Source organism: Carcharodon carcharias (assembly GCF_017639515.1).
Source record: "Carcharodon carcharias isolate sCarCar2 chromosome 29 unlocalized genomic scaffold, sCarCar2.pri SUPER_29_unloc_1, whole genome shotgun sequence".
Lineage (NCBI taxonomy): Eukaryota > Metazoa > Chordata > Chondrichthyes > Lamniformes > Lamnidae > Carcharodon > Carcharodon carcharias.
This window is the reverse complement of record NW_024470654.1, coordinates 2,842,671-2,914,759: the sequence shown is the minus strand read 5'-3', so window position 1 is coordinate 2,914,759 and position 72,089 is coordinate 2,842,671.

The window sequence follows — 72,089 nt, the reverse complement described above, 5'->3', positions numbered from 1 at the left end:
CTGGGATATGGTGGGATGGGTACTGGGATATGGAGGGATATGTACTCAGATACAGGGTAATCTGCAGTGGTATACAGAGTGATCTGTATTGAGATATGTAGCGATCTGTCCTGAGATATGGTGTGATCTGCACAGGGATATGGAGCAATCTGTACTGGGATATGCACAGGGATACGGAGCGATCGGTACTGGGATACGGCGTGATATTTACTGGGATATAGTGGCATCTGCACTGGTATACGGATTGATCTGTATTGGGATATGGTGCGATCTGTACTGGGATACGGAATGATCTGCACTTGGACATGGAGTGATCTGTACTGTGATACAGACGTGATCTGTACTGGGATACAGGGTGATCTGTACTGGGATATGGGGTGAACTGTACTGGGATACGGTGTGATCTGTACTGGGATACGGAGCGATCTGTACTGGGATATGGAGTGATCTGCCCTGGAATACAGGGCGATCTGCACTGGGATACGGAGCGATCTGCACTGGGATATGGTGGGATGGGTACAGGGATATGACGTGGTACGTACTGCGATACGGGGTTAACTGCACTAAAATACGTATCGATCTCTATTGGGATGCGGAGTGATCTGCACTCGGATACGGAGTGATCTGTACTGGGATATGGTGTGATCTGAACTGGGATACGGAGCGATCATTACTGGGATACAGAGTGATCTGCAGTGGGATATGGTGTGATCTGCACAGAGATACGACATGATCTGTACAGGGAAATGGTGTGATTCACAAAGGGATATGGTATGATCTGTATTGGGATATGGAGCGATCTGTGCTTGGAATCGGTGTATTCTTTACTTGGATAAGATGTGATCTGTACTGAGATACGAGGTGATCTGCACTGGGATACTGGGTGAACTGCACTGGGAAATGCAGCAAACTTTACTGGGAGATGTTGTGATCTGTACTGGGATAGGAGGTGATCTGTACTGGGATAAGAGGTGATCTGTACTGGGATACGGGGTGATCCGTACTCGGATATGGAATGATCAGTACTGGTATATTGGGAATCTTTACTGGGATACGGTGTGATCTGCACTGGTATACGGAGCGATGTGCACTGGGATACAGGGCGATCTGCACTGGTATACGGGGTTATCTGCACTGGAATATGGAGTGATCTGTACTGGGATATGGAGGGATATGTACTCAGATACAGGGTAATCTGCAGTGGTATACAGAGTGATCTGTATTGAGATATGTAGCGATCTGTCCTGAGATACGGTGTGATCTGCACAGGGATATGGAGCAATCTGTACTGGGATATGCACAGGGATACGGAGCGATCGGTACTGGGATACGGCGTGATATTTACTGGGATATAGTGTCATCTGCACTGGTATACGGATTGATCTATATTGGGATATGGTGCGATCTGTACTGGGATACGGAATGATCTGCACTTGGACATGGAGTGATCTGTACTGGGATACAGACGTGATCTGTACTGGGATACAGGGTGATCTGTACTGGGATATGGGGTGAACTGTACTGGGATACGGTGTGATCTGTACTGGGATACGGAGCGATCTGTACTGGGATACGGAGTGCTCTGCCCTGGGATACAGGGCGATCTGCACTGGGATACGGAGCGATCTGCACTGGGATATGGTGGGATGGGTACAGGGATATGATGTGGTACGTACTGTGATACGGGGTTATCTGCACTAATATACGTATCGATCTCTATTGGGATACGGAGTGATCTGCACTGGGATATGGTGTGATCTGAAGTGGGATACGGAGCGATCATTACTGGGATACAGTGTGATGTGCACTGGGATAGGGAGTGATCTGTACTGGGATACAGAGTGATCTGCAGTGGGATATGGTGTGATCTGCACAGAGATACGACATGATCTGTACTGGGAAAAGGTGTGATCCACAAAGGGATATGGTATGATCTGTACTGGGATAAGGAGTGATCTGTGCTTGGAATCGGTGTATTCTTTACTTGGATAAGACGTGATCTGTACTGGGATACGAGGTGATCTGCACTGGGATACAGGGTGAACTGTACTGGGATACGGAGCAATGTGTCCTGGGAGATGGTGTAATCTGTACTGAGATAGGAAGTGATCTGTACTGGGATACAGGGTGATCTGTACTGGGATACAGGGTGAACTGTACTGGGATATGGAGCAATCTGTACTGGGAGATGGTGTGATCTGTACTCGGATAGGAGATGTTCGTAACTGGGATATGGAGCGATCTGTACTTGGATACCGCAGATTATTTACTTGGATACAACATGATCTGTACTGGGATAGGAGGTGATCTGCACTGGGTTACGGGGTGATCTGTACTGGGATACGGGGTGAACTGTACTGGGATACGGAGCAATCTGTACTGGGAGATGGTGTGATCTGTACTGGGATAGGAGGTGATCTGTACTGGGTTAGGAGGTGATCTGTACTGGGATAGGATGTGATCTGTAATGGGTTAGGAGGTGATCTGTACTGGGATACAGGGTGATCTGTACTGGGAAATGGGGTGAACTGTATTGGGATATGGTGTGATCTGTACTGGGTTACGGAGTGATCTGTACTGGGATACAGAGCGATCTGCCCTGGGATACAGGGTGATCTGCACTGAGAAATGGTGGGATGGGTACAGGGATATGACGTGATACGTACTGTGATACGTGGTTATCTGCACTGGGATACGTATCAATCTGTATTGGGATACGGAGTGATCTGCACTCTGATACGGAGTGATCTGTACTGGGATACGGTGTGATCTGAACTGGGATACGTAAAGATCTGTACCGGGATACGGGGTGATGTGCACTGGGATATGGTGTGACCTGCACTGGGATACGGAGCGATCTGTACTGGGATACGGTGTGATCTGTACTGGGATATAGTGTGATCTGTACTGGGATACGGTGTGATCTGCAGTGGGATACGGAGCAATCTGCACTGGGATAGAGGGCGATCTGCACTGGGATACGGAGCGATCTGCACTGGGATATGGTGGGATGGGTACTGGGATATGACATGATACATACTGTGATACGGGGTTATCTGCACTGGGATACCTATCGATCTGTATTGGGATACGGAGTGATCTGCACTCTGTTACGGAGTGATCTGTACTGGGATACAGTGTGATCTGAACTGGGATACGTAAAGATCTGTACCGGGATACGGGGTGATGTGCACTGGGATATGGTGTGACCTGCACTGGGATACGGAGCGATCTGTACTGGGATACGGTGTGATCTGTACTGGGATATAGTGTGATCTGTACTGGGATACGGTGTGATCTGCAGTGGGATACGGAGCAATCTGCACTGGGATAGAGGGCGATCTGCACTGGGATACGGAGCGATCTGCACTGGGATATGGTGGGATGGGTACTGGGATATGACATGATACATACTGTGATACGGGGTTATCTGCACTGGGATACGCATCGATCTGTATTGGGATACGGTGTGATCTGCTCGGGGATACGGAGTGATCTGTACTGGGATACGAAGTGATCTGCACTGGGATATGGGGTGATCTGTACTGGGATACGGAGCAATCTGCACTGGGATATGGAGTGAATGAACTGGGATACAGAGCAATCTGCACTGGGATACGGATGATCTGAACTGTGATACGGAGTCAATCAGAACTGGGATATGGAGCGATCTGCACTGGGATGCAATGTTATCTGTACTGGGATACGGACCAATCTGTGCTGGGATATGGATCAATCTGTTCTGTGATATGGTGTGAGCTGTACTCGGATACGTGATTCGTACTGGTATATGGAGTGATCAGTACTGGGATGCGGAGTGATCAACACTTGAATGTGCAGCGATCTGAACTGGGATACGGAGTGATCAGAACTGGGATACGGAGAATCTGCACTGGGATATGGAGCAATCTGCACTGGGATACGCTGTGACCTGTACTGTGATACGGAGCGATCAGCACTGGGATACAGGGTGATCTGCACTGGGATATGGAGCGAACTTCACGGGGATATGGTGGGATATGCACTGGGATACGGAGTGATCGGTACTGGGATACGGGGTGATATGTACTGGGGTAGGAGGCGATCTGCACTGGGGTATGGAGCGATATGTACCGTGATGCGGGGTGTTCTGATCTGGGATACAGTGTGATCTGCACTGGGATATGGTATGATCTGTACTGGGATATGTCATGTTCTGTACAGGTATAAGGAGCGATCTGCCCTTTGATACAGGGCGATCTGCACTGGTATACGGGGTTATCTGCACTGGAATATGGAGTGATCTGTACTGGGATATGGAGGGATATGTACTCAGATACAGGGTAATCTGCAGTGGTATACAGAGTGATCTGTATTGAGATATGTAGCGATCTGTCCTGAGATATGGTGTGATCTGCACAGGGATATGGAGCAATCTGTACTGGGATATGCACAGGGATACGGAGCGATTGTTACTGGGATATGGCGTGATATTTACTGGGATATAGTGTCATCTGCACTGGTATACGGATTGATCTGTATTGGGTTATGGTGCGATCTGTACTGGGATACGGAATGATCTGCACTTGGACATGGAGTGATCTGTACTGGGATACAGACGTGATCTGTACTGGGAAACAGGGTGATCTGTACTGGGATATGGGGTGAACTGTACTGGGATACGGTGTGATCTGTACTGGGATTCGGAGCGATCTGTACTGGGATACGGAGTGATCTGCCCTGGGATACAGGGCGATCTGCACTGGGATACGGAGCGATCTGCACTGGGATATGGTGGGATGGGTACAGGGATATGACGTGGTACGTACTGTGATACGGGGTTATCTGCACTAAGATACGTATCGATCTCTATTGGGATACGGAGTGATCTGCACTCGGATACGGAGTGATCTGTACTGGGATATGGTGTGATCTGAACTGGATACGGAGCGATCATTACTGGGATACAGTGTGATGTGCACTGGGATAGGGAGTGATCTGTACTGGGATACAGAGTGATCTGCAGTGGGATATGGTGTGATCTGCACAGAGATACGACATGATCTGTACAGGGAAATGGTGTGATCCACAAAGGGATATGGTATGATCTGTACTGGGATATGGAGCGATCTGTGCTTGGAATCGGTGTATTCTTTACTTGCATAAGACGTGATCTGCACTGGGATACGGGGTGAACTGCACTGGGATATGGAACAAACTGTACTGGGAGATGTTGTGATCTGTACTGGGATAGGAGGTGATCTGTACTGGGATAAGAGGTGATCTGTACTGGGATACGGGGTGATCTGTACTTTGATACGGGGTGATCCGTACTCGGATATGGAATGATCAGTAATGGTATATGGGGGATCTTTACTGGAATACGGTGTGATCTGCACTGGTATACGGAGCGATGTGCACTGGGATACGGAGCGATCTGTACTGGGATAGGGTGTGATCTGCACTGGGATATGGAGCGATCTGCACTGGGATATGGAGCAATCTGCACTGGGATATGGTGGGATATGCACTGGGATACGGATCGATGGGTATTGGCATATGACTTGATACGTAATGTGATACGTGGTTATCTGCACTGGGATAGGCATCGATCTGTACTGGGATACGGAGTGATCTGCACTGGGAAACGGAGTGATCTGTACTGGGATACGGAGTGATCAGATCTGGGATATGGACCAATCTGTGCTGGGATATGGATCAATCTGTTCTGTGATATGGTATGAGCTGTACTCGGATACGTGATCTGTACTGGTATATGGAGTGATCTGTACTGGGATGCAGAGCGATCTCCATTGGAATGTGCACCGATCTGAACTGGGATACACAGCGATCAGAACTGGGATACGGAGCGATCTGCACTGGGATATGGAGCGATATGTACCATGATGCGGGGAGTTCTGAATTGGGATACAGTGTGATCTGCACTGGGATATGGAGCGATCTGCACTGGGATATGGTGAGATGGGTACAGGGATATGACATGATACGTACTGTGATACGGGGTTATCTGTACTGGGATACGTATCAATCTGTATTGGGATACGGAGTGATCTGCACTCGGATACGGAGTGATCTGTACTGGGATATGGTGTGATCTGCACTGGGATAGGGAGTGATCTGTACTGGGATACAGAGTGATCTGCACTGGGATATGGTGTGATCTGCACAGATATACGACGTGATCTGTACTGGGAAATGGTGTGATCCACAGAGGGATTTGGTATGAACTGTACTGGGATATGGAGCGATCTGTGCTTGGAATCGGCGTATTCTTTACTTGGATAAGACGTGATCTCTACTGGGATAGGTGGTGATCTGTACTGGGAAAAAGGGTGAGCTGTACTGGGATACGGGGTGAACTGTACTGGGATATGGAGCAATCTGCACTGGGATATGGTGGGATGTGTAAAGGGATATGACGTGATACCTACTGTGATACGGGGTTATCTGCACTGGGATACGTTTCGATCTGTATTGGGATACAGAGTGATCTGAACTCGGATACGGAGTGATCTGTACTGGGATACGGTGTGATCTGAACTGGGATACTAAACAAATGAACTGGGATACAGAGCGACCTGAACTGGGATACGGACGATCTGAACTGGGATACGGAGAAGATCGGAACTGGGATACGACGTCATCTGAACTGGGATACGGAGCGATCTGTACTGGGATATGGAGCAATCTGAACTGGGATACGGACGATCTGAACTAGGATACGGAGTCAATCGGAACTGGGAAACGGAGTGATCTGTACTGGGATACTGAGCAAATGAACTGGGATACAGAGCGATCTGAACTGGGATACGGATGATCGGAACTGGGATACGGAGTTGATCAGAACTGGGATACAGAGCGATCTGAACTGGGATACGAAGTCGATCGGAACAGGGATACGACGTGATCTGTACTGGGATATGGACCAATCTGTGCTGGGATATGGAACAATCTGTTCTGGGATATGGTGTGAGCTGTACTCGGATATGTGATCTGTACTGGTATATGGAGTGATCTGTACTGGGATGCGGAGCATTCTCCACTGGAATGCGCAGTGATCTGAACTGGGATACGGAGTGATCAGATCTGGGATACGGAGAGATCTGCACTGGGATATGGAGCGATGTGCAATGGGATACGGTGTGATCTGCACTGGGATACAGAGTGATCTGTACTGGGATACAGAGCAAGCTGCATTGGGATACGGACTGATCTGTACTGGGATATAGAGCAATCTGCACTGGGATACAGAGTGACCTGTACTGGGTTACGGAGTGTTCTGAAGTGGGAGATGGTGTGATCTACACTGGGATACTGGGTGATCTGCCCTGGGATACAGAGCGATCTGCACTGGGAAACAGAGCGATCTGCACTGCAGTATGGTGTGATATGCACTGGGATAGGGGGTTATCTGCACTGGGATTCATATTGATCTGTACTGGGATATGCAGCAATCTGTACTGGGATATGGTGTGATCTGCACTGGGATAGGGAGTGATCTGTACTGGGATACAGAGTGATCTGTACTGGGATATGGTGTGATCTGCAGAGAGATACGACGTGATCTGTACTGGGATATGGTGTGATCCACAGTGGGATATGGTATGATCTGTACTGCCATAAGGAGCGATCTGTGCTTGGAATCGGTGTATTCTTTACTTGGATAAGACGTGATCTGTACTGGGATATGAAGTGATCTGCACTTGGATACGGGGTGAACTGCACTGGGATAAGGAGCAATGTGTACTGGGAGATGGTGTAATCTGTACTGAGATAGGAGGTGATGTGTACTGGGATACAGGGTGATCTGTACTGAGATACAGGGTGATCTGTACTGGGATAGAGGGTGAACTCTACTGGGATATGGAGCAATCTGTACTTGGAGATGGTGTGATCTGTACTTGGATAGGAGGTGTTCGGAACTGGGATATGTAGCGATCTGTACTTGGATACGGCAGATTATTTACTTGGATACAACATGATCTGTACTGGGAAAGGAGGTGATCTGCACTGGGTTGCAGGGTGATCTGTACTGGGATACGAGGTGAACTGTACTGGGATACGGAGCAATCTGTACTGGGAGATGGCGTGATCTGTACTGACAGAGGAGGTGATCTGTACTGGGTTAGGAGGTGATCTGTACTGGGATACGGGGTGATCCGTACACGGATATGGAATGATCAGTACTGGTATATGGGGGATCTTTACTGGGATATGGGGAGATTTGCACTGGGATGAGAATTGATCTGTCCTGCGACACGGAGTGATCTGTACTGGGATACGGTGTGGTTTGTAATGGGATACGGTGTGATCTGCACTGGTATACGGAGCGATCTGCACTGGGATATGGAGCGATCTGTACTGGGATACGGTGTGATGTGTACTGGGATACGGTGTGATCTGTACTGGGATAGGGTGTGATCTGCACTGGGATATGGAGCGATCTGCACTGGGATATAGAACAATCTGGACTGGGATATGGTGAGATATGCACTGGGATATGGAGCGATGGGTGTTGGGATATGACGTGGTACGTACTATGATACGTGGTTATCTGCACTGGGATACGCATCGATCTGTATTGGGATACGGAGTGATCTGCACTGGGAAACGGAGTGATCTGTACTAGGATACGGAGTGATCAGAACTGGGATACGGAGCGATCTGCACTGGGATACAATGTGATCTGTACTGGGATACGAACCAATCTGTGCTGGGATATGGATTAATCTGTTCTGTGATATGGTGTGAGCTGTACTCGGAAAACTGATCTGTACTGGTATATGGAGTGATCTGTACTGTGATGCGGAGCAATCTGTACTGGGATACGGTGTGATCTGCACTGGGATACAGAGCGATCTGCACTGGGATATGGTACGATCTGTACTGGGATACATCATGATTGGTACTGGGATATGGAGCAATTTGCCCTGGGATACAGGGCAATCTGCACTGGTATACGGGGTTATCTGCACTGGAATATGGAGTGATCTGTATGGGATACGGAGCGAGTATTTCTGGGATATGGCGTGATAAAAGCTGGGATATTAGAGTTATCTGCACTGGGATACGGATCGATCTGCACTGGGATACGGATCGATCTGTACTGGGATACAGGGTGATCTGTACTGGGATACGGTGTGATCTGCACTGGGATACAGAGTGATCTGTACTGGGATACAGAGCAAGCTGCATTGGGATACAGAGCGACCTGTACTGGGTTACGGAGTGTTCTGAAGTTGGAGATGGTATGATCTACACTGGGATGCAGGGTGATCTGCCCTGGGATACAGAGCGATCTGCACTGGGAAACAGAGCGTTCTGCACTGCGGTATGGTGTGATATGCATTGGGATACGGGGTTATCTGCACTGGGATTCATATCGATCTGTACTGGGATATGTAGCAATCTGTACTGGGATATGGTGTGATCTGCACTGGGATAGGGACTGAACTGTACTGGGTTAGAGAGTGATCTGCACTGGGATACGGTGTGATCTGCACAGAGATACGACGTGATCTGTACTGGGATATGGTGTCATCCACAGTGGTATATGTTATGATGTGTACTGCCATAAGGAGCGATCTGTGCTTGGAATCGGTGTATTCTTAACTTGGATAAGACGTGATCTGTACTGGATATGAAGTGATCTGCACTGGGATACGGGATGAACTGTACAGGGATATGGAGCAATGTGTCCTGGGAGATGGTGTAATCTGTACTGAGATAGGAGGTGATGAGTACTGGGATACAGGGTGATCTGTACTGAGATACAGGGTGATCTGTACTGGGATACAGGGTGAACTGTACTGGGATATGGAGCAATCTGTACTGGGAGATGGTGTGATCTGTACTCGGATAGGAGGTGTTCAGTACTGGGATATGGAGAGATCTGTACTTGGATACGGGAGATTATTTACTTGGATACAACATGATCTGTACTGGGAAAGGAGGTGATCTGCACTGGGTTGCAGGGTGATCTGTACTGGGATACGAGGTGAACTGTACTGGGATACGGAGCAATCTGTACTGGGAGATGGCGTGATCTGTACTGAGAGAGGAGGTGATCTGTACTGGGTTAGGAGGTGATCTGTACTGGGATACGGGGTGATCCGTACACGGATATGGAATGATCAGTACTGGTATATGGGGGATCTTTACTGGGATATGGGGAGATCTGCACTGGAATGAGAATTGATCTGTCCTGCGACACGGAGTGATCTGTACTGGGATACGGTGTGGTTTGTAATGGGATACGGTGTGATCTGCACTGGGATACAGAGTGATCTGTACTGGGATACAGAGCAAGCTGCATTGGGATACAGAGCGGCCTGTACTGGGTTACGGAGTGTTCTGAAGTTGGAGATGGTATGATCTACACTGGGATGCAGGGTGATCTGCCCTGGGATACAGAGCGATCTGCACTGGGAAACAGAGCGTTTTGCACTGCGGTATGGTGTGATATGCATTGGGATACGGGGTTATCTGCACTGGGATTCATATCGATCTGTACTGGGATATGTAGCAATCTGTACTGGGATATGGTGTGATCTGCACTGGGATAGGGACTGAACTGTACTGGGTTAGAGAGTGATCTGCACTGGGATACGGTGTGATCTGCACAGAGATACGACGTGATCTGTACTGGGATATGGTGTCATCCACAGTGGGATATGTTATGATGTGTACTGCCATAAGGAGCGATCTGTGCTTGGAATCGGTGTATTCTTTACTTGGATAAGACGTGATCTGTACTGGATATGAAGTGATCTGCACTGGGATACGGGGTGAACTGTACAGGGATATGGAGCAATGTGTCCTGGGAGATGGTGTAATCTGTACTGAGATAGGAGGTGATGTGTACTGGGATACAGGGTGATCTGTACTGAGATACAGGGTGATCTGTACTGGGATACAGGGTGAACTCTACTGGGATATGGAGCAATCTGTACTGGGAGATGGTGTGATCTGTACTCGGATAGGAGGTGTTCAGTACTGGGATATGGAGAGATCTGTACTTGGATACGGGAGATTATTTACTTGGATACAACATGATCTGTACTGGGATAGGAGGTGATCTGCACTGGGTTACGGGGTGATCTGTACTGGGATACGGGGTGAACTGTACTGGGATACAGAGCAATCTGTACTGGGAGATGGCGTGATCTGTACTGAGATAGGAGGTGATCTGTACTGGGTTAGGAGGTGATCTGTACTGGGATACGGGGTGACCCGTACTCGGATATGGAATGATCAGTAATGGTATATGGGGGATCTTTACTGGGATACGGGGAGATCTGCACTGGGATGCGAATTGATCTGTCCTGCGACACAGAGTGATCTGTACTGGGATACGGTGTGGTCTGTACTCGGATACGGTGTGATCTGCACTTGTATACGGAGCGATCTGCACTGGGATACGGAGCGATCTGTACTGGGACACGGTGTGTTGTGTACTGGGATACAGTGTGATCTGTACTGGGATAGGGTGTGATCTGCACTGGGATATGGAGCGATCTGCACTGGGATATGGAGCAATCTGCACTGGGATATGGTGGCCTATGCACTGGGATACGGAGCGATGGGTACTGGATATGACATGATACGTACTGTGATACGTGGTTATCTGCACTGGGTTACGCATCGATCTGTATTGGGTTATAGAGTGATCTGCACTGGGAAACGGAGTGATCTGTACTAGGATACGGAGTGATCAGAACTGGGATACGGAGCGATCTGCTCTGGGATACAACGTGATCTGTACTGGGATACGGACCAATCTGTGCTGGGATATGGATTAATCTGTTCTGTGATATGGTGTGAGCTGTACTCGGATAACTGATCTGTACTGGTATATGGAGTGATCTGTACTGCGATGCGGAGCGATCTGTACTGGGATACGGTGTGATCTGCACTGGGATACAGAGTGATCTGTACTGGGATAGAGAGCGATCTGCACTGGGATATGGTACGATCTGTACTGGGATACGTCATGATCGGTACTGGGATATGGAGCGATCTGCCCTGGGATACAGGGCAATCTGCACTGGTATACGGGGTTATCTGCACTGGAATATGGAGTGATCTGTACTGGGATATGGAGCGAGTATTTCTGGGATATGGCGTGATAAAAGCTGGGATATTAGAGTTATCTGCACTGGGATACGGATCGATCTGCACTGGGATACGGATCGATCTGTACTGGGTTACAGCGCGATCTGTACTGGGATACGGTGTGATCTGCACTGGGATACAGGGTGATCTGTACTGGGATACAGAGCGATCTGCACTAAGATATGGACTGATCTGTACTGGGATACAGAGTAATCTGCATTGGGGTACAGAGCGACCTGTACTGCGTTATGGAGAGTTCTGAAGTGGGATATGGTGTGATCTACACTGGGATGCAGGGTGATCTACCCTGGGATACGGACCGATCTGCACTGGGATATGGAGCGATCTGCACTGGGATATGGTGTGATATGCACTGGATATGGGGTTATCTGCACTGGGATTCGTATTGATCTGTACTGGGATACGGAGTGACCTGTACTGGGATACAGTGTGATCTGCACTGGGATAGGGAGTGATCTGTACTGGGATACAGACTGATCTGCAGTGGGATATGGTGGGATCTACAAAGAGATACGACGTGATCTGTACTGGGATATGGTGTGATCCACAGTGTTATATGGTATGATCTGTACTGGGATACGGAGCGATCTGTGCTTGGAATCGGCGTATTCTTTCCTTCAATAAGACGTGATCTGTACTGGGATATGATGTGATCTGCACTGGGATACGGGGTGAACTGTACTGGGATACGGAGCAATCTGTACTGGGAGATGGTGTGATCTGTACTGGGATAGGAGGTGATCTGTACTGGGATACAGGGTTATCTGTATTGGTATATGGGGTGAACTGTACAGGGATACGGAGTGATCTGTACTGGGATATGGAGCGATCTGCCCTGGGATACAGGGCGATCTGCACTGGGATACGGAGCGATCTGCACTGGGATATGGTGGGATGGGTACAGAGATATGACGTGATACGTACTGTGATACGGGGTTATCTGCACTGGGATACGTATCGATCTGTATTGGGATACGGAGTGATCTGCACTCGGATACAGAGTGATCTGTACTGGGATGCAGGGTAATCTGTACTGGGAGATGGAGCGATCGTTAATGGGATACAGTGTGATCTGCACTGGGATAGGGAGTGATCTGTACTGGGATACAGAGTGAACTGTACTGGGAAACGGAGCGACCTGCCCTGGGATACAGGGCGATCTGCACTGGGATACGGAGCGATCTGCACTGGGATATGGTGGGGTGGGTACATGGATTTGACGTGATACGTACTGTGATACGGGGTTATCTGCACTGGGATACTTATCGATCTGTACTGGGATACGAAGTGATCTGCACTGGGATACGGGGTGAACTGCACTGGGATATGGAGCAAACTGTACTGGGAGATGTTGTGATCTGTACTGGGATAGGAGGTGATCTGTACTGGGATACAGGGTGAGCTGTACTGGGATATGGGTTGAACTGTACTGGGATATGGAGCAATCTGCACTGGGATATGGTGGGATGGGTAAAGGGATATGACATGATACCTACTGTGATACGGGGTTATCTGCACTGGGATACGTATCGATCTGTATTGGAATACAGAGTGATCTGCACTCGGATACGGAGTGATCTGCACTCGGATACGGAGTGATCTGTACTGGGATACGGTGTGATCTGTACTGGAATACGGAGTGATCTGTACTGGGATACGGTGTGATCTCTACTGGGATACGGAGCGATTTGTACTGGGATACGGAGTGATCTGTACTGGGATACTGAGCAAATGAACTGGGATACAGAGCGATCTGAACTGGGATACGGACGTTCTGAACTGGGATACGGAGTCGATCGGAACTAGGATACAGAGCGATCTGAACTGGGATACGGAGTCGATCGGAACTGGGATACGATGTGATCTGTACTGGAATATGGACTAATCTGTGCTGGGATATGGAACAATCTGTTCTGGGATATGGAATGAGCTTACTCGGATACGTGATCTGTACTGGTATATGGAGTGATCTGTACTGGGATGCGGAGCATTCTTCACTGGAATGCGCAGCGAATTGAACGGGGATACGGAGTGATCAGACCTGGGATACGGAGTGATCTGCACTTGGATATGCAGTGATGTGCAATGGAATACGGTGTGATCTGCATTGGGATACATAGTGATCTGTACTGGGATACAGAGCAAGCTGCATTGGGATACGGACTGATCTGTACTGGGACACAGAGCAATCTGCACTGGGATACCAGGTGATCTGTACTGGGATAGAGAGCGATCTGCACTGGGATATGGTACGATCTGTACTGGGATACGTCATGATCGGTACTGGGATATGGAGCGATCTGTGCTTGGAATCGGCGTATTCTTTACTTGAATAAGACGTGATCTGTACTGGGATATGATGTGATCTGCACTAGGATACGGGGTGAACTGTACTGGGATACGGAGCAATCTGTACTGGGAGATGGTGTGATCTGTACTGGGATAGGAGGTGATCTGTACTGGGATACAGGGTTATCTGTATTGGTATATGGGGTGAACTGTACAGGGATACGGAGCGATCTGTACTGGGATATGGAGCGATCTGCCCTGGGATACAGGGCGATCTGCACTGGGATACGGAGCGATCTGCACTGGGATATGGTGGGATGGGTACAGGGATATGATGTGATACGTACTGTGTTACGGGGTTATCTGCACTGGGATACGTATCGATCTGTATTGGGATACGGAGTGATCTGCACTCGGATACGGAGTGACCTGTACTGGGATACGGTGTGATCTGAACTGGGAGATGGAGCGATCGTTAATGGGATACAGTGTGATCTGCACTGGGATAGGGAGTGTTCTGTACTGGGATACAGAGTGATCTGTACTGGGAAACGGAGCGACCTGCCCTGGGATACAGGGTGATCTGCCCTGGGACATGGAGCGATCTGCACTGGGATATGGTGGGGTGGGTACATGGATTTGACGTGATACGTACTGTGATACGGGGTTATCTGCACTGGGATACGTATCGATCTGTACTGGGATACGAAGTGATCTGCACTTGGATACGGGGTGAACTGCACTGGGATAAGGAGCAATGTGTACTGGGAGATGGTGTAATCTGTACTGAGATAGGAGGTGATGTGTACTGGGATACAGGGTGATCTGTACTGAGATACAGGGTGATCTGTACTGGGATAGAGGGTGAACTCTACTGGGATATGGAGCAATCTGTACTTGGAGATGGTGTGATCTGTACTTGGATAGGAGGTGTTCGGAACTGGGATATGTAGCGATCTGTACTTGGATACGGCAGATTATTTACTTGGATACAACATGATCTGTACTGGGAAAGGAGGTGATCTGCACTGGGTTGCAGGGTGATCTGTACTGGGATACGAGGTGAACTGTACTGGGATACGGAGCAATCTGTACTGGGAGATGGCGTGATCTGTACTGACAGAGGAGGTGATCTGTACTGGGTTAGGAGGTGATCTGTACTGGGATACGGGGTGATCCGTACACGGATATGGAATGATCAGTACTGGTATATGGGGGATCTTTACTGGGATATGGGGAGATTTGCACTGGGATGAGAATTGATCTGTCCTGCGACACGGAGTGATCTGTACTGGGATACGGTGTGGTTTGTAATGGGATACGGTGTGATCTGCACTGGTATACGGAGCGATCTGCACTGGGATATGGAGCGATCTGTACTGGGATACGGTGTGATGTGTACTGGGATACGGTGTGATCTGTACTGGGATAGGGTGTGATCTGCACTGGGATATGGAGCGATCTGCACTGGGATATAGAACAATCTGGACTGGGATATGGTGAGATATGCACTGGGATATGGAGCGATGGGTGTTGGGATATGACGTGGTACGTACTATGATACGTGGTTATCTGCACTGGGATACGCATCGATCTGTATTGGGATACGGAGTGATCTGCACTGGGAAACGGAGTGATCTGTACTAGGATACGGAGTGATCAGAACTGGGATACGGAGCGATCTGCACTGGGATACAATGTGATCTGTACTGGGATACGAACCAATCTGTGCTGGGATATGGATTAATCTGTTCTGTGATATGGTGTGAGCTGTACTCGGAAAACTGATCTGTACTGGTATATGGAGTGATCTGTACTGTGATGCGGAGCAATCTGTACTGGGATACGGTGTGATCTGCACTGGGATACAGAGCGATCTGCACTGGGATATGGTACGATCTGTACTGGGATACATCATGATTGGTACTGGGATATGGAGCAATTTGCCCTGGGATACAGGGCAATCTGCACTGGTATACGGGGTTATCTGCACTGGAATATGGAGTGATCTGTATGGGATACGGAGCGAGTATTTCTGGGATATGGCGTGATAAAAGCTGGGATATTAGAGTTATCTGCACTGGGATACGGATCGATCTGCACTGGGATACGGATCGATCTGTACTGGGATACAGGGTGATCTGTACTGGGATACGGTGTGATCTGCACTGGGATACAGAGTGATCTGTACTGGGATACAGAGCAAGCTGCATTGGGATACAGAGCGACCTGTACTGGGTTACGGAGTGTTCTGAAGTTGGAGATGGTATGATCTACACTGGGATGCAGGGTGATCTGCCCTGGGATACAGAGCGATCTGCACTGGGAAACAGAGCGTTCTGCACTGCGGTATGGTGTGATATGCATTGGGATACGGGGTTATCTGCACTGGGATTCATATCGATCTGTACTGGGATATGTAGCAATCTGTACTGGGATATGGTGTGATCTGCACTGGGATAGGGACTGAACTGTACTGGGTTAGAGAGTGATCTGCACTGGGATACGGTGTGATCTGCACAGAGATACGACGTGATCTGTACTGGGATATGGTGTCATCCACAGTGGTATATGTTATGATGTGTACTGCCATAAGGAGCGATCTGTGCTTGGAATCGGTGTATTCTTTACTTGGATAAGACGTGATCTGTACTGGATATGAAGTGATCTGCACTGGGATACGGGATGAACTGTACAGGGATATGGAGCAATGTGTCCTGGGAGATGGTGTAATCTGTACTGAGATAGGAGGTGATGAGTACTGGGATACAGGGTGATCTGTACTGAGATACAGGGTGATCTGTACTGGGATACAGGGTGAACTGTACTGGGATATGGAGCAATCTGTACTGGGAGATGGTGTGATCTGTACTCGGATAGGAGGTGTTCAGTACTGGGATATGGAGAGATCTGTACTTGGATACGGGAGATTATTTACTTGGATACAACATGATCTGTACTGGGAAAGGAGGTGATCTGCACTGGGTTGCAGGGTGATCTGTACTGGGATACGAGGTGAACTGTACTGGGATACGGAGCAATCTGTACTGGGAGATGGCGTGATCTGTACTGAGAGAGGAGGTGATCTGTACTGGGTTAGGAGGTGATCTGTACTGGGATACGGGGTGATCCGTACACGGATATGGAATGATCAGTACTGGTATATGGGGGATCTTTACTGGGATATGGGGAGATCTGCACTGGAATGAGAATTGATCTGTCCTGCGACACGGAGTGATCTGTACTGGGATACGGTGTGGTTTGTAATGGGATACGGTGTGATCTGCACTGGGATACAGAGTGATCTGTACTGGGATACAGAGCAAGCTGCATTGGGATACAGAGCGGCCTGTACTGGGTTACGGAGTGTTCTGAAGTTGGAGATGGTATGATCTACACTGGGATGCAGGGTGATCTGCCCTGGGATACAGAGCGATCTGCACTGGGAAACAGAGCGTTTTGCACTGCGGTATGGTGTGATATGCATTGGGATACGGGGTTATCTGCACTGGGATTCATATCGATCTGTACTGGGATATGTAGCAATCTGTACTGGGATATGGTGTGATCTGCACTGGGATAGGGACTGAACTGTACTGGGTTAGAGAGTGATCTGCACTGGGATACGGTGTGATCTGCACAGAGATACGACGTGATCTGTACTGGGATATGGTGTCATCCACAGTGGGATATGTTATGATGTGTACTGCCATAAGGAGCGATCTGTGCTTGGAATCGGTGTATTCTTTACTTGGATAAGACGTGATCTGTACTGGATATGAAGTGATCTGCACTGGGATACGGGGTGAACTGTACAGGGATATGGAGCAATGTGTCCTGGGAGATGGTGTAATCTGTACTGAGATAGGAGGTGATGTGTACTGGGATACAGGGTGATCTGTACTGAGATACAGGGTGATCTGTACTGGGATACAGGGTGAACTCTACTGGGATATGGAGCAATCTGTACTGGGAGATGGTGTGATCTGTACTCGGATAGGAGGTGTTCAGTACTGGGATATGGAGAGATCTGTACTTGGATACGGGAGATTATTTACTTGGATACAACATGATCTGTACTGGGATAGGAGGTGATCTGCACTGGGTTACGGGGTGATCTGTACTGGGATACGGGGTGAACTGTACTGGGATACAGAGCAATCTGTACTGGGAGATGGCGTGATCTGTACTGAGATAGGAGGTGATCTGTACTGGGTTAGGAGGTGATCTGTACTGGGATACGGGGTGACCCGTACTCGGATATGGAATGATCAGTAATGGTATATGGGGGATCTTTACTGGGATACGGGGAGATCTGCACTGGGATGCGAATTGATCTGTCCTGCGACACAGAGTGATCTGTACTGGGATACGGTGTGGTCTGTACTCGGATACGGTGTGATCTGCACTTGTATACGGAGCGATCTGCACTGGGATACGGAGCGATCTGTACTGGGACACGGTGTGTTGTGTACTGGGATACAGTGTGATCTGTACTGGGATAGGGTGTGATCTGCACTGGGATATGGAGCGATCTGCACTGGGATATGGAGCAATCTGCACTGGGATATGGTGGCCTATGCACTGGGATACGGAGCGATGGGTACTGGGATATGACATGATACGTACTGTGATACGTGGTTATCTGCACTGGGTTACGCATCGATCTGTATTGGGTTATAGAGTGATCTGCACTGGGAAACGGAGTGATCTGTACTAGGATACGGAGTGATCAGAACTGGGATACGGAGCGATCTGCTCTGGGATACAACGTGATCTGTACTGGGATACGGACCAATCTGTGCTGGGATATGGATTAATCTGTTCTGTGATATGGTGTGAGCTGTACTCGGATAACTGATCTGTACTGGTATATGGAGTGATCTGTACTGCGATGCGGAGCGATCTGTACTGGGATACGGTGTGATCTGCACTGGGATACAGAGTGATCTGTACTGGGATAGAGAGCGATCTGCACTGGGATATGGTACGATCTGTACTGGGATACGTCATGATCGGTACTGGGATATGGAGCGATCTGCCCTGGGATACAGGGCAATCTGCACTGGTATACGGGGTTATCTGCACTGGAATATGGAGTGATCTGTACTGGGATATGGAGCGAGTATTTCTGGGATATGGCGTGATAAAAGCTGGGATATTAGAGTTATCTGCACTGGGATACGGATCGATCTGCACTGGGATACGGATCGATCTGTACTGGGTTACAGCGCGATCTGTACTGGGATACGGTGTGATCTGCACTGGGATACAGGGTGATCTGTACTGGGATACAGAGCGATCTGCACTAAGATATGGACTGATCTGTACTGGGATACAGAGTAATCTGCATTGGGGTACAGAGCGACCTGTACTGCGTTATGGAGAGTTCTGAAGTGGGATATGGTGTGATCTACACTGGGATGCAGGGTGATCTACCCTGGGATACGGACCGATCTGCACTGGGATATGGAGCGATCTGCACTGGGATATGGTGTGATATGCACTGGATATGGGGTTATCTGCACTGGGATTCGTATTGATCTGTACTGGGATACGGAGTGACCTGTACTGGGATACAGTGTGATCTGTACTGGATAGGGAGTGATCTATAGTGGGATACAGACTGATCTGCAGTGGGATATGGTGGGATCTACAAAGAGATACGACGTGATCTGTACTGGGATATGGTGTGATCCACAGTGTTATATGGTATGATCTGTACTGGGATACGGAGCGATCTGTGCTTGGAATCGGCGTATTCTTTCCTTCAATAAGACGTGATCTGTACTGGGATATGATGTGATCTGCACTGGGATACGGGGTGAACTGTACTGGGATACGGAGCAATCTGTACTGGGAGATGGTGTGATCTGTACTGGGATAGGAGGTGATCTGTACTGGGATACAGGGTTATCTGTATTGGTATATGGGGTGAACTGTACAGGGATACGGAGTGATCTGTACTGGGATATGGAGCGATCTGCCCTGGGATACAGGGCGATCTGCACTGGGATACGGAGCGATCTGCACTGGGATATGGTGGGATGGGTACAGAGATATGACGTGATACGTACTGTGATACGGGGTTATCTGCACTGGGATACGTATCGATCTGTATTGGGATACGGAGTGATCTGCACTCGGATACAGAGTGATCTGTACTGGGATACGGTGTGATCTGAACTGGGAGATGGAGCGATCGTTAATGGGATACAGTGTGATCTGCACTGGGATAGGGAGTGATCTGTACTGGGATACAGAGTGAACTGTACTGGGAAACGGAGCGACCTGCCCTGGGATACAGGGCGATCTGCACTGGGATACGGAGCGATCTGCACTGGGATATGGTGGGGTGGGTACATGGATTTGACGTGATACGTACTGTGATACGGGGTTATCTGCACTGGGATACTTATCGATCTGTACTGGGATACGAAGTGATCTGCACTGGGATACGGGGTGAACTGCACTGGGATATGGAGCAAACTGTACTGGGAGATGTTGTGATCTGTACTGGGATAGGAGGTGATCTGTACTGGGATACAGGGTGAGCTGTACTGGGATATGGGTTGAACTGTACTGGGATATGGAGCAATCTGCACTGGGATATGGTGGGATGGGTAAAGGGATATGACATGATACCTACTGTGATACGGGGTTATCTGCACTGGGATACGTATCGATCTGTATTGGAATACAGAGTGATCTGCACTCGGATACGGAGTGATCTGCACTCGGATACGGAGTGATCTGTACTGGGATACGGTGTGATCTGAACTGGAATACGGAGTGATCTGTACTGGGATACGGTGTGATCTCTACTGGGATACGGAGCGATTTGTACTGGGATACGGAGTGATCTGTACTGGGATACTGAGCAAATGAACTGGGATACAGAGCGATCTGAACTGGGATACGGACGTTCTGAACTGGGATACGGAGTCGATCGGAACTAGGATACAGAGCGATCTGAACTGGGATACGGAGTCGATCGGAACTGGGATACGATGTGATCTGTACTGGAATATGGACTAATCTGTGCTGGGATATGGAACAATCTGTTCTGGGATATGGAATGAGCTTACTCGGATACGTGATCTGTACTGGTATATGGAGTGATCTGTACTGGGATGCGGAGCATTCTTCACTGGAATGCGCAGCGAATTGAACGGGGATACGGAGTGATCAGACCTGGGATACGGAGTGATCTGCACTTGGATATGCAGTGATGTGCAATGGAATACGGTGTGATCTGCATTGGGATACATAGTGATCTGTACTGGGATACAGAGCAAGCTGCATTGGGATACGGACTGATCTGTACTGGGACACAGAGCAATCTGCACTGGGATACCAGGTGATCTGTACTGGGATAGAGAGCGATCTGCACTGGGATATGGTACGATCTGTACTGGGATACGTCATGATCGGTACTGGGATATGGAGCGATCTGTGCTTGGAATCGGCGTATTCTTTACTTGAATAAGACGTGATCTGTACTGGGATATGATGTGATCTGCACTAGGATACGGGGTGAACTGTACTGGGATACGGAGCAATCTGTACTGGGAGATGGTGTGATCTGTACTGGGATAGGAGGTGATCTGTACTGGGATACAGGGTTATCTGTATTGGTATATGGGGTGAACTGTACAGGGATACGGAGCGATCTGTACTGGGATATGGAGCGATCTGCCCTGGGATACAGGGCGATCTGCACTGGGATACGGAGCGATCTGCACTGGGATATGGTGGGATGGGTACAGGGATATGATGTGATACGTACTGTGTTACGGGGTTATCTGCACTGGGATACGTATCGATCTGTATTGGGATACGGAGTGATCTGCACTCGGATACGGAGTGACCTGTACTGGGATACGGTGTGATCTGAACTGGGAGATGGAGCGATCGTTAATGGGATACAGTGTGATCTGCACTGGGATAGGGAGTGTTCTGTACTGGGATACAGAGTGATCTGTACTGGGAAACGGAGCGACCTGCCCTGGGATACAGGGTGATCTGCCCTGGGACATGGAGCGATCTGCACTGGGATATGGTGGGGTGGGTACATGGATTTGACGTGATACGTACTGTGATACGGGGTTATCTGCACTGGGATACGTATCGATCTGTACTGGGATACGAAGTGATCTGCACTGGGATACGGGGTGAACTGCACTGGGATATGGAGCAAACTGTACTGGGAGATGTTGTGAACTGTACTGGGATAGGAGGTGATCTGTACTGGGATACAGGGTGAGCTGTACTGGGATATGGGTTGAACTGTACTGGGATATGGAGCAATCTGCACTGGGATATGGTGGGATGGGTAAAGGGATATGACGTGATACCTACTGTGATACGGGGTTATCTGCACTGGGATACGTATCGATCTGTATTGGAATACAGAGTGATCTGCAATCGGATACGGAGTGATCTGCACTCGGATACGGAGTGATCTGTACTGGGATACGGTGTGATCTGAACTGGAATACGGAGCGATCTGTACTGGGATACGGTGTGATCTGTACTGCGATATGGAGCGATCTGTACTGGGATATGGTGTGATATGTACTGGGATACGGAGTGATCTGTACTGGGATACTGAGCAAATGAACTGGGATACAGAGCGATCTGAACTGGGATACAGACGATCTGAACTGGGATACGGAGTCGATCGGAACTAGGATACAGAGCGATCTGAACTGGGATACGGAGTCGATCGGAACAGGGATACGATGTGATCTTTACTGGGATATGGACCAATCTGTGCTGGGATATGGAATGAGCTGTACTCGGATACTTGATCTGTACTGGTATATGGAGTGATCTGTACTGGGATGCGGAGCATTCTTCACTGGAATGCGCAGCGATCTGAACTGGGATACAGAGTGATCAGATCTGGGATACGGAGTGATCTGCACTTGGATATGCAGTGATGTGCAATGGAGTATGGTGTGATCTGCACTGGGATACATAGTGATCTGTACTGGGATACAGAGCAAGCTGCATTGGGATACGGACTGATCTGTACTGGGACACAGAGCAATCTGCACTGGGATACAGAGCGACTTGTACTGGGTTACGGAGTGTTCTGAAGTGGGAGATGGTGTGATCTAAACTGGGATGCAGGGTGATCTGCCCTGGGATACAGAGCGATCTGCACTGGGAAACAGAGTGATCTGCACTGCGGTATGGTGTGATATGCAGTGGGATACGGGGTTATCTGCACTGGGATTCATATCAATCTGTACTGGGATATGCAGCAATCTGTAATGAGATACGGTGTGATCTGCACTGGGATAGTGACTGATCTGTACTGGGATACAGAGTGATCTGCACTGGGATACGGTGTGATCTGCAGAGAGTACGGTGTGATCTGTACTGGGATATGGTGTGATCCACAGTGGGATATGGTATGATCTGTACTGCGATAAGGAGCGATCTGTGCTTGGAATCGGTGTATTCTTTAGTTGGATAAGACGTGATCTGTACTGGGATATGAAGTGATCTGCACTGGGATACGGGGTGAACTGTACTGGGATACGGAGCAATGTGTCCTGGGAGATGGTGTAATCTGTACTGAGATAGGAAGTGATCTGTACTGGGATACAGGGTGATCTGTACTGAGATACAGGGTGATCTGTACTGGGATAGAGGGTGATCTGTACTGGGATATGGAGCATTCTGTACTGGGAGATGGTGTGATCTGTACTCGGATAGGAGGTGTTCGGTACTGGGATATGGAGCGATCTGTACTTGGATACGGCAGATTATTTACTTGGATACAACATGATCTGTACTGGGATAGGAGGTGATCTGCACTGGGTTATGGGGTGATCTGTACTGGGATACGGGGTGAACTGTACTGGGATACGGAGCAATCTGTACTGGGAGATGGTGTGATCTGTACTGGGATAGGAGGTGATCTGTACTGGGTTAGGAGGTGATCTGTACTGGGATAGGAGGTGATCTGTACTGGGTTAGGAGGTGATCTGTACTGGGATAGGATGTGATCTGTAATGGGTTAGGACGTGATCTGTGCTGGGATACAGGGTGATCTGTACTGGGAAATGGGGTGAACTGTACTGGGATATGCTGTGATCTGTACTGAGTTATGGAGCGATCTGCACTGGGATATGGTGGGATGGGTACAGGAATATGACGTGATACGTACTGTGATACGGGGTTATCTGCACTGGGATACGTATCGATCTGTATTGGGATACGGAGTGATCTGCACTCGGATACGGACTGATCTGTACTGGGATACGGTGTGATCTGAACTGGGAAACGTAAAGATCTGTACCGGGATACGGGGTGATGTGTACTGGGATATGGTGTGACCTGCACTGGGATATGGAGCGATCTGTACTGGGATACGGTGTGATCTGTACTGGGATACAGTGTGATCTGTACTGGGATACGGTGTGATCTGCAGTGGGATACGGAGCAATCTGCACTTGGATACAGGGCGATCTGCACTGGGATACGGAGCGATCTGCACTGGGATATGGTGGGATGGGTACAGGGATATAACGTGATACGTACTGTGATACGGGGTTATCTGCACTGGGATACGTATCGATCTGTATTGGGATACGGAGTGATCTGCACTCGGATACGGAGTGATCTGTACTGGGATACGGTGTGATCTGAACTGGGATACGTAAAGATCTGTACCGGGATACGGGGTGATGTGCACTGGGATATTGTGGGACCTGCACTGGGATACGGGGTGATCTGTACTGGGTTACGGTCTGATCTGTACTGGGATACAGTGTGATCTGTACTGGGATACGGTGTGATCTGCAGTGGGATACGGAGCAATCTGCACTGGGATATGGAGCCATCTGCACTGGGATATGGTGGGATGTGCACTGGGATACGGAGCGATGGGTACTAGGATATGACATGATAGATACTGTGATATGGGGTTATTTGCACTGGGATACGCATCGATCTGTATTGGGATACGGTGTGATCTGCACTGGGATACGGAGTGATCTGTACTGGGATAGGAAGTGATCTGCACTGGGATATGGGGTGATCTGTACTGGGATACGGATCAATCTGCACTGGGATATGGAGCGAATGAACTGGGATACAGAGCAATCTGCACTGGGATACGGACGATCTGAACTGTGATACGGAGTCAATCGGAACTGGGATACGGAGCAATCTGCACTGGGATATGGAGCCATCTGCACTGGGATATGGTGGGATGTGCACTGGGATACGGAGTGATGGGTACTGGGATATGACATGATACATACTGTGATACGGGGTTATCTGCACTGGGATACGCATCGATCTTTATTGGGATACGGTGTGATCTGCACTGGGACACGGAGTGATCTGTACTGGGATACGAAGTGATCTGCACTGGGATATGGAGTGATATGTACTGGGATACGGAGCAATCTGCACTGGGATATGGAGCAAATGAACTGGGATACAGAGCAATCTGCACTGGGATACGGAAGATCTGAACTGTGATACGCTGTCAATCGGAACTGGGTTACGGAGCGATCTGCACTGGGATACTGAGCAAATGAACTGGGATACAGACCGAGGGGTACTGGGATATGACATGATACGTACTGTGATACGTGGTTATCTGCACTGGGATACACATCGATCTGTATTGGGATATAGAGTGATCTGCACTGGGAAACGGAGTGATCTGTACTAGGATACGGAGTGATCAGATCTGGGATATGGAGCGATCTGCACTGGGATACAATGTGATCTGTACTGGGATACGGACCAATCTGTGCTGGGATATGGATCAATCTGTTCTGTGATATGGTGTGAGCTGTGCTCAGATACGTGATCTGTACTTGTATATGGAGTGATCTGTACTGGGATGCAGAGCAATCTCCACTGGCATGTGCAGCGATCTGAACTGGAATAGAGAGTGATCAGAACTGGGATACGGAGAGATCTGCACTGGGATATGGAGCGATATGTACCATGATGCGGGGTGTTCTGAACTGGGATACAGTGTGATCTTCACTGGGATATGGTATGATCTGTACTGGGATATGTCATGATCGGTACTGGGATATGGAGCGATCTGCCCTGGGATACAGGGCAATCTGCACTGGTATATGGGGTTATCTGCACTGGAATACGGGGTGATCTGTACTGGGATACGGAGCGAGCAGTACTGGGATATGGCGTGATAAAAGCTGGGATATTTGAGTTATCTGCACTGGGATACGGATCGATCTGTACTGGAATACAGATCGATCTGTACTGGGATACGGGGCGATCTGTACTGGGATACGGTGTGATCTGCACTGCGATGCAGAGCGATCTGTACTGGGATAAAGAGCAACCTGCATTGGGATACGAACTGATCTGTACTGGGATACAGAGCAATCTGCACTGGGATACAGAGCGACCTGTACTGGGTTACGGAGTGTTCTGAAGTGGGAGATGACGTGATCTACACTGGGATACAGGGTGATCTGCCCTGGGATACAGAGCGATCTGCACTGGGAAACAGAGCAATCTGCACTTTGGTATTGTGTGATATGCACTGGGATACGGGGTTATCTGCACTTGGGTTCATATCGATCTGTACTGGGATATGCAGCAATCTGTACTGGGATACGGTGTGATCTGCACTGGGATAGGGAGTGATCTGTACTGGGATGCAGAGTGATCTGCACTGGGTTACGGTGTGATCTGCAGAGAGATACGATGTGATCTGTACTGGGATATGGTGTGATCCACAGTGGGATATGGTATGATCTGTACTGCGATAAGGAGCGATCTGTGCTTGGAATCGGTTTATTCTTTATTTGGATAAGACATGATCTGTACTGGCATATGAAGTGATCTGCACTGGGATACGGGGTGAACTGTACTGGGATACGGAGCAATGTGTCCTGGGAGATGGTGTAATCTGTACTGAGATAGGAGGTGATGTGTACTGGGATACAGGGTGATCTGTACTGAGATACAGGGTGATCTGTACTGGGATACAGGGTGAACTGTACTGGGATATGGAGCAATCTGTACTGAGATGGTGTGATCTGTACTCGGATAGGAGGTGTTCGGTACTGGGATATGGAGCGATCTGTACTTGGATACGGCAGATTATTTACTTGGATACAACATGATCTGTACTGGCATAGGAGGTGATCTGCAATGGGTTACGGAGTGATCTGTACCGGGATACGGGGTGAACTGTACTGGGATACGGAGCAATCTGTACTGGGAGATGGTGTGATCTGTACTGGGATAGTAGGTGATCTATACTGGGTTAGGAGATGATCTGTACTGGGATAGGAGGTGATCTGTACTGGGATACGGGGTGACCCGTACTCGGATATGGATTGATCAGTAATGGTATATGGGGGATCTTTACTGGGATACGGGGAGATCTGCACTGGGATGCGAATTGATCTGTCCTGTGACACGGAGCTATCTGTACTGGGATACGGTGTGGTCTGTACTGGGATATGGTGTGATCTGCACTTGTATACGGAGTGATCTGCACTGGGATACGGAGCGATCTGTACTGGGATATGGTGTGATGTGTACTGGGATACGGTGTGATCTGTACTGGGATAGGGTGTGATCTGCATTGGGATATGGAGCGATCTGCACTGGGATATGGAGCAATCTGCACTGGGATATGGTGGGTTATGCACTGGGATACGGAGCGATGGGTGCTGGGATATGACGTGATACGTACTGTGATACGTGGTTATCTGCAGTGGGATACTCATCGGTCTGTATTGGGATATGGAGTGATCTGCACTGGGAAAATGAGTGATCTGTACTTGGATACGGAGTGATCAGAACTGGGATACGGAGCGATCTGCACTGGGATATGGAGCGATCTGTACTGGGATAGGGTGTGATCTGCAATGGGTTACGGAGTGATCTGTACCGGGATACGGGGTGAACTGTACTGGGATACGGAGCAATCTGTACTGGGATATGGTGTGATCTGCACTGGGATAGGGAGTGATTTGTACTGGGATACAGAGTGATCTGCACTGGGATACGGTGTGATCTGCACAGAGATACGACGTGATCTGTACTGGGATGTGGTGTCATCCACAGTGGGATATGGTATGATCTGTACTGCGATAAGGAGCGATCTGTGCTTGGAATCGGCGTATTCTTTATTTGGATAAGACGTGATCTGTACTGGATATGAAGTGATCTGCACTGGGATACAGGGTGAACTGTACTGGGATACGGAGCAATGTGTCCTGGGAGATGGTGTAATCTGAACTGAGATAGGAGGTGATGTGTACTGGGATACAGGGTGATCTGTACTGAGATACAGGGTGATCTGTACTGGGATACAGGGTGAACTGTACTGGGATATGGAGCAATCTGTATTGGGAGTTGGTGTGATCTGTACTCGGATAGGAGGTGTTCGGTACTGAGATATGGAGCGATCTGTACTTGGATACGGCAGATTATTTACTTGGATACAACATGATCTGTACTGGGATAGGAGGTGATCTGCGCTGGGTTACGGGGTGATCTGTACTGGGATACGGGGTGAACTGTACTGGGAAACGGAGCAATCTGTACTGGGATATGGTGTGATGTGTACTGGGATACGGTGTGATCTGTACTGGGATAGGGTGTGATCTGCATTGGGATATGGAGCGATCTGCACTGGGATATGGAGCAATCTGCACTGGGATATGGTGGGTTATGCACTGGGATACGGAGCGATGGGTGCTGGGATATGACGTGATACGTACTGTGATACGTGGTTATCTGCAGTGGGATACGCATCGGTCTGTATTGGGATATGGAGTGATCTGCACTGGGAAAACGAGTGATCTGTACTTGGATACGGAGTGATCAGAACTGGGATACGGAGCGATCTGCACTGGGATACGGAGCGATCTGCACTGGGATACAATGTGATCTGTACTGGGATACGGACCAATCTGTGCTGGGATATGGATCAATCTGTTCTGTGATATGGTGTGAGCTGTACTCGGATACCTGATCTGTACTGGTATATGGAGTGATCTGTACTGGGATGCGGAGCGATCTCCACTGGCATGTGCAGCGATCTGAACTGGGATACAGAGTGATCAGAACTGGGATACGGAGAGATCTGCACTGGGATATGGAGCGATATGTACCATGATGCGGGGTGTTCTGAACTGGGATACAGTGTGATCTGCACTGGGATATGGTATGATCGGTACTGGGATACGTCATGATCGGTACTGGGATATGGAACGATCTGCCCTGGGATACAGGGCAATCTGCACTGGTATACGGGTTTATCTGCACTGGAATATGGAGTGATCTGTACTGGAATATGGAGCAAGGAATACTGGGACATGGCGTGATAAAAGCTGGGATATTTGAGTTATCTGCACTGGGATACGGATCGATCTGCACTGGAATACAGATCGATCTGTACTTGGATACGGGGCGATCTGTACTGGGATACGGTGTGATCTGCACTGGGATACAGAGTGATCTGTACTGGGATACAGAGCAACCTGCTTTGGGATACGGACTGATCTGTACTGGGACACAGAGCAATCTGCACTGGGATACAGAGCGACCTGTACTGGGTTACAGAGTGTTCTGAAGTGGGAGATGATGTGATCTACACTGGGATACAGAGTGATCTGCCCTGGGATACAGAGCGATCTGCACTGGGAAAAAGAGCATTCTGCACTGCGGTATGGTGTGCTATGCACTGGGATGCGGGGTTATCTGCATTGGGATTCATAACGATCTGTACTGGGATATGCAGCAATCTGTACTGGGATATGGTGTGATCTGCACTGGGATAGGGAGTGATTTGTATTGGGATACAGAGTGATCTGCACTGGGATACGGTGTGATCTGCACAGAGATACGACGTTTTCTGTACTGGGATGTGGTGTCATCCACAGTGGGATAAGGTATGATCTGTACCGCGATAAGGAGCGATCTGTGCTTGGAATCGGCGTATTCTTTATTTGGATAAGACGTGATCTGTACTGGATATGAAGTGATCTGCACTGGGATACGGGGTGAACTGTACTGGGATACGGAGCAATGTGTCCTGGGAGATGGTGTAATCTGAACTGAGATAGGAGGTGATGTGTACTGGGATACAGGGTGATCTGTACTGAGATACAGGGTGATCTGTACTGGGATACAGGGTGAACTGTACTGGGATATGGAGCAATCTGTATTGGGAGATGGTGTGATCTGTACTCGGATAGGAGGTGTTCGGTACTGAGATATGGAGCGATCTGTACTTGGATATGGCAGATTATTTACTTGGATACTACATGATCTGTACTGGGATAGGAGGTGATCTGCGCTGGGTTACGGGGTGATCTGTACTGGGATACGGGGTGAACTGTACTGGGAAACGGAGCAATCTGTACTGGGAGATGGTGTGATCTCTACTGGGATAGGAGGTGATCTGTACTGGGTTAGGAGGTGATCTGTACTGGGATAGGAGGTGATCTGTACTGGGATACGGGGTGATCCATACTCGGATATGGAATGAATCAGTACAGGCATATGGGGGATCTTTACTGGGATACGTGGAGATCTGCACTGGGATGCGAATTGATATGTCCTGCGACACGGAGCGATCTGTACTGGGATACATTGTGGTTTGTACTGGGATACGGTGTGATCTGCACTGGTATACGGAGCGATCTGCACTGGTATACGGAGCGATCAGTACTGGGATATGGTCTGAAGTGTACTGGGATACGATGTGATCTGAACTGGAATACGGAGCGATCTGCACTGGGATATGGAGTGATCTGCACTGGGATTTGGAGCAATCTGCACTGGGATATGGTGGGATATGCACTGGGATACGGAGCGATGGGTACTGGGATATGACGCGATACGTACTGTGATACATGGTTATCTGCACTGGGATACGCAGCGATCTGTATTGGGATACGGAGTGATCTGCACTGGGAAACGGAGTGAACTGTACTAGGATACGGAATGATCAGAACTGGGATACGGAGCGATCTGCACTGGGATACAACGTGTTCTGTGCTGGGATATGGATCAATCTGTTCTGTGATATAGTGTGAGCTGTACTCGGATACGTGATCTGTACTGGTACATGGAGTGATCTGTACAGGGATGCGGAGCGATCTCCACTGGAATGTGCAGCGATCTGAACTGGGATACAGAGTGATCAGAACTGGGATACGGAGAGATCTGCACTGGGATATGGAGCGATATGTACCATGATGAGGGGTGCTCTGAACTGGGATACAGTGTGATCTTCACTGGGATATGGTATGATCTGTACTGGGATATGTCATGATCGGTGCTGGGATATGGAGTGATCTGCCCTGGGTTACAGGGCAATCTGCACTGGTATATGGGGTTATCTGCACTGGAATACGGAGTGATCTGTACTGGGATATGGAACAAGCAGTACTGGGATATGGCGTGATAAAAGCTTGGATATTTGGGTTATCTGCACTGGGATATGGATCGATCTGCACTGGGATACAGATCGATCTGTACTGGGATACGGGGCGATCTGTACTGGGATACGATGTGATCTGCACTGGGATACAGAGAGATCTGTACTGGGATAAAGAGCAACCTGCATTGGGATACGAACTGATCTGTACTGGGATACAGAGCAATCTGCACTGGGATACAGAGCAACCTGTACTGGGTTACGGAGTGTTCTGAAGTGGGAGATGATGTGATCTACACTGGGATACAGGGTGATCTGCCCTGGGATACAGAGCGATCTGCACTGGGAAACAGAGCGATCTGCACTGCGGTATGGTGTGATATGCACTGGGATACGGGGTTATCTGCACTGGGATTCATATTGATCTGTACTGGGATATGCAGCAATCTGTACTGGGATACGGTGTGATCTGCACTGGGATAGGGAGTGATCTGTACTGGGATGCAGAGTGATCTGCACTGGGATACGGTGTGATCTGCAGAGAGATACGATGTGATCTGTGCTGGGATATGGTGTGATCCGCAGTGGGATATGGTATGATCTGTACTGCGATAAGGAGCGATCTGTGCTTGGAATCAGCATATTCTTTACTTGGATAAGACGTGATCTGTACTGGGATATGAAGTGATCTGCACTGGGATACGGGGTGAACTGTACTGGGATACGGAGCAATGTGTCCTGGGTGATGGTCTAATTTGTACTGAGATAGGAGGTGATCTGTACTGGGATACAGGGTGATCTGTACTGAGATACAGGGTGATCTGTACTGGGATACAGGGTGAACTGTACTGCGACATGGAGCAATCTGTACTGGGAGATGGTGTGATCTGTTTTCAGATAGGAGGTGTTCGGTACTGGGGCGATATGGAGCGATCTGTACTTGGATACGGCAGATTATTTACTTGGATACAACATGATCTGTACTGGGATAGGAGGTGATCTGTACTGGGTCAGGAGGTGATCTGTACTGGGATAGGAGGTGATCTGTACTGGGATACGGGGTGACCCGTACTCGGATATGGAATGATCAGTACTGGTATATGGGGTATCTTTACTATGATACGGGGAGATCTGCACTGGGATGCAAATTGATCATTCCAGCGACACGGAGCGATCTGTACTGGGATACGATGTGGTCTGTACTGGGATACGGTGTGATCTGCATTGGGATACGGAGTGATCTGTACTGGGATACGGTGTGGTCTGTACTGGGATACGGTGTGATCTGCACTGGGATACGGAGTGATCTGTACTGGGAAACGGTGTGGTCTGTACTGGGATACAGTGTGATCTGAACTGGCATATGGAGCGATCTGCACTGGAATACGGAGCGATCTGTACTGGGATACGGTGTGATGTGTACTGGGATACGGTGTGATCTGTACTGGGATAGGGTTTGATCTGCACTGTGATATGGAGTGATCTGCACTGGGATATGGAGCAATCTGCACTGGGATATGGTGGGATATGCACTGGGATGCGGAGCGATGGGTGCTGGGATATGACGTGATACATACTGTGATACATGGTTATCTGCACTGGGATACGCATCGATCTGTATTTGGATACGGAGTGATCTGCACTGGGAAACGGACTGATCTGTACTGGGATACGGAGTGATCAGAACTGGGATACGGAGCGATCTGCACAGGGATATGGAACAATCTGTACTGGGATACGGAGTGATCTGCACTGGGATACAGAGCAATCTGCACTGGGATACAGCGAATCAGAACTGGGATACGGAGCGATCTGCACGGGGATATGGAGCGGTCTGTACCGGGATACGGAGCGATCTGCACTGGGATACGATGTGATCTGTACTGCGATATGGACCAATCTGTGCTGGGATATGGATCAATCTCTTCTGTGATATGGTGTGAGCTGTACTCGGATACGTGATCTGTACTGGTATATGGAGTGATCAGTACTGGGATGCGGAGCGATCTCCACTGGAATGTGCAGCGATTTGAACTGGGATACGGAGTGATCAGAACTGGGATACGGAGAGATCTGCACTGGGCTATGGAGCGATCTGCACTGGGATACTGTGTGATCTGTACTGGGATATGGAGCAATCTGCACTGGGATATTTAAAGATCTGTACTGGGATACGGGATGTTCTGAACTGGGATATGGTGTGATCTGCTCTGGGATATAGGGTGATGTGCACTGGGATATGGAGGGATCTGCACTGGGATATGGAGCGATCTGCGCTGGGATATTTTAGGATATGCACTGGGATACAGAGTGATCGGTACTGGGATACGGGGTGATATGTGCTGGGATATTTGGGTTATCTGCACTGGGATACGGGGTTATCTGCGCTGGGATATTTTAGGATATGAACTGGGATACAGAGTGATCTTTACTGGGATACAGAGCGATCTGCACAGTGATATGGAGCGATCTGTACCGGGATACGGAGCGATCTGCACTGGGAGATGACGTGATCTGTACTGCGATATGGACCAATCTGTGCTGCGATATGGATCATTCTGTTCTGTGATATGGTGTGAGCTGTACTCGGATACGTGATCTATACTGGTATATGGAGTGATCAGTACTGGGATGCGGAGCGATCTCCACTGGAATGTGCAGCGATCTGAACTGGGATACAGAGTGATCAGAACTGGGATACGGAGAGATCTGCACTGGGATATGGAGCGATCTGCACTGGGATACGGTGTGATCTGTACTGGGATATGGAGTGATCTGCACTGGGATATTTAAAGATCTGTACTGGGATACGCGATGTTCTGAACTGGGATATGGTGTGATCTGCTCTGGGATATAGGGTGATGTGCACTGGGGTATGGAGGGATCTGCACTGGGATATGGAGCGATCTGCGCTGGGATATTTTAGGATATGCACTGGGATACAGAGTGATCGGTACTGGGATACGGGTGATATGTGCTGGGATATTTGGGTTATCTGCACTGGGATACGGGGTTATCTGCGCTGGGATATTTTAGGATATGCACTGGGATACAGAGTGATCTTTACTGGGATACAGAGCGATCTGAACTGGGATACGGACTGATCTGTACTGTGATACAGAGCAATCTGCGCTGGGATATTTTAGGATATGCACTGGGATACAGAGCGATCTGTACTGGGATACAGAGCGATCTGCACTGGGATACGGACAGATCTGTTCTGGGATACAGAGCAATCTGCACGGGGGTACAGAGCAACCTGTACTGGGTTATGGAGTGTTCTGAAGTGGGATATGGTGTGGTCTACACTGGGATACAGGGTTATCTGCTCTGGGATACGGACCAATCTGCACTGGGATACGGAGTGATTTGCACTGGGATATGGTGTGATATGCACTGGGATACGGGGTTATCTGCACTGGGATTTGTATCGATCTGTAATGGGATACGGAGCGATCTGTATGGGGATGTGGAGTGTTCTGAACTGGGATATGGTGTGATCTTCACTGGGATACGTAAAGATCTTTACTGGGATACGGGGTGTTCTGTACTGGGATGCAGTGTGATCTGCACTGGGATACAGGGTGATGTGCACTGGGATACAGAGGGATCTGCACTGGGATACGGAGTGATCTGCACTGGGATTTGGTACGATATGCACTGCGATACGGAGCGATCGGTACTGGGATATGGCGTGATATGTACTGCGATACAGGGTTATCTGCACTGGGATATAGATTGATCTGTACAGGGATATGGTGTGATCTGCACTGGGATACGGAGTGATCTGCACTGGGATATGGAGTGATCTGTCCCAGATATGACTTGATCTGTACTGGGGTACTGTGTATTCTATACTCGGAAAGGTCGTGACCTGTACTGGGATTGGGCGTGATTTGTAATGCTAAATGGGGTGATCTCTACTGGGACACAGTGCGATCAGTACTGGGCTATGGGGCCATCTGTACCTGGAAACGTGGTGCTTCTAACTCAGATATGGTGTGATCTGCACCAGGATACGGTGTGATCTTTACTGGGATACGACATGATCTGTGCTGGGATACGGAGCAATCAGTGCTTGGATATGGAGCAATCTGTGCTGGGATATGGTGTGATCTGTATTGGGATACAGAGCGATCTGCACTGGGATACAGAGCGATCTGCACTGGAATATGGAGCTATCTGAACTGGGATATGGAGCGACCTGAACTGGGATATGGAGCGATCTGCACTGGGATACGGAATCAACTGTACTGGGATGCGGCGTGATATGTATTGGGATACAGGGTTATCTGCACTGGGATATGGATCGATCTGTACTGGGATACAGAATGATCTGTACTGGGATATGCTGTGATCTGCACTGAGATACAGAGTAATCTATTTTGCGATACGGTGTGACCTACACTGGGACATGGTAAGATCTGTATTGGGATACGGAGCGATCTGAACTGGGATACGGAGCGATCTGAACTGGGATAAGGAGCAATCTGCACTGGGATATGGAGCGATCTGCACTGGGATATGGTGGGATATGCACTGGGATACGGAGCGATGGGTACTGGGATATGACGTGATACGTACTGTGATTCGTGGTTATCTGCACTGGGATATGCATCGATCTGTATTGGGTTACGGAGTGATCTGCACTGGGAAATGGAGTGATCTTTACTGGGATACGGAGCGATCTGCACTGGGATACGGATCGATCTGTAGAGGGATATGGGGTGTTCTGAATGGGGATACAGTGTGATCTGCACTGGGATACGGGGTGATCTGCACCGGTATACGGAGCGATCTTAACTGGGATACGGAGTGATCTGCACTGGGATATGGAGCGATCTGTACTGGGATATGGCGTGATATGTACTGGGATATGGGTTTATCTGCCCTGGGATACGGATTGATCTGTACTGGGATACGTGGTGTTGTTAACTGGGATATGGTGTGATCTGCACCAGGATACGGTGTGATCTTTACTGGGATACGACATGATCTGTGGTGGGAAATGGAGCAATCAGTGCTCGGATATGGAGCAATCTGTTCTGGGGATATGGTGTGATCTGAACTGGGATATGTGATCTGCACTGGGATACAGGGCGATCTGCACTGGTATACGGGGTTATTTGCACTGGAATACAGAGTGATCTGTACTGGGATATGGAGTGATATGTACTCAGATAAAGGGTAATCTGCACTGGGATACAGAGCGATCTATACTGAGATATGTAGCGATCTGTCCTGGGATACTGTGTGATCTGCACAGGGATATGGAGCAATCTGTACTGGGATATGGTGGGATATGCACAGGGATATGGAGCAATCAGTACTGGGATACAGCCTGATATTTACTGGGTTATGGTGTCATCTGCACTGGTATATGGATCGATCTGTACTGGGATATGAAGCAATCTGTACTGGGATACGGAGTGATCTGCACTTGGACATGGACTGATCTGTACTGGGATATGGAGCGATCTGAACTGGTAAATGGAGCGATCTGAACTGGGATACGGAGCGATCTGAACTGGGATACAGAGCGATCTGAACTGGGATACGAAGTGATCTGTACTGGGATACAGTATGATCTGCACTGGGATATGGAGTGATCTGTACTGGGATATGGAGTGATCTGTGCTGGGATATGGAGCGATCTGAACTGGGATATGGAGCGATCTGAACTGGAATAGGAGAGATCTGCACTGGGATACGGAGTGATCTGCACTGGGATACGGAATGATATGTACTGGGATACGGAGCGATCTGAACTGGGATACGGAGTGATATGAACTGGGATATGGAGTGATCTGTCCCGGATACGATATGATCTGTACTGGAATACTGTGTATTGTATACTCGGATATGGCATGACCTGTACTTGGATTGGGCATGATTTGTACTTCAGTACGGAGTGATCTTTACTGGGATAAAGCATGACATGTACTGGGATAGGGCGTGATTTGTATTGTGAAACATGATGATCTCTACTGGGATAGGGAGAGTTCTGCACTGGGCTACGGGGCCATCCGTACCTGGATATGTGGTGCTTTTAAATGGGATATGGTGTGATCTGCACCAGGATACGGTGTGATCTTTACTGGGATACGATGTGATCTGTACTGGGATACATGATCTGTACTGGGATATGGAGTGATCTTCATTGGGATATGGAGTGATCTGTACTGGAATAAGGAGTGATCTGTACTGTGCTATGGAGTGATCTGTCCCGGATATGATATGATCTGTACTGGGATACTGTGTATTCTATACTCGGATATGGCGTGACCTGTACTTGGATCGGGCGTGATTTGTACTGCAGAATGGAGTGATCTGTACTGGGATAAAGTGTGACATGTACTGGGATAGGGCGTGATTTGTATTGCGAAACGTGGTGATCTCTACTGGGATAGGGAGTGATCTTCACTGGGCTACGGGGCCATCCGTACCTGGATACATGGTGCTTTTAAATGGGATATGGTGTGATCAGCACCAGGATACGATGTGATCTGTATTGGGATGCGTGATCTGTACTGGGACACGGAGTGATCTGCACTGGGATATGGAGTGATCTGTACTGGGATATGGTGTGATCTGTACTGGGATATGTGATCTGTACTGGGAGACAGAGCGATCTGACCTGGGATACAGAGCGATCTGCACTGGGATATGGAGCAATCTGCACTGGGATACGGAGTGATCTGCACTGGGCTATGGGGCCACCTGTACCTGGATACATGATGCTCTTAAATGGGATATGCTGTGATCTACACCGGGATATGGTGTGATCTTTACTGGGAAACGACGGATCTGTACTGGGATTCGGAGCAATCTGTACTGGGATACGGAGCAATCTGTACTGGGATACGGCGTGAACTGCATTGGGATACAGAGCGATTGGTCCTGGGATACGGCGTGATATGTATTGGGACATGGGTTTATCTGCACTGGGATACAGATCGATCTGTACTGGGATACGGTATTATCTGCACTGGGATACAGATCGATCTGTACAGGGATATGGAGTGATCTGCACTGGGATACGGTGTGATCTGCACTGATATACGGAGTGATCTGTACTGGGATACGGTGTGATCTGCACTGGGATACGAAGTGATCTGTGCTGGGATACGGCGTTATCTGAACTGGGAAATGAATGATCTGAACTGGGATATGGAGCAATCTGCACTGGGATATGGAGTGATCTGTCCTGGATACAACATGATCTGTACTGGGGTACTGTGTATTCTATACTCGGATATGGTGTGACCTCTACTGGGATCAGGCGTGATTTGTACTGAAGTATGGAGTGAACTGTACTGGGATCAGGCATGATCTGTACTGGGATCGGGCGTGATTTGTATTGCGAAACAGGATGATCTCTACTGGGACACGGAGCAATTTGTACTGGGCTACGGGGCCATCCCTACCTGGATACGTGGTGCTCTTAACTGGGATATGGTGTGATCTGCACCAGGAGACGGTGTGATCCTTACCGGGATACGACGTGATCTGTCCTGGGATATGGAGCAATCAGGGCTGGGATATGGAGCAATCTGTGCTGGGATATGGAGCAATTTATTCTGGGATATGGAGCAATTTGTTTTGGGATATGGTGTGATCTGTACTGGGACACGTGATCTGTACTGGGATACAGAGCGAACTGTATAGGATATGGAGCGATCTACACTGGGATACGGAGTGATCTGTACTGGGAGACGGAGCGATCTGACCTGGGATATGGAGCATTCTGAACTGGGATATGGAGCGATCTGCACTGGGATACGGAGCGATCTGCACTGGGATACAGAGTGATCTGCACTGAGAGACGGAGCGATCTGAACTGGGATACGGAGCGAACGGTACTGGGATACGGCGTGATATGTTTTGGGATATGGAGCAATCAGTGCTGGGATATGGAGCAATCTGTGCTGGGATATGGAGCAATTTATTCTGGGATATGGAGCAATTTGTTCTGGGATATGGTGTGATCTGTACTGGGACACGTGATCTGTACTGGGATACAGAGCGAACTGTATAGGATATGGAGCGATCTACACTGGGATACGGAGTGATCTGTACTGGGAGACGGAGCGATCTGACCTGGGATATGGAGCAATCTGAACTGGGATATGGAGCGATCTGCACTGGGATACGGAGCGATCTGCACTGGGATACAGAGTCATCTGCACTGGGAGACGGAGCGATCTGAACTGGGATACGGAGCGAACGGTACTGGGATACGGCGTGATATGTTTTGGGATATGGAGCAATCAGTGCTGGGATATGGAGCAATCTGTGCTGGGATATGGAGCAATTTATTCTGGGATATGGAGCAATTTGTTCTGGGATATGGTGTGATCTGTACTGGGACACGTGATCTGTACTGGGATACAGAGCGTCTGTAAAGGATATGGAGCGATCTGCACTGGGATACAGAGTGATCTGCACTGGGAGACGGAGCGATCTGACCTGGGATATGGAGCGATCTGACCTGGGATATGGAGCGATCTGAACTGGGATATGGAGCGATCTGCACTGGGATACGGAGCGATCTGTACCGGGATATGGGGTGTTCTGAATTGGGATATGGTGTGATCTGCACTGGGAAACAGGGTGATATGCACTGGGATACAGAGCAATCTGCACTGGGATACGGAGCGATCTGTACTGGGATATGGCTTGATAAGTACTGGGATTTGCCATTATCTGCAATGCGATACGGAGTGATCTGCACTAGGATATGGTTTGATCTGCAATGGGATATGGGGTGATCTGTACTTGGATATGGAGCACTCTGCACTGGGATATGGAGCAATCTGTACTGGGATATGGTGTGATCTGCACTGGGATCTGATATGATCTGTACTGGGATACGACAAGATCTTTACTGGGATACAGAGTGATCTGCCCTGGGATACAGGGTGATCTGCACTGGGATACGAAATGATCTGCATTGGGATACGGAGCGATCTGAACTGGGATACGGCGTTATCTGCACTGGGATGCGGATTGATTTGTACTGGGATACAGAGCAATCAGTACTGGGATATGACATTTTCTGTACTGGGATATGGTGTGATCTGCACTTGGATACGAGTGATCTGTATTGGGAAATGCAGCAATCTGCACTTTGAAATGGCGTGTCCTATACTGGGATAAGGGTTGATCTGTACAGGGATAGGAGGTGATATCTACCGGGATACAGCGTGATCTATATTGGGATACAACGGGATCAGTACTGGGATATGACGTGATCTGTTCTGGGATATGGAGCAATCTGTTCTGGGATACGGTGTGATTTGTACTGGGGTAGAGGTGATCTGTACAAGGATATGGGGTGATCTGTACTGGTATAGGAGGTGATCTATACTGGGATACCTGGTGATCTGTATTGGGATACGGGGTGATCTGCACTGGGATATGGGGTGATCTGTATTGGTATATGATGTGATCTGTGCTGGGATATGGAGCAATCTGTTCTGGGATACGGGATGATCTGTAGAGGGATACGGGGTGATTTGTACTGAGATACGGCTTGATCTGTACTGGGATGTGGCGTGATCTGTGCTGTGCTACAGAGCAATTTGTGCTGTGATATGGACCCATCTGTTCTGGGATACGGTGTGATCTGTGCTTGGATAGGTGATCTGTACTGGGATATGGGGTGATCTGTACTGGGTTACGGAGTGATCTGCAGAGGGATATGGAGTGATCTGCACTGGGAAAAGGAGCGATCTGTACCGGGATACGGCATGATCTGAACTGGGATATGGAGTGATCTGCCCTGGGATATGTTGTGATTTGCACTGGGATACGGAGTGATCTGTACTGGGATACAACTGATCTGCACTGGGATACTTTGTGATCTTTACTGGGGTACGACATGATCTCTGCTGGGATACAGAGCAATCTGTGTTGGGATATGGAGCAATCAGTTCTGGGATACGGTGTGATCTGTACAAGGATAGGTGATCTGTACTGGAGTATGGAGTGAACAGTATTGGTATACGGAGGGATCTGAAGTGGGATATGGAGCGATCTGAACTGGGATACAGAGTGATCTGCACTGGGATACAGAGTGATCTGAACTGGGATACAGAGTGATCTGCAGTGGGATACAGAGTGATCTGAACTGGGATATGCAGTGATCTGAACTGGGAAATGGAACGATCTGAACTGGGATACGGATGGATCTGCATTCAGATACGGAGAAATCTGCACTGGGATACGGAGCGATCTGCACTGGGATACAGAGTAATTGCACTGGGATACGGATTGATCTGCAGTGGGATACGGATCGATCTGAACTGGTATACATAGTGATCTGCACTGGGATACGGAGCGAGCTGTGCTGGGATACGGACAGATCTGCTCTCGGATACGGAGAAATCTGCACTCGAATATGGAGCGATCTGCACTGGGATATGGAGCGATCTGCGCTGGGATACAGAGCGATCTGAACTGGGTTATGGAACAATCTGTACTGGGATACGAAGTGATCTGAACTGGGATACGGAGTGATCAGAAGTGGGAAACGGAGCGATCTGCACTGGGATACGGAGCGAAGTGCAGTGGGATACGGAGCGATCTGAACTGGGATACGGAGTGATCTGAACTGAGATACGGATGGATCTGCACTGGGATACAGAGCCTTCTGCTAAGGGATACAGTGTGATCTGCACTCGGATAGGGACTGATAAGTACTGGGATAGAGAGCGATCTGAACGGCGATACGGGGTGATCTGCACACGGGTATGAAGTGATCTGCACTAGGATACAGAGCGACCTGAACTGGGAAATGGAGTGATCTGACCTGGGATATGGAGTGATCTGAACTGTGATATGGAGTGATCAGCACTGGGATACGGAGTGATCTGTACTGGGATACGGTGTGATCTTTACTGGGATACAACGTGATCTCTGCTGGGATACACAGCAATCTGTGCTAGTATATGGAGCAATCTGTTCTGGGATACGGTGTGATCTGTAAAAGGATACGTGATCTGTACTGGAGTATGGAGTGATCTCTACTGGGATACGGAGTGATCTGAACTGGGATACGGAGCGATCAGAAGTGGGAAACGGAGCGATCTGCACTGGGATACAGAGCAAAATGCAATGGGATACAGAGCGATCTGAACTGGGATGAGGAGTGATCTGAACTGAGATACGGATGGATCTGCACTGGGATACAGAGCCTTCTGTTCTGGGATACAGTGTGATCTGCACTCGGATAGGGACTGATAAGTACTGGGATACAGAGCAATCTTCCCTGGGATGCAGTGTGATCTGCACTGGGATAGGGACTGATAAGTACTGGGATAGGGAGCGATCTGAACGGTGATACGGGGTGATCTGCACAAGGATATGAAGTGATCTGCACTAGGATACAGAGCGATCTGAACTGGGAAATGGAGTGATCTGACCTGGGATATGGAGTGATCTGAACTGTGATATGGAGTGATCAGCACTGGGAAACGGAGTGATCTGTACTGGGATACGGTGTGATCTTTACTGGGATACAACGTGATCTCTGCTGGGATACACAGCAATCTGTGCTAGTATATGGAGCAATCTGTTCTGGGATACGGTGTGATCTGTAAAAGGATACGTGATCTGTACTGGAGTATGGAGTGATCTCTACTGGGATACGGAGTGATCTGAACTGGGATACGGAGCGATCAGAAGTGGGAAACGGAGCGATCTGCACTGGGATACGGAGCAAAATGCAATGGGATACAGAGCGATCTGAACTGGGATGCGGAGTGATCTGAACTGAGATACGGATGGATCTGCACTGGGATACAGAGCCTTCTGTTCTGGGATACAGTGTGATCTGCACTCGGATAGGGACTGATAAGTACTGGGATACAGAGCAATCTTCCCTGGGATGCAGTGTGATCTGCACTGGGATAGGGACTGATAAGTACTGGGATAGGGAGCGATCTGAACGGTGATACGGGGTGATCTGCACAAGGATATGAAGTGATCTGCACTAGGATACAGAGCGATCTGAACTGGGAAATGGAGTGATCTGACCTGGGATATGGAGTGATCTGAACTGTGATATGGAGTGATCAGCACTGGGATACGGAGTGATCTGTACTGGGATACGGTGTGATCTTTACTGGGATACAACGTGATCTCTGCTGGGATACACAGCAATCTGTGCTAGTATATGGAGCAATCTGTTCTGGGATACGGTGTGATCTGTAAAAGGATACGTGATCTGTACTGGAGTATGGAGTGATCTCTACTGGGATACGGAGTGATCTGAACTGGGATACGGAGCGATCAGAAGTGGGAAACGGAGCGATCTGCACTGGGATACGGAGCAAAATGCAATGGGATACAGAGCGATCTGAACTGGGATGCGGAGTGATCTGAACTGAGATACGGATGGATCTGCACTGGGATACAGAGCCTTCTGTTCTGGGATACAGTGTGATCTGCACTCGGATAGGGACTGATAAGTACTGGGATACAGAGCAATCTTCCCTGGGATGCAGTGTGATCTGCACTGGGATAGGGACTGATAAGTACTGGGATAGGGAGCGATCTGAACGGTGATACGGGGTGATCTGCACAAGGATATGAAGTGATCTGCACTAGGATACAGAGCGATCTGAACTGGGAAATGGAGTGATCTGACCTGGGATACGGAGTGATCTGAACTGTGATATGGAGTGATCTGTACTGGGATACAGAGTGATCTGAACTGGGATATAGAGTGATCTGAACTGGGATATGGAGTGATTTGAACTGGGATACGGAGCGATCTGCACTCGGATATGGAGTGATCTGCACTGGGATATGGAATGATATGTACTGGGATACGGAGCGATCTGAACTGGGATACGGAGTGATATGAACTGGGATATGGAGTGATCTGTCCCGGATACGATATGATCTGTACTGGAATACTGTGTATTGTATACTCGGATATGGCATGACCTGTACTTGGATTGGGCATGATTTGTACTTCAGTACGGAGTGATCTTTACTGGGATAAAGCATGATATGTACTGGGATAGGGCGTGATTTGTATTGCGAAACATGATGATCTCTACTGGGATAGGGAGAGTTCTGCACTGGGCTACGGGGCCATCTGTACCTGGATATGTGGTGCTTTTAATTGGGATATGGTGTGATCTGCACCAGGATACGGTGTGATCTTTACTGGGATACGATGTGATCTGTACTGGGATACATGATCTGTACTGGGATATGGAGTGATCTTCATTGGGATATGGAGTGATCTGTACTGGAATAAGCAGTGATCTGTACTGTGCTATGGAGTGATCTGTCCCGGATATGATATGATCTGTACTGGGATACTGTGTATTCTATACTCGGATATGGCGTGACCTGTACTTGGATCGGGCGTGATTTGTACTGCAGAATGGAGTGATCTGTACTGGGATAAAGCGTGACATGTACTGGGATAGGGCGTGATTTGTATTGCGAAACGTGGTGATCTCTACTGGGATAGGGAGTGATCTTCACTGGGCTACGGGGCCATCCGTACCTAAATACATGGTGCTTTTAAATGGGATATGGTGTGATCAGCACCAGGATGCGATGTGATCTGTATTGGGATGCGTGATCTGTACTGGGACACGGAGTGATCTGCACTGGGATATGGAGTGATCTGTACTGGGATATGGTGTGATCTGTACTGGGATATGTGATCTGTACTGGGAGACAGAGCGATCTGACCTGGGATACAGAGCGATCTGCACTGGGATATGGAGCAATCTGCACTGGGATACGGAGTGATCTGCACTGGGCTATGGGGCCACCTGTACCTGGATACATGATGCTCTTAAATGGGATATGCTGTGATCTACACCGGGATATGGTGTGATCTTTACTGGGAAACGACGGATCTGTACTGGGATTCGGAGCAATCTGTACTGGGATACGGAGCAATCTGTACTGGGATACGGCGTGAACTGCATTGGGATACAGAGCGATTGGTCCTGGGATACGGCGTGATATGTATTGGGACATGGGTTTATCTGCACTGGGATATGGATCGATCTGTACTGGGATACGGTGTTATCTGCACTGGGATACAGATCGATCTGTACAGGGATATGGAGCGATCTGCACTGGGATACGGTGTGATCTGCACTGATATACGGAGTGATCTGTACTGGGATACGGAGTGATCTGCACTGGGATACGAAGTGATCTGTGCTGGGATACGGCGTTATCTGAACTGGGAAATGAATGATCTGAACTGGGATATGGAGCAATCTGCACTGGGATATGGAGTGATCTGTCCTGGATACAACATGATCTGTACTGGGGTACTGTGTATTCTATACTCGGATATGGTGTGACCTCTACTGGGATCAGGCGTGATTTGTACTGAAGTATGGAGTGAACTGTACTGGGATCAGGCATGATCTGTACTGGGATCGGGCGTGATTTGTATTGCGAAACAGGATGATCTCTACTGGGACACGGAGCAATTTGTACTGGGCTACGGGGCCATCCCTACCTGGATACGTGGTGCTCTTAACTGGGATATGGTGTGATCTGCACCAGGAGACGGTGTGATCCTTACCGGGATACGACGTGATCTGTCCTGGGATATGGAGCAATCAGGGCTGGGATATGGAGCAATCTGTGCTGGGATATGGAGCAATTTATTCTGGGATATGGAGCAATTTGTTTTGGGATATGGTGTGATCTGTACTGGGACACGTGATCTGTACTGGGATACAGAGCGAACTGTATAGGATATGGAGCGATCTACACTGGGATACGGAGTGATCTGTACTGGGAGACGGAGCGATCTGACCTGGGATATGGAGCATTCTGAACTGGGATATGGAGCGATCTGCACTGGGATACGGAGCGATCTGCACTGGGATACAGAGTGATCTGCACTGAGAGACGGAGCGATCTGAACTGGGATACGGAGCGAACGGTACTGGGATACGGCGTGATATGTTTTGGGATATGGAGCAATCAGTGCTGGGATATGGAGCAATCTGTGCTGGGATATGGAGCAATTTATTCTGGGATATGGAGCAATTTGTTCTGGGATATGGTGTGATCTGTACTGGGACACGTGATCTGTACTGGGATACAGAGCGTCTGTAAAGGATATGGAGCGATCTGCACTGGGATACAGAGTGATCTGTACTGGGAGACGGAGCGATCTGACCTGGGATATGGAGCGATCTGAACTGGGATATGGAGCGATCTGCACTGGGATACGGAGCGATCTGTACCGGGATACGGGGTGTTCTGAACTGGGATATGGTGTGATCTGCACTGGGAAACAGGGTGATATGCACTCGGATACAGAGCAATCTGCACTGGGATACGGAGCGATCTGTACTGGGATATGGCTTGATAAGTACTGGGATTTGCCATTATCTGCAATGCGATACGGAGTGATCTGCACTAGGATATGGTTTGATCTGCAATGGGATATGGGGTGATCTGTACTTGGATATGGAGCACTCTGCACTGGGATATGGAGCAATCTGTACTGGGATATGGTGTGATCTGCACTGGGATCTGATATGATCTGTACTGGGATACGACAAGATCTTTACTGGGATACAGAGTGATCTGCCCTGGGATACAGGGTGATCTGCACTGGGATACGAAATGATCTGCATTGGGATACGGAGCGATCTGAACTGGGATACGGCGTTATCTGCACTGGGATGCGGATTGATTTGTACTGGGATACAGTGCAATCAGTACTGGGATATGACATTTTCTGTACTGGGATATGGTGTGATCTGCACTTGGATACGAGTGATCTGTATTGGGAAATGCAGCAATCTGCACTTTGAAATGGCGTGTCCTATACTGGGATAAGGGTTGATCTGTACAGGGATAGGAGGTGATATCTACCGGGATACAGCGTGATCTATATTGGGATACAACGGGATCAGTACTGGGATATGACGTGATCTGTTCTGGGATATGGAGCAATCTGTTCTGGGATACGGTGTGATTTGTACTGGGGTAGAGGTGATCTGTACAAGGATACGGGGTGATCTGTACTGGTATAGGAGGTGATCTATACTGGGATACCTGGTGATCTGTATTGGGATACGGGGTGATCTGCACTGGGATATGGGGTGATCTGTATTGGTATATGATGTGATCTGTGCTGGGATATGGAGCAATCTGTTCTGGGATACGGGATGATCTGTAGAGGGATACGGGGTGATTTGTACTGAGATACGGCTTGATCTGTACTGGGATGTGGCGTGATCTGTGCTGTGCTACAGAGCAATTTGTGCTGTGATATGGACCCATCTGTTCTGGGATACGGTGTGATCTGTGCTAGGATAGGTGATCTGTACTGGGATATGGGGTGATCTGTACTGGGTTACGGAGTGATCTGCAGAGGGATATGGAGTGATCTGCACTGGGAAAAGGAGCGATCTGTACCGGGATACGGCATGATCTGAACTGGGATATGGAGTGATCTGCCCTGGGATATGTTGTGATTTGCACTGGGATACGGAGTGATCTGTACTGGGATACAACTGATCTGCACTGGGATACTTTGTGATCTTTACTGGGGTACGACATGATCTCTGCTGGGATACAGAGCAATCTGTGTTGGGATATGGAGCAATCAGTTCTGGGATACGGTGTGATCTGTACAAGGATAGGTGATCTGTACTGGAGTATGGAGTGAACAGTATTGGTATACGGAGGGATCTGAAGTGGGATATGGAGCGATCTGAACTGGGATACAGAGTGATCTGCACTGGGATACAGAGTGATCTGAACTGGGATACAGAGTGATCTGCAGTGGGATACAGAGTGATCTGAACTGGGATATGCAGCGATCTGAACTGGGAAATGGAACGATCTGAACTGGGATACGGATGGATCTGCATTCAGATACGGAGAAATCTGCACTGGGATACGGAGCGATCTGCACTGGGATACAGAGTAATTGCACTGGGATACGGATTGATCTGCAGTGGGATACGGATCGATCTGAACTGGTATACATAGTGATCTGCACTGGGATACGGAGCGAGCTGTGCTGGGATACGGACAGATCTGCTCTCGGATACGGAGAAATCTGCACTCGAATATGGAGCGATCTGCACTGGGATATGGAGCGATCTGCGCTGGGATACAGAGCGATCTGAACTGGGATACAGAGCCATCTGCACTGGGTTATGGAACAATCTGTACTGGGATACGAAGTGATCTGAACTGGGATACGGAGTGATCAGAAGTGGGAAACGGAGCGATCTGCACTGGGATACGGAGCGAAATGCAGTGGGATACGGAGCGATCTGAACTGGGATACGGAGTGATCTGAACTGAGATACGGATGGATCTGCACTGGGATACAGAGCCTTCTGTTCGGGGATACAGTGTGATCTGCACTTGGATAGGGACTGATAAGTACTGGGATACGGAGCAATCTTCCCTGGGATACAGTGTGATCTTCACTGGGATAGGGACTGATAAGTACTGGGATAGAGAGCGATCTGAACGGCGATACGGGGTGATCTGCACACGGGTATGAAGTGATCTGCACTAGGATACAGAGCGATCTGAACTGGGAAATGGAGTGATCTGACCTGGGATATGGAGTGATCTGAACTGTGATATGGAGTGATCAGCACTGGGATACGGAGTGATCTGTACTGGGATACGGTGTGATCTTTACTGGGATACAACGTGATCTCTGCTGGGATACACAGCAATCTGTGCTAGTATATGGAGCAATCTGTTCTGGGATACGGTGTGATCTGTAAAAGGATACGTGATCTGTACTGGAGTATGGAGTGATCTCTACTGGGAAACGGAGCGATCTGCACTGGGATACGGAGCAAATGCAATGGGATACAGAGCGATCTGAACTGGGATGCGGAGTGATCTGAACTGAGATACGGATGGATCTGCACTGGGTGACAGAGCCTTCTGTTCTGGGATACAGTGTGATCTGCACTCGGATAGGGACTGATAAGTACTGGGATACAGAGCAATCTTCCCTGGGATGCAGTGTGATCTGCACTGGGATAGGGACTGATAAGTACTGGGATAGGGAGCGATCTGAACGGTGATACGGGGTGATCTGCACAAGGATATGAAGTGATCTGCACTAGGATACAGAGCGATCTGAACTGGGAAATGGAGTGATCTGACCTGGGATACGGAGTGATCTGAACTGTGATATGGAGTGATCTGTACTGGGATACAGAGTGATCTGAACTGGGATATGGAGTGATTTGAACTGGGATACGGAGCGATCTGCACTCGGATATGGAGTGATCTGCACTGGGATATGGAATGATATGTACTGGGATACCGAGCGATCTGAACTGGGATACGGAGCGATCTGTACTTGGATACGGAGTGATATGAATGGGATACAGGGTGATCTGCTCTGGGATATGGAGCGACGTGCACTGGGATACGGAGCAATCTGAACTGGGATACAGAGTGATCTGTACTGAGGTATGGAGTGATCTGCACTGGGATATGGAGCGATCTGCCCTGGGCTACAGTGTGATCTGCACTGGGATAGGGACTGATAAGTACAGGGATACTGGGTGATCTGCACTCGGATATGGAGCGATCTGAACTGGTATATGGATGGGTCTGCACTGGGATACGGAGCAATCTTCCCTGGGATACAGGGTGATCTGCACTGGGATAGGGACTGATAGGTACTGGGATATGGGGTGATCTGCACACAGATATGGAGCGTTCTGCATTGGGATATGAAGCGATCTGAACTGGGATATGGACGGATCTGCACTCAGATACGGAGAAATCTGCACTGGGATATGGAGCGATCTGCACTGCGATGCAGAGTGATCTGCACTGAGATACAAAGTGATCTGAACTGGGATATGCAGTGATCTGAACTGAGATACAGAGCGACCTGAACTGGGATACGGAGCGATCTGAACTGGGATACAGAGTGATCTGCACGGGGAAACGGAGTGATCTGCACTGGGATATGAAGTGATCTGAACTGGGATACGGACGGATCTGCACTCGGATACAGAGAAATCTGCACTTGGATACGGGGCGATCTGAACGGGGATACGGAGCGATCTGAACTGGGATATGGAGTGATCTGAACTGGGATACAGAGTGATCTGAACTGGGATACGGAGCGATCTGAACTGGGATACAGTTTCATCTGCACTGGGATACAGTGTGATCTGCACTGGGACATGGAGCGATCTGCCCAGGATATGGTGGGAAATTCACTGGGATACGGAGTGATCAGTACGGGGATACAGCGTGATATGTATTGGGACCCGGGGTTATCTGCACTGGGATACGGATCAATCTGTACTGGGATACGGTCTGATCTGCACTGGGACACGGTGTGATCTATACTGGGATAGGGAGTGATCTGCACTGGGATAAGGAGTGATCTGCACTGGGATATGGTGTGATCTGCACTGTGAGAAGGAGTGATCTGTACTGGGACACGGAGGGATCTGTCCCGGATATGACATGATCTGTACGCGGATACTATGTGTTCTATACTCAGATATGGCGTGACCTGTACTGGGATTGGGTATGATTTTTACTGCAGTATGGAGTGATCTGTACTGGAATAAAGTGTGATCTTTACTGGGATTGGGCGTGATTTGTACTGGGATACAGGGTGATCTCTACTGGGATATGGAGCGATGGGTACTGGGCTACGGGGCCATCTGTACCTGGATACGTGTTGTTCTTAAGTGGGATATGGTGTGATCTGCACTGGGATAAGGTGTGATCTTTACTGGGATATGACGTGATCTGTGCTGGGATACGGAGCAATAGGTGCTCGGACATGGAGCAATCTGTGCTGGGATATTGTGTGACCTGTACTGGGATACGTGATCTGTACTGGGATACGGAGCAATCTGCACTGGGATATGGAGTGAAAGAACTGGGATACAGAGCAATGTGCACTGGGATACGGACGATCTGCACTGGGATACGGAGTGATCTGTACTGGGATATGGAGCAATCTGTTCTGGGATATGGTGTTATCTGTACTGGGATAGGAGGTGGATCTGAACTGGGATAGGAGGTGATCTGTACTGGGATGCAGAGCAATCTGTCCTGTGATACGGAGCGATCTCTCCTGCGATATGGAGCGATCTGTAATGGGAAATGAAGCGATCTCCACTGTGATACTGAGGGATCTACACTGGGATACGGAGCGATCTGCACTAGGATATGGAGTGATCTGCACTGGGATATGGAGTGACCTGTACTGGGATACATTGGAATATGCACTGGGATATGGAGCGATCTGCACTGGGATATGGGCTAATCTGTACTGGGATACGGAGTGATCTGCACTGGATACGGAGCGATCTGTACTTGGATACAGAGTAATCTGTACCGGGATACGGGGTATTCTTAACTGGAATATGGAGTGATCTGTACTGGGATATGCAGTGATCTGAACTGGGTTACGGAGCGATCTGAACTGGGATACAGAGCGATCTGCAAGGGGATACAGAGCGATCTGCACTGGGATACAAAGCGATCAGAACTGGGATACAGACGGATCTGCACTCGGATACGAAGAAATCTGCACTAGGATATGGAGCGTTCTGCACTGGGATACGGAGCGATCTGCATTAGGATACAGTGTGACCTGCACTGGGATACAGGGTGATCTGCAATGGGACATGGAGCGATCTGCCCTGGATATGGGGGGATATGCACTGGGATACGGAGTGATTGGTACTGAGGTACGGCGTGATAGGTATTGGGACACGGGGTTATCTGCACTGGGATACGGAGTGATCTGTACTGGGATATGGAGTGATCTGCACTGGGATACGGAGCGATCTGCACTGGGATACGGAGCGATCTGTACCGGGATACGGGGCGATCGGTACTGGGATACTGCGTGATATGTACTGGGATACAGGGTTATCTGCACTGGGATACGGAGTGATCTGTACTTTGATACAACTGATCTGCCATGGGATACATTGTGATCTTTATTGGGATACGACTTGATATCTGCTGGGATACAGAGCAATCTGTGCTTGGATATGGAGCAATCTGTTCTGGGATACCGTGTGATCTGTACAAGGATAGGTGATCTGTACTGGAGTATGGACTGAACTGTATTGGGATACGGAGTGATCTGAAGTGGGATAGGGAGCAATCTGAACTGGGATACAGAGCGATCTGGACTGGGATACAAAGCAATCTGTACTGGGATACAGAGTGATCTGAACTGGAATATGCTGCGATCTGAACTGGGATACGGAGTGATCTGTACTGGGATATGGAGAGATCTGCACTAGGATACGGAGCGATCTCTACTGGGATACGTAGTGATCTGCTCTGGGATACGGAGCAATCAGTACCGGGATGTGGTGTATTCTTAACTGGAATAGGGAGCGATCTGTACCGGGATACGGAGTGATCTGTACTGGAATACGGAGTGATCTGCACTGTGATACGGACCGATTTGTACCGGGAAAAGGGGTATTCTTTTCTGGAATACGGAGCGATCTGTAGTGGGATACGGCATGATCTGAACTGGGATATGGGGTGATCTGCACTGGGATATGTTGTGATTTGCACTGGGATACGGAGTGATCTGTTTTGGGATACAACTGATCTGCACTGGGATACATTGTGATCTTTATTGGGATACGACGTGATATCTGCTGGGATACAGAGCAATCTGTGCTGGGATATTGAGCAATCAGTTCTGGGATAGGGTGTGATCTGTACAAGGATAGGTGATCTGTACTGGAGTATGGAGTGAACTGTATTGGGATACGGAGTGATCTGAAGTGGGATATGGAGCGATCTGAACTGGGATACAGACTGTTCTGAACTGGGATATGCAGCGAACTGAACTGGGATACGGAGCGTTCTGCACTGGGATATGGAGGGATCTGCTTTGGGATATAGAGCGATCTGCATTAGGATATGCATTGATCTGCAGTGGGATAAGGAGCGATCTGAACTGGGATACAGAGTGATCTGCACTGGGATACAGAGAAATCTGCACTGGGATACAGAGTGATCTAAGTTGGAATATGCAGCCATCTGAACTGGGATACGGAGCGATCTGAACTGGGATACGGACTGATCTGAGCTGGGATACAGAGCGATCTGCATTGGGATACGGAGCGATCTGCACTGGGATACAAAATGATCTGAACTGGGATACAAACGGATCTGCACTTGGATACGGGGAAATCTGCACTGGGATATGGAGCGATCTGCACTGGGATACGGAGCGATCTGCACTGGGATACAGAGCGATCTACACTGGGATACAGAGAATCTGAACTGGGATATGCAGCGATCTGAACTGGGATATGGAGCGATCTGAACTGGGATAGAGTGTGACCTGCCCTGGGATACAGGGTGATCTGCACTGGGACATGAAGTGATCTGCCCTGGATATCATGGGATATGCACTGGGATACGGAGTGATCGGTACAAAGGTACGGCATGATATGTATTGGGACACGGGGTTGTCTGCACTGGGATACGGAGCGATCTGTACTGGGATACGGTGTGATCTGAACTGGGATACGGAGCGATCTGTACTGGAATACAGGGCATTCTTAACTGGACTATGGAGTGATCTGTACTGGGATACGGCACGATCTGAACTGGTATATGGGGTGATCTGCAGTGGGATATGTTGTGATTTGAACTGGGAAACGGAGTGATCTGTACTGGGATACAACTGATCTGCACTAGGATACATTGTGATCTCTATTGGGATATGAGCTGATATCTGCTGGGATACAGAGCAATCTGTGCTGGGATATGGAGCAATTTGTTCTGGGATACGGTGTGATCTGTACAAGGATAGGTGATCTGTAATGGAGTATCGAGTGAACTGTATTGGGATGCGGAGAGATCTGAAGTGGGATATGGAGCGATCTGAACTGGGATACAGACTGTTCTGAACTGGGATATGCAGCGGTCTGAACTGGGATACGGAGGGATCTGAACTGGGATACGGAGCGATCTGCACTGGGATGCGAAGTGATCTGTACCGCGATACGGATGGATCTGCACTCGGAAACGGAGAAAACTGCACTGGGATAAGGAGAGATCTGCACTGGGATATAGAGTGGTCTGCACTGGGATACAGAGCGATCTGTACCGGGATACGGGGTATTCTTTACTGGAATACGGAGCGATCTGTACTGGGATACGGCATGACCTGAACTGGGATATGGGGTGATCTGCACTGGGATATGTTGTGATTTGCACTGGGATACGCAGTGATCTGTACTGGGATACAACTGATCCGCTGGGATACATTGTGATCTTTATTGGGATACGACGTGATATCTGCTGGGATACAGAGCAATCTGTGCTGGGATATGGAGCAATCAGTTCTGCGATACGGAGTGAACTGTACAAGGATAGGTGATCTGTACTGGAGTATGGAGTGAACTGTATTGGGATACTGAGTGATCTGAAGTGGGATATGAAGCAACCTGAACTGGGATACAAAGCGATCTGCACTGGGATACAGAGAAATCTGTATTGGGATACAGAGTGATCTGAACTGGAATATGCAGCGATCTGAACTGGGATACGGAGTGATCTGTACTGGGATACGGAGTGAACTGTAGAGGGATATGGAGTGATCTGAACTGGGATATGGACGATCTGTACCAGGATATGGCACGATCTGAACTGGGATATGGAGTGATCTGCACTGGGATATGTTGTGATTTGCACTGGATTACGGAGTGATCTGTACTGGGATACAACTGATCTGCACTGGGATACATTGTGATCTTTTTGGGATACGATGTGATCTCTGCTGGGATACAGAGCAATCTGTGCTGGGATATGGAGCAATCAGTTCTGGGATACGGTGTGATCTGTACAAGGATAGGTGATCTGTACTGGAGTATGGCGTGAACAGTATTGGTATACGGAGGGAAATGAAGTGGGATATGGAGTGATCTGAACTGGGATACAGAGCTATCTGCACTGGGATACAAAGCAATCTAAACTGGGATACAGAGTGATCTGAACTGGGATATGCAGTGATCCGAACTGTGATACGGAGCGATCTTAACTGGGATAAGGAGCGATCTGCACTGGGATACAAAGCGATCTGTACTGTGATACGGACAGATCTGCACTGGGATACAGAGAAATCTACACTGGAATATGAAGCGATCTGACCTGGGATACAGAGCGATCTGCACTGGGATACAGAGCAATCTGCTTTGGGATACTGAGTGATCTGAACTGGAATATGCAGCGATCTGTACTGGGATACGGGCGGATCTGTACTGGGATACGGAGTGATCTGCACTGGGATATGGAGTGATCTGTACTGGTATACGGAGAAATCTGCAATGGGATACGGAGCGACCTGCACTGGGATGCAGAGTGTTCTGCACTGGGATACGGAGCGATCTGTACTGGGATACGGGGTATTCTTAACTGGAATACGGAGCAATCTGCACTGGGATATGGAGTGATCTGAACTGGTATACAGAGCGATCTGCACTGGGATACGCAGCGATCTGCACTGGGATACGAAGCGATCTGAACTGGGGCATGGACGGATCTGCACTCAGATATGGAGAAATCTGCACTGGCATATGGAGCGATCTGCACTGGGATACGGAGCGATCTGAACTGGGATACAGAGTGATCTGCACTGGGATACGGAGCGATCTGAACTGGGATACGGAGCATTCTGAACTGGGATACAGTGTGATCTGCACTGTGATACAGGGTGATCTGCACTGGGATATGGAGCGATCTGCCCTGGATATGTTGGGATATGCACTGGGATATGGAGTGATCGGTACGGGGATACGACGTGATATATATTGGGACACTGGGTTTTCTGCACTGGGATACGGATCGATTTGTACTGGGATACAGTGTGATCTGCACTGGGACACGGTGTGATCTGTACTGGGATATGGAGTGATCTGCACTGGGATATGGAGTGATCTACACTGGTATACGATGTGATCTGCAATGGGATACGGAGTGATCTGTACTGGGATACGGAGTGATCTGTCCCGGATATGATATGATCTGTACGCGGATACTATGTTTTCTATACTCAGATATGGCGTGACCTGTACTGGGATTGGGCGTGATTTTTACTGCAGTATGGAGTGATCTGTACTGGAATAAAGCATGATCTTTACTGGGATTGGGCGTGATTTGTACTGGGATACAGGGTGATCTCTACTGGGATATGGAGCGATCTGTACTGGGCTACAGGGCCATCTGTACCTGGATACGTGGTGTTCTTAAGTGGGATATGATGTGATCTACACCAGGATATGTTGTGATCTTTACTGGGATACGACGTGATCTGTGCTGGGATATGGAGTAATCAGTGCTCGGATATGGAGCAATCTGTGCTGGGATATGGAGCAATCTGTTCTGGGACACGGTGTGATCTGTACTGGGATACGTGATCTGTACTGGGATACGTGATCTGTACTGGGATACGGAGTGATCTGCACTGGGATATGGTTTGATCTGTACTGGGATACATGATCTGTACTGGGATAAGGATGATCTGCACTGGGATACGGAGTGATCTGTACTGGGATATGGAGCCATCTGTTCTGGGCTATGGTGTTATCTGAACAGGGATAGGAGGTGGATCCGCCCTTTGATAGGAGGTGATCTGTACTGGGATGCAGAGCGATCTATCCTGTGATACGGAGCGATCTCTCCTGTGATACGGAGCGATCTGTACTGGGAAACGAAGCGATCTACACTGTGATATGGAGGGACCTGCACTGGGATACGAAGCATTCTGCACTGGGATATGGAATGATCTGCATTGGGATATAGAGCGATCTGTACTAGGATATGGATTGATACGCAGTGGGATAAGGAGTGATCTGTACCGCGATTCAGCATGATCTGAACTTGGATTCAGCGTGATGTGCACTGGGATATGGAGCGATCTGCACTGAGATACGGACTAATCTGTACTGGGATACGCAGTGATCTGCACCGGGATACGGTGCGATCGGTACTGGGATACGCCGTGGTATGTATTGGGATACAGGGTTATCTGCACTGGGATACCAATTGATCTGTACTGGGATACGGAGCATTCTGAACTGTGATACGGAGCAATCTGCATTGGGATACGTAGTGATCTGCACTGGGATACAACGTGATCTGTACTGGGATACAGTGTGGTCTGCAGTTTGATACAGAGTCTTCTGAACTGGGATACGGAGTGATCTGTACTGGGATACGGAGCGATCTGTACTGGGTTACGGAGTGATCTGTACCAGGATACGGGTGTTCTGAAATGGGATATGGTGTGATCTGCACTGGGAAACAGGATGATCTGCACTGGGATACAGAGCGATTGCACTGGGTTACGGAGCGATGTGTACTGGGATTTGGCTTGATAAGTACTGGGATATGCGGTTATCTGCAATGCGATACGGAAAGATCTGCACTTGGATATGGTTTGATCTGCAATGGGATACGTGGTGATCTGTACTGGGATACAGAGCGCTCTGCACTGGGATAGGGAGCAATCTGTACTGGGATATGGGGTGATGTGTAGAGGGATATGGAGTGATCTGCACTGGGATACAGAGTGATCTGAACTGGGATATGGAGTGATCTGCACTGGGATACATTGTGATCCTTACTGGGGTACGAGGTGATCTCTGCTGGGATACAGAGCAATCTCTGCTGAGATATGGAGCAATCAGTTCTGGGATATTGTGTGATCTGTACAATGATAGGTGATCTGTACTGGAGTATGGAGTGAACAGTATTTGTATACGGAGTGATCTGAAGTGGGATATGGAGCGATCTGAACTGGGATACAGAGTGATCTCCACTGGGATACAGAGCGATCTGCACAGGGATACAGAGTGATCTGTACTGGGATACAGAGTGATCTGAATAGGGATATGCAGCGATCTGAACTGGGATATGGAGCGATCTGCACTGAGATACAGACTAATCTGTACTGGGATACACAGTGATCTGCACTGGGATACGGTGTGATCGGTACTGTGATATGCCGTGATATGTATTGGGATACAGGGTTATCTGCACTGGGATACCAATTGATCTGCACTGGGATACGGTGTGAGCGCTACTGGGATACGCCGTGATATGTATTCGGATACAGGCTTATCTGCACTGGGATACCAATCGATCTGTACTGGGATACGGAGCCATCTGAACTGTGATACGGAGCAATTTGCATTGGGATACGTAGTGATCTGCACTGGGATACAACGTGATCTGTACTGGGATACAGTGTGGTCTGCAGTTTGATACAGAGTCTTCTGAACTGGGATACGGAGTGATCTGTACTGGGATACGGAGCGATCTGTACTGGGTTACGGAGTGATCTGTACCAGGATATGGGGTGTTCTGAAATGGGATATGGTGTGATCTGCACTGGGAAACAGGATGATCTGCACTGGGATACAGAGCGATTGCACTGGGTTACGGAGCGATGTGTACTGTTATTTGGCTTGATCAGTACTGGGATATGCAGTTATCTGCAATGCGATACGGAAAGATCTGCACTTGGATATGGTTTGATCTGCAATGGGATATGTGGTGATCTGTACTGGGATACAGAGCGCCCTGCACTGGGATATGGAGCAATCTGTACTGGGATACGGAGTGATCTGTAGAGGGATATGGAGTGATCTGCACTGGGATACAGAGTGATCTGAACTGGGATATGGAGTGATCTGCACTGGGATACATTGTGATCCTTACTGGGGTACGAGGTGATCTCTGCTGGGATACAGAGCAATCTCTGCTGAGATATGGAGCAATCAGTTCTGGGATATTGTGTGATCTGTACAATGATAGGTGATCTGTACTGGAGTATGGAGTGAACAGTATTTGTATACGGAGTGATCTGAAGTGGGATATGGAGCGATCTGAACTGGGATACAGAGTGATCTCCACTGGGATACAGAGCGATCTGCACAGGGATACAGAGTGATCTGTACTGGGATACAGAGTGATCTGAATAGGGATATGCAGCGATCTGAACTGGGATATGGAGCGATCTGCACTGAGATACAGACTAATCTGTACTGGGATACACAGTGATCTGCACTGGGATACGGTGTGATCGGTACTGTGATATGCCGTGATATGTATTGGGATACAGGGTTATCTGCACTGGGATACCAATTGATCTGCACTGGGATACGGTGTGAGCGCTACTGGGATACGCCGTGATATGTATTCGGATACAGGCTTATCTGCACTGGGATACCAATCGATCTGTACTGGGATACGGAGCCATCTGAACTGTGATACGGAGCAATTTGCATTGGGATACGTAGTGATCTGCACTGGGATACAACGTGATCTGTACTGGGATACAGTGTGGTCTGCAGTTTGATACAGAGTCTTCTGAACTGGGATACGGAGTGATCTGTACTGGGATACGGAGCGATCTGTACTGGGTTACGGAGTGATCTGTACCAGGATATGGGGTGTTCTGAAATGGGATATGGTGTGATCTGCACTGGGAAACAGGATGATCTGCACTGGGATACAGAGCGATTGCACTGGGTTACGGAGCGATGTGTACTGTTATTTGGCTTGATCAGTACTGGGATATGCAGTTATCTGCAATGCGATACGGAAAGGTCTGCACTTGGATATGGTTTGATCTGCAATGGGATATGTGGTGATCTGTACTGGGATACAGAGCGCCCTGCACTGGGATATGGAGCAATCTGTACTGGGATACGGAGTGATCTGTAGAGGGATATGGAGTGATCTGCACTGGGATACAGAGTGATCTGAACTGGGATATGGAGTGATCTGCACTGGGATACATTGTGATCTTTACTGGGGTACGAGGTGATCTCTGCTGGGATACAGAGCAATCTCTGCTGAGATATGGAGCAATCAGTTCTGGGATATTGTGTGATCTGTACAATGATAGGTGATCTGTACTGGAGTATGGAGTGAACAGTATTTGTATACGGAGTGATCTGAAGTGGGAGATGGAGCGATCTGAATTGGGATACAGAGTGATCTCCACTGGGATACAGAGCGATCTGCACAGGGATACAGAGTGATCTGTACTGGGATACAGAGTGATCTGAATTGGGATATGCAGTGATCTGAACTGGGATATGGAGCGATCTGCACTGGGATACGAAGTGATCTGTACTGTGATATGGACGGATCTGCACTCAGATAGGGAGAAATCTGCACTGTGATACGGAGCGATCTGCACTGGGATACAGAGTGATCTGCACTGGGATACGGAGCGATCTGTACCGGGATACGGCACGATCTGAACTGTTGTATGGGGTGATCTGCACTGGGATATGTGGTGATATGACTTGGGAAACGGAGTGATCTGTACTGGGATACAACTGATCTGCATTGGGGTACATTGTGATCTTTATTGGGATACGAGCTGATGTCTGCTGGGATACAGAGCAATCTGTGCTGGGATATTAAGCAATTTGTTCTGGGATACGGTGTGATCTGTAGAAGGATAGGTGATCTGTGCTGGAGTATGGAGTGAACTATATTGGGATATGGAGTGATCTGAAGTGGGATATGGAGCGATCTGAACTGGGATACAGACTGTTCTGAACTGGGATATGCAGCGAACTGAACTGGGATACGGAGCGTTCTGCACTGTAATATGGAGGGATCTGCATTGGGATATAGAGCGATCTGCATTAGGATATGCATTGATCTGCAGTGGGATAAGGAGCGATCTGTACCGCGATTCAGCATGATCTGAACTCGGATACAGTGTGATGTGCACTAGGATATGGAGCGATCTGCACTGAGATACGGACTAATCTGTACTGGGATACGCAGTGATCTGCACTGGGATACGGTGTGAGCGGTACTGGGACACGCCATGATATGTATTGGGATACAGGCTTATCTGCACTGGGATACCAATCGATCTGTACTGGGATACGGAGCCATCTGAACTGTGATACGGAGCAATCTGCATTGGGATACGTAGTGATCTGCACTGGGATACAACGTGATCTGTACTGGGATACAGTGTGGTCTGCAGTTTGATACAGAGTCTTCTGAACTGGGATACGGAGTGATCTGTACTGGGATACGGAGCGATCTGTACTGGGTTACGGAGTGATCTGTACCAGGATACGGGGTGTTCTGAAATGGGATATGGTGTGATCTGCACTGGGAAACAGGATGATCTGCACTGGGATACAGAGCGATTGCACTGGGTTACGGAGCGATGTGTACTGGGATTTGGCTTGATAAGTACTGGGATATGCAGTTATCTGCAATGCGATACGGAAAGATCTGCACTTGGATATGGTTTGATCTGCAATGGGATATGTGGTGATCTGTACTGGGGTACAGAGCGCTCTGCACTGGGATAGGGAGCAATCTGTACTGGGATATGGGGTGATGTGTAGAGGGATATGGAGTGATCTGCACTGGGATATGGAGCGATCTGCACTGCGATACGGAGTGATCTGATCTGGGATACGGAGTGATCTGTACTGGGATACAGAGTGATCTGTACTGGGATACGGAGTGATCTGAACTGGGATATGGAGTGATCTGTACTGGGATACGGAGTGATCTGTAGAGGAATATGGAGTGATCTGCACTGGGATACGGAGTGATCTGAACTGGGATATGGAGTGATCTGCACTGGGATACATTGTGATCTTTACTGGGGTACGAGGTGATCTCTGCTGGGATACAGAGCAATCTCTGCTGAGATATGGAGCAATCAGTTCTGGGATATTGTGTGATCTGTACAATGATAGGTGATCTGTACTGGAGTATGGAGTGAACAGTATTTGTATACGGAGTGATCTGAAGTGGGATATGGAGCGATCTGAACTGGGATACAGAGTGATCTCCACTGGGATACAGAGCGATCTGCACAGGGATACAGAGTGATCTGTACTGGGATACAGAGTGATCTGAATTGGGATATGCAGTGATCTGAACTGGGATATGGAGTGATCTGCACTGGGATACGGAGCGATCTGTACCGGGATACGGGGCATTCTTAACTGTACTGCGGAGCGATCTGTACTGGGATACGGCACGATCTGAACTGTTATATGGGGTGATCTGCACTGGGATATGTGATGATATGACTTGGGAAACGGAGTGATCTGTACTGGGATACAACTGATCTGCATTGGGGTACATTGTGATCTTTATTGGGATACGAGCTGATGTCTGCTGGGATACAGAGCAATCTGTGCTGGGATATTAAACAATTTGTTCTGGGATACGGTGTGATCTGTACAAGGATAGGTGATCTGTACTGGAGTATGGAGTGAACTGTATTGGGATACGGAGTGATCTGAAGTGGGATATGGAGCGATCTGAACTGGGATACAGACTGTTCTGAACTGGGATATGCAGCGAACTGAACTGGGATACGGAGCGTTCTGCACTGGGATATGGAGGGATCTGCTTTGGGATATAGAGCGATCTGCATTAGGATATGCATTGATCTGCAGTGGGATAAGGAGCGATCTGTACCGCGATTCAGCATGATCTGAACTCGGATACAGTGTGATGTGCACTAGGATATGGAGCAATCTGCACTGAGATACGGACTAATCTGTACTGGGATACGCAGTGATCTGCACTGGGATACGGTGTGAGCGGTACTGGGATATGCCGTGATATGTATTGGGATACAGGCTTATCTGCACTGGGATACCAATCGATCTGTACTGGGATAAGGAGCCATCTGAACTGTGATACGGAGCAATTTGCATTGGGATACGTAATGATCTGCACTGGGATACGACGTTATCTGTACTGGGATACAGTGTGGTCTGCAGCTGGATACAGAGTCTTCTGAATTGGGATACGGAGTGATCTGTACTGGGATACGAAGCGATCTGTACTGGGTTACGGAGTGATCTGTACCAGGATACGGGGTGTTCTGAAATGGGATATGGTGTGATCTGCACTGGGAAACAGGGTGATCTGCACTGGGATACAGAGCGATTTCACAGGGTTATGGAGCGATCTGTACTGGGATTTGGCTTGATAAGTATTGGGATATGCGGTTATCTGCAATGCGATACGGAAAGATCTGCAGTTGGATATGGTTTGATCTGCAATGGGATAAGGGGTGATCTGTACTGGGATATGGAGTGCTCTGCACTGGGATATGGAGCAATCTGTACCGGGATATGGGGTGATGTGTACTGGGATATGGAGTGATCTGCAAAGGGATATGGAGCAATCTGCACTGCGATACGGAGTGATCTGATCTGGGATACGGAGTGATCTGTACTGGGATACAGAGTGATCTGTACTGGGATAAGGAGTGATCTGAACTGGGATACGGAGTGATCTGTACTGGGATACGGAGTGATCTGTAGAGGGATATGGAGTGATCTGCACTGGGATACATTGTGATCTTTACTGGGGTACGAGGTGATCTCTGCTGGGATACAGAGCAATCTCTGCTGAGATATGGAGCAAACAGTTCTGGGATACTGTGTGATCTGTACAATGATAGGTGATCTGTACTGGAGTATGGAGTGAACAGTATTTGTATACGGAGTGATCTGAAGTGGGATATGGAGCGATCTGAACTCGGATACAGAGTGATCTCCACTGGGATACAGAGCAATCTGCACTGGGATACAGAGCAATCTGCACTGGGATACACAGTGATCTGTACTGGGATATGCAGTGATCTGAACTGGGATACGGAGCGATCTGCACTGGGATATGAAGTGATCTGTACTGTGATATGGACGGATCTGCAATCAGATAGGGAGAAATCTGCACTGTGATACGGAGCGATCTGCACTGGGATACAGAGCCGTCTGAACTGTGATACGGAACAATCTGCATTGGGATACGTAGTGATCTGCACTGGGATACGACGTTATCTTTACTGGGATACAGTGTGGTCTGCAGTTGGATACAGAGTCTTCTGAATTGGGATACGGAGTGATCTGTACTGGGATACGGAGCGATCTGTACTGGGTTACGGAGTGATCTGTACCAGGATACGGGGTGTTCTGAAATGGGATATGGTGTGATCTGCACTGGGAAACAGGGTGATCTGCACTGGGATACAGAGCGTTTGCACAGGGTTACGGAGCGATCTGTACTGGGATTTGGCTTGATAAGTATTGGGATATGCGGTTATCTGCAATGCGATACAGAATGATCTGCAGTTGGATATGGTTTGATCTGCAATGGGATACGTGGTGATCTGTACTGGGATATGGAGCGCTCAGCACTGGGATATGGAGCAATCTGTACTGGGATATGGGGTGATGTGTACTGGGATATGGGGTGATCTGCACTGGGATATGGAGCGATCTGAACTGCGATACGGAGTGATCTGAACTGGGATACGGAATGATCTGTACTGGGATACGGAGTGATCTGTACTGGGATACGGAACGATCTGAACTGGGATACGGAGTGATCTGAACTGGGATACGGAGTGATCTGTACTGGGATACGGAGTGATCTGTAGAGGGATATGGAGTGATCTGCACTGGGATATGGAGCGATCTGCACTGGGATACAGAGCCATCTGAACTGTGATATGGAGCAATCTGCATTGGGATACATAGTTATCTGCACTGGGATACGACGTGATCTATACTGGGATACAGTGTGGTCTGCAGTTGGATACAGAGTCCTCTGAACTGGGATACGGAGTGATCTGTACTGGGATATGGAGCGAACTGAACTGGGATACGGAGCGATCTGCACTGGGATGTGAAGCGATCTGTACTGCGATACGAACGGATCTGCACTCGGATACGGAGAAAACTGCACTGGGATACGGAGAGATCTGCACTGGGATATAGAGTGGTCCGCACTGGGATACATAGCGATCTGTACCGGGATACGGGGTATTCTTAACTGGAATATGCAGCGATCTGAACTGGAATACGGAGCAATCTGTACTGGGATACAGCATGATCTGAACTGGGATATGGGGTGATCTGCACTGGGATATGTTGTGATTTTCACTGGGATACGGAGTGATCTGTACTGGGATACAACTGATCTGCACTGGGATACATTGTGATCTTTATTGGGATACGACGTGATATCTGCTGGGATACAGAGCAATCTGTGCTGGGATATGGAGTAATCAGTTCTGGGATACGGTGTGATCTGTACAAGGATGGGTGATCTGTACTGGAGTATGGAGTGAACTGTATTGGGATACGGAGTGATCTGAAATGGGTATGGAGTGATCTGAACTGGGATACAGAGCGATCTGCACTGGGATACAGAGAAATCTGTATTGGGATACAGAGTGATCTGAACTCCAATATGCAGCGATCTGAACTGGGATACAGAGTGATCTGTACTGGGATACAACTGATCTGCACTGGGATACTTTGTGATCTTTATTGGGATACGAGCTGATATCTGCTGGGATACAGAGCAATCTTTGCTGGGATATTAAGGAATTTGTTCTGGGATACGGTGTGATCTGCACAAGGATAGGTGATCTGTACTGGAGTATGGAGTGAACTGTATTGGGATACGGAGTGATCTGAAGTGGGTATGGAGTGATCTGAACTGGGATACGGAGCGATCTGAACTGGGATACGGAGAGATCTGCACTGGGATGCGAAGCGATCTGTATTGCGATACGGAAGGATCTGCACTCGAATACGGAGAAAACTGCACTGGGATACGGAGAGATCTGCACTGGGATATAGAGTGGTCTGCACTGGGATATGGGGCGATCTGTACCAGGATACGGGGTATTCGTAACTGGAATATGGAGCGATCTGTACTGGGATAAGGCATGTTCTGAACTGGGAAATGGTGTGATCTGCACTGGGATATGTTGTGATTTGCACTGGGATACGCAGTGATCTGTACTGGGATACAACTGATCTGCTGGGATACATTGTGATCTTTACTGGGATATGACGTGATATCTGCTGGGATACAGAGCAATCTGTGCTGGGATATGGAGCAATCAGTTCTGGGATATGGTGTGATCTGTACAAGGATAGGTGATCTGTACTGGAGTATGGAGTGAACTGTATTGGGATACGGAGTGACCTGAAGTGGGATATGGAGCAATCTGAACTGGGATACAAAGTGATCTGCACTGGGATACAGAGAAATCTGTATTGGGATACAGAGTGATCTGAACTGGAATATGCAGTGATCTGAACTGGGATACGGAGTGATCTGTACTGGGATACGGAGTGAACTGTAGAGGGATATGCAGTGATCTGTACTGGGATGTGGAGCGATCTGTACCGGAATACGGCACGATCTGAACTGGGATATGGAGTGATCTGCACTGGGATATGTTGTGATTTGCACTGGTTTACGGAGTGATCTGTACTGTGATATAACTGATCTGCACTGGGATACATTGTGATCTTTATTGGGATACGACGTGATCTCTGCTGGGATACAGAGCAATCTCTGCTGGGATATGGAGCAATCAGTTCTGGGATATGGTGTGATCTGTACAAGGATAAATGATCTGTACTGGAGTATGGAGTGAACAGTATTGGTATACAGAGGGATCTGAAGTGGGATATGGAGCGATCTGAACTGGGATACAGAGCGATCTGCACTGGGATACAGAGCAATCTAAACTGGGATACAGAGTGATCTGAACTGGGATATGCAGTGATCCGAACTGTGAAACGGAGTGATCTAATCTGGGATAAGGAGCAATCTGCACTGGGATATGAAGCAATCTGTACTGCGATACGGACGGATCTGCACTTGGATACGGAGAAATCTTCACTGGAATATGGAGTGATCTGAACTGGGATACAGAGCTATCTGCACTGGGATACTGAGCAATCTGCAGTGGGATACTGAGTGATCTGAACTGGAATATGCAGCAATCTGTACTGGGATACGGACTGATCGGTACTGGGATACGGAGTAATCGGCACTGGGATATGGAGTGATCTGTACTGGGATACAGAGAAATTTGCAATGGGATACGGAGCGACCTAATCTGGGATACAGAGTGTTCTGCACTGGGATACGAAGCGATCTGTACTGGGATACAGGGTATTCTTAACTGGAATACGGAGCAATCTGCACTGGGATACGGAACGATCTGAACTGGGATACAGAGCGATCTGCACTGGGATACGGAGCGATCAGCACTGGGATACGAAGCGATCTCAACTGGGACATGGATGGATCTGCACTCAGATACGGAGAGATCTGCACTGGGATATGGAGCGATCTGCACTGAGATACAGAGCGATCTGCACTGGGATACAAAGTGATCTGAACTTGGATATGCAGCGATCTGACCTGGGATACAGAGCAACCTGAACTGGGATACGGAGCGATCTGAACTGGGATACAGAGTGATCTGCACTGGGATACGGAGCGATCTGCACTGGGATACGAAGCGATCTGAACTGGGATATGGACGAATCGGCACTCGGATATGGAGAAATCTGCACTGGGATACGGAGCGATCTGAATGGGGATACGGAGCGATCTGAACTGGGATATGGAGCGATCTGAACTGGGATACGGAGCGATCTGAACTGGGATACAGAGCGATCTGAACTGCGATACAGTGTGATCTGCACAGGGATACAGGGTGATCTGCACTGGGACATGGAGCGATCTGCCCTGGATATGTTGGGATATGCACTCGGTTATGGAGTTATCGGTACGGGGATACAACGTGATATATATTGGGACACTGGGTATTCTGCACTGGGATATGGATCGATTTGTACTGGGATACAGTGTGATCTGCACTGGGACACATTGTGATCTGTACTGGGACATGGAGTGATCTGCACTGGGATACGGAGTGATTTACACTAGGATACAGTGTGATCTGCAATGGGATACAGAGTGATCTGTATTGGGATACGGAGTGATCTGTCCCGGATATGACATGATCTGTACGTGGATACTATGTGTTCTATACTCAGATATGGTGTGACCTGTACTGGGACTGGGCGTGATTTTTACTGCAGTATGGAGTGATCTGTACTGGAATAAAGCGTGATCTTAACTGGGATTGGGCGTGATTTGTACTGGGATACAGGGTGATCTCTACTGGGATATGGAGCGATCTGTACTTGGCTACAGGGCCATCTGTACCTGGATAGGTGGTGTTCTTAAGTGGGATATGATGTGATCTACACCCGGATACGTTGTGATCTTTACTGGGATACGACGTGATCTGTGCTGGGATACGGACTAATCAGTGCTCGGATATGGAGCAATCTGTACTGGGATACATGATCTGTACTGGGATACGGAGCGATCTGCACTGGGATATGGAGCGAAAGAACTGGGATACAGAGCAATGTGCACGGGGATAAGGACGATCTGCACTAGGATACAGAGTGATCTGTACTGGGATATGGAGCAATCTGTTCTGCGATATGGTGTTATCTGTACTGGGATAGGAGGTGGATCTGCCCTTTGATAGGAGGTGATCTGTACTGGGATGCAGATCGATCTGTCCTTTGATACGGAGCGATATCTCCTGCGATACGGAGCGATCTGTACTGGGAAACGAAGCGATCTCCACTGTGATACGGAGGGACCTGCACTGGAATATGAAGCGTTCTACACTGGGATATGGAGCGATCTGCATTGGGCTATAGAGCGATCTGTACAAGGATATGGATTGATCTGCAGTAGGATAAGGAGCGATCTGTACCTTGATTCAGCTTGATCTGAACTCGGATACAGTGTGATGTGCACTAGGATATGGAGCAATCTGCACTGAGATACGGACTAATCTGTACTGGGATACAGTGTGGTCTGCAGTTGGATACAGAGTCTTCTGAACTGGGATACGGAGTGATCTGTACTGGGATACGGAGCAATCTGTACTGGGTTACGGAGTGATCTGTACCAGTATAAGAAGTGTTCTGAACTGGGATATGGTGTGATCTGCACTGGGATATGTTGTGATTTGTACTGGGATACGGAGTGATCTGTACTGGGATATAACTGATCTGCACTGGGATACATTGTGACCTTTATCGTTATACGACATGATATCTGCTGTGATACAGAGCAATCTGGTCTGTGATATGGAGCAGTCTGTTCTATGATACGGTGTGATCTGTACAAGGATAGGTGATCTGTACTGGAGTATGGAGTGAACAGGATTGGTATACGGAGTGATCTGAAGAAGGATATGGCGTGATCTGAACTGGGATACAGAGCGATCTGCATGGGGATACAGAGTGATCTGAACTGGGATATGCAGCGATCTGAACTGGGATACAGAGCGATCTGAACTGGGATACGGAGCGATCTGTACTGAGATATGGACAGATCTGCACTCGGATACGGATAAATCTGCACTGGGATACGGAGCGATCTGCACTGGGATACAGAGTGATCTGCACTGTGATACGAAGCGATCTGTACCGGGATATGGGGTATTCGTAACTGGAATAAAGAGCGATCTGTACCGGGATACGGCACGATCTGAACTGGGATATAGGGTGATCTGCATTGGGATATGTTGTGATTTGTACTGGGATACATAGTGATCTGTACTGGGATATAACTGATCTGCACTGGGATACATTGTGATCTTTATTGGGAAATGAGATGATATCTGCTGGGATACAGAGCAATCTGTGCTGTGATATGGAGCAATCTTCTATGATACGGTGTGATCTGTACAAGGATAGGTGATCTGTACTGGAGTATGGAGTGAACAGTATTGGTATACGGAGTGACCTGAAGTGGGATATGGCGTGATCTGAACTGGGATACAGAGCGATCTGCACTGGGATACAGAGCAATCTGTATTGGGATACAGAGGGATCTGAGCTGTGATCTGCAGCAATCTGCATTGGGATATAATGCGATCTGCACTTGGATACTAAGTGATCTGAACTGGGATCTGCAGCGATCTGCACTGGGATATAGAGTGATCTGCACTAGGATATGGATTGATCTGCAGTGGGATAAGGAGCGATCTGTACCGTGATTCAGCATGATCTGAACTCGGATACAGTGTGATGTGCACTAGGATATGGAGTTATCTGCCCTGGGATATGGAGTGACCTGTACTGGGATACAGAGTAATCTGTACTGTTATATGGAGTGATCTGCACTGGGATATGGAGTGATCTGTACTGGGATACGGAGCGATCTGTACTGGGATAAGGGGCGATCGGTACTGGGATACTGCGTGATATGTACTGGGATACAGGTTTATCTGCACTGGGATACGGATCAATCTGTACTGGGATACAGAGCGATCTGCACTGGGATACGAAGCAATCTGCACTGGGATACGTAGTGATCTGCACTGGGATATGACGTGATCTGTACTGGGATACAGTGTTGTCTGCAGTTTTATACAGAGTCTTCTGAACTGGGATACGGACTGATCTGTACTGGGATACGGAGCGATCTGTACTGGGTTACGGAGTGATCTGTACCGGGATACGGGGTGTTCTGAACTGGGATGTGATGTGATCTGCACTGGGAAACAGGGTGATCTGCAATGCGATACGGAGTGATCTGCACTAGGATATGGTTTGATCTGCAATGGGATATGGGGTGATCTGTACTGGGATACGGAGCGCTCTGCACTGGGATATGGAGCGATCTGTACTGGGATACAGTGTGATCTGCACTGGCATCCGGTATGATCTGTACTGGGATATGACAAGATCTTTACTGGGATATAGAGTGATCTGCATTGGGATACAGGGTGATCTCCACTGGGATATGGAACAATCTGCATTGGGATACGGAGCGATCTGAACTGTGATACGGCGTTATCTGCACTGGGATACAGATCGATTTGTACTGGGATTCAGAGCGATCAGTACTGGGATATGACATGTTCTGTACTGGGATATGGTGTGATCTGCACTTGGATAGGAGTGATCTGTATTGGGATATGCAGCAATCTGCACTTGGAAATGGCGTGTCCTATACTGGGATAAGGGTTGATGTGTAGAGGGATATAGAGTGATCTGTACTGGGATAGGAGGTGATATCTACCGGGATACAGCGTGATCTATATTGGGATACAGCAGCATCTGTACCGGGATATGACGTGATCTGTTCTGGGATACGGAGCAATCTGTTCTGGGATGCAGTGTGACTTGTACTGGGGTGGAGGTGATCTGTGCTAGGATATGGGGTGATCTGTACTGGGATAGGAGGTGATCTGTACTGGGATACACGGTGATCTGTTCTGGGATATGGGGTGATCTGTACTGGGATATGGGGTGATCTGTACTGGGATATGATGTGATCTGTGCTGGGA